Source organism: Sphaerodactylus townsendi, linkage group LG05, assembly GCF_021028975.2.
Source record: "Sphaerodactylus townsendi isolate TG3544 linkage group LG05, MPM_Stown_v2.3, whole genome shotgun sequence".
In the NCBI taxonomy this organism is placed as follows: Eukaryota; Metazoa; Chordata; class Lepidosauria; order Squamata; family Sphaerodactylidae; genus Sphaerodactylus; species Sphaerodactylus townsendi.
In genome coordinates, this window is record NC_059429.1 from 123,354,703 (window position 1) to 123,426,791 (window position 72,089).

A 72,089-nucleotide genomic window follows, 5' to 3' on the forward strand; every position below is an offset into this window, starting at 1 on the left:
ATCAACAACAGAACTTTCACAGTCTAAATTACAATGCTTCTCAGTCAAGTCATTTCACACACTTCACTGACAATCATCAAAATCCCTGCTATACCAAGTACAAACATTAAATACATCCAATGGTATAATAGCAACCAATATATGTGATGCTTGCAGTGTTACCAAAGCAGAGCTATGCCCTCCTAAGTTCATTGAAAGTAATGGGTTTAGAAGGGCACAAACTCTGGGGGCGTTAATTATAGCTATTATTTTTATTGTTCAATACTTCTTACCTTACCTTTCTGCCCTCACAAGGGCCACCAAGGCAGCTAACAAATTAAACATATGTGACAAAGTCATATTACAAAACCATTAAAACCAACCCACCAACACCCTCCAACACATCACTAAAACAATTAAAACCAGAGCTAAAACATACAAAAACATAAAACAAATAATGAAAACATTGGGCAGGAAGGAGAAATCGCTGAGGAAATGCAAAACAAAACAAAATCAGGTGTTGAACAATGCACTTTCCCATTTCGTAAAAAATTATCGTACTGTACAAAAGAACTGAGATAAAGAACTACTTCTCCCTACTTGCAACTCCAATAGTTTTGTTGAAGGGCCAAGCTAGATGTGAAAGCTTTCCTGGGTTCAACATACGGTAACATCCATTTTAAAGTTGATGATTTTTTAAAGTTGTAAGGACCTGATTCTGATCAGATCTGCAGCAAGGTGCTCTTGTCCCCTGCACCCCCACCATGTCTTTTTAAGGGCTAGCAGCTGAAAGGAAGAGCTATTCTGGCACATGAAAAGTTTGGGGGGGGGGGGAGGGACGCAAGTGTACCTTGTCCTGCTCCACTGCAGGACCAATCACTGCAGGACTAGGCCCGTGTGGCATTTTTAAATCAAAAATCCAAAATGGCAGCAGCATCTCCATGGAAGACTCATGGACACTGTCATGTCTAGTTAGGACCCTAGCTAACACCCTTCAGGGTAAACTCAAGAGTTTAGAGATGTGCAATTTTGTCACTTTTTAATCTTAGCCCAGTTTACCATTATTGGATCTGTGCTTTCATTTAGTTTATTTTGAACGCTTTAATTTGAATTCTGAGACCCATCATTTTCCCCAATTGATCACATTTACTAGACAGAGAACCAAAAGGGGGCAAACAGTTAAACCTTTCAGCCCTCTAGTATGCAAGATGCCAGCCCCTACCCTGGGATTATCAAAGTGAGAGAATGGGGAAGTGCCCAAGCAGAGATCCGGTCAGTTTGAGCTGCTCTCCTTTCCAGGGGAACAGGTTGTTTTAAGGGCCAATTCTTCACAGAGGTGAAGCAGAGTATAAACCACGTTGCGCTAACGGCTGCTCCTCAAGGGGTCTTCTGTGCAGGCACATATTGGGACTGCACAGAAGGACACGAAGTGGTACACTTGGAAATTGTTACAGCTAAGTTGAAAAGCTTTTTCTAGCATACAAGTTGCTTTGAGCTTCGAATGCAAAAACCCAAGTCTCAGAAATCCTATGTGCAGAATTCTTTGGACCATGTGCCTTCCACTCCTGCCGCAGGTACTCCTCTGTATTACTGCCTCTTGCTGGATCAGGCCAAATGTGTTTGGAGACTGATAAATTTTAAACTTCACTTAAGCAAGACATAGATGTTTAATCACGTGTGCGCTATTACACGTAAGGATCTTTGTACACCAGCTGGGCAAATAAAGGACTGACCACTTTCTACTCTGACCAGGTCAAGCAAATTTGGATGGTGGGAATGGGTCTAGTTTCCCTGCCCTCTCTGACACTAACTGTATGCCATAAGGACCACAAAGGCCCAGATGCTTGACACACTGCACCTTTGGACATTCAAGCCTATCTCCATGTGTCAGAAGAAGGAAATGTGTATATGCGTTAACTTATATTATCATTCAAACTGTGTCCCATGTTTCCAGCCCTTTAGAAGCTTGCTTCGAAATCTCATCAGTTTCCAGTGTTCCTAAATTATTCCGTTGTGTTACTACGACTTGAACTTTAATTCACCTCATGACAGCCACCTAGTGGGGATGGAAAGTAATTGCAATGAAAGGAGAGTATTTTCCAGTGGTGATTGCTTCTAGCTGAAATGGACATCATCACATAAAGTCTGTCTCACAAGTTTAGATACTATGGCTGCTTACTGAGTAAAGGGTTCTTAGTTACTTTCTTTTGCAAGATCAACCAATAGTTCTAACAGCATATTGTCAAACTTAATATACAGGGCTTTTAGAGTTATGGAGGGATGTGTAAGAAAATTACAATTTAATAAGTAAAAGCTACCACTCACTGTTTGCAGGAAGGGCCATCTTTAATATGCTCATTTCAAATCTCCTATTATGGCGATACATCAGAACCCAAGTCCTTCAAAAATGTGCCAGTGTGCCCTTAGCATTGCCAGTTTTAATATACTAATTTAAACTGGGCATGCCTGATTAGTACTAGAGCTGTGGCTAATTAAACTACTGCTTAAAGCTTTCAGCCCTATTAGACACTAATTCTATTTGTGAACTTTAGATCAAGTCCATGAATTTAGGAAAAGTGATGTCAGGTGATATACAAAATGTATGGGAAATTCCTAACTTCCTCAAATTACAAGGATAAAGAAGTTGTCCAGTGGTGGCTTACCATGCTACCTTCAAAGGGGCCATGGAGGAGGGCCAATGGGCAGAGCTCCCAACATCTCTCCCAGAATTCTTTGGAAGGAGCCTGGAGAAATGAGGAGGAAAGTGAAGAGGAACTCCTGTCCTCTCTTGTGGGATCCTGTGAGGACTCCTTCTCTGCCGGGCCAATGAAGGAAGCTTAACCCATCCCAGGTATCCTTCTTGGATCCTGCTTCTTACTAAGTAATTCCTTTGCATTAACATATCTGAAAGTACTTCCTTTTTTTGGTTAGACCACAGATATCAGAACAGCCATGTGATAACAGGTATCAAAAAGAATCCAAGGAATTTTCAACTATTCCCATGTTCGGCAGGATATTTAAAAATTGCACTAAGTTCCTGCCAGAAAAATACAACATTCAGTGTCAGAATATGGTCACAGAATAAATGAAACACATGCTAAAATATGTAATTCCTTTCTTCTGACTAATAAACAGCAATCCAGACAACTGTAAAATTGTACAATAATTTTGTAACAGAGCACTGAGAAAACCTATTCCTAATTCAGTTAGTTCAGATATACTACCTGCATGTAGAAAATTGGTTTACCAGAAACATTATTTCAATACTGTGCTGACCTCACTGGAAAGTTTCTGAAATAGAATCCCACCCTTAAAAGGATTTGAGGGTCAATCCGGTGTTCACATTTCAAACAGGGAATCATGTCAAAAACATATTCATCAACTTTCATTGCTTATCTCAAAGCTTATAGAAGGTATCACATTATAGTATGCATCTTTCCTGACCCATCTGAAATGACTTCAAGTGTTGACTGCTTGGAATTTTGTCCATATGCATCAATTTTCATTCTGAAATCTCAGTTTTTAAAGCAGATACATTGATGGTGTATGTTGTATGGATGCTTCTGTAACCTAGGATTGTTTTACTCTATGTCAGTAGCAATACAAATGCTGACAGAGACTTCAGGTACTGGAGGACAACATAGAGGAATGCACAATTAGAATCCATGAAATGGTAAAACTTTCACATACTATCAAGATTTAATATAGAGGGATTATTTGTCATCATATAATTACACTCACTGAAAAGTTTACCTCGACATAGTTCCCCTTTGATTGTGAACTCAGAATGGCGGTGAAAAAACAACACCTTGGCCTGTGCTACTCTTCTTTACATATATTTGAATTGTTTCAAACATACTTTTTAATAGACATTTCAAATAGAGTCAAAACAACATGCTCACAGTGCAATCCCAAGGACAGCTGCTCCACTCTAAGCCCATTAATTTCAATAGGTTCAGACTGCTATAATCCTGCATAGGGTGGAACTGATAGAAATGTTTTGGGCTATAAGAAATTTCAACTTGAAAGATAAGAAGACAGCTATTTGTACAAATGCCATTTTTGTGCTCTTAATACTGCTCTTAATACTGAACACATTTTTAGGCTGTAAACTGCATCAAAATGGCTCTTGTGTGGCTCTTGTAATTTTCAATGGCATGACTATGCACATATCCAAAGAATTAAAACAGCTAGCGCCTCTCATTTCACCAGCAAGCGTTTTTATTTTAATAAGCACCTTCGGTTCATGTACTTAGAAGAATTAGTCCGAAGTCAACTAAAGTTAGTCAGGGCAAAGTCCTATTGAAATCAACTGATCAAGTTAGTTCACAATTAATAATCATATTCTAGAAACAGCTCTCATTTACTCTCTGTTAAAAGTGAAACATTCACATATTACATCCTAGCAAAATGAAAATGCCTTCTAACCTAAAAGTTATTTTATCTACATAAATTATATTTGTAATGAAGACAATTTTCATGAAGATTCCTGCTGTCTATTAAAAATCAGTGAAGATACGTCGCATTACAGAAATTAAGGGTCACTCATTTCAGAAATGCAGTGTAAACATCTACATTCTCTTCTTTTCTGTCTTGGTACGTGTAAATTTAATTGTGTTAGAACTTCCTTTCTTCCAACATAAAAAGTGACTGCAGCCCTTTGTGAATGTTAAGCAATTCCTCTTCTTGCTGTGATAAAAAGCAATTATTTAAGTTCTATTTTAAACAAACTTAAGAACACAAACAATATGTTAACATCAGAAAGCTGAGTCCAACAACTGCATTCTCCTCATCTGAAAATACCGAATATATAACTTTGGACCCCCTGAACCAAAATTTACCAAACTTGGCTGGTATCATCAGGGGTGTTACCTAATGATACCCTGAAATTTTGGTGCCGCTAGCCTAAAATCTGCGCCTCCTGGAGGCCAACAAAGTAAAAACCCTAAAATATTTTTTACAAAACACCTGACTCGTGTATAAGTCAAGGGGGGCTTTTTCAGCACAATAAATGTACATGAGTATATATGGTATGTTCATTCTTGACAAGTGATTCAAATCACCAGCACAACATTGGGGGCACTTTTACGTGGATTGTTTGACCCAGCATGGATACTACTACAGAGTGGGATTTTCCCTATTTCTCAACAGCACTGTGGCTCTTTTGCACATCTTCTGGGTTGGCCCTGTCTTTTCCCCTGATCTTTCCAATATCAGCTTTGCTGCAGTGTTTTGGGAAAGCCAGTAGCAAAGCTAGGGTGGCTGTCATGCGAGCAGGAAAGTTCATAATTTCCTGGAATCACCCTTATTGGTGGTGCAATTTTCCATTCCCCGGTCCCCATGGCAGAAACCCTCCACCCTGCACCATCGGGGGATTTTTGGAGGGCTTTTTAAAAGAAAAAAAATGACATCTTAATTTTATGGTACGTCAGTATATTAGTTACTAAATTCTGAAGATGACCTGATGGTGTACGGGGAAATAAGTGCTTCAGATACTTTTTTTTTTTGGTGTCAAGTCACAACTGATTTATGGCGACTTTGTTCAGAGGAGGTTTGCCATTGCCTGCCTCAGCATCAGATGGAGGTCTCCCATCCAAAAACCAGTCAGGGATGACCCTGTCTATCTTCTGAGACCTGATGAAATCAGGCAGGTCTAGGGCTATCCAGCTGAGGGTGCTTGAGCTGAGGAAACAAACCAAGCAGAAGTCGCATTGCCTTTGTGCTGCATCGACAACTGCAGTGATAATGGGGAAACCACAGGGAAGTACTGTTATCTGGAACAAACTTGCAAGAGGGAATAGGTTTCCACATACCAACTGCCCTTCCTCCGGTGGCATATGGGGTCCAAATGGTGCCCGGAGACAAAATACCCTCCGGGCGCCCGCCCCCCTTGCAAGTAAGTGCCGCAGCGCTTACTCGCACAGCACCTCGTCCCCCTCACTCACTCATTCTTTCCTTTCCCAGCAGGCTCTGAGGCTCGGTTTCAGGGAAGCTGCCACTCAGGCAGCCTGTCTCTATGACTTTCTTAAAAGGGCACTGCTCCAAAGATTGCTTAAGCAGTGCACCCACCCGGTGCAGCAGCGGCGGGTGGGGAGATGGGCAGGAACCTGCTGGGCACCCCCACAGGCATGTGCCCGGTGTCATGGGTGGCCCCATGTCTTCATAGGCAGTACGCCACTGCCTTCCTCCCTTGCAAAAACTTATGGCAAGGGAGTGGCACAGTCCCCATGTCCTGCACAGTGTATGTGGAGGTGGGGGAGGCAAAACCCAATGCAGTGGCACTAGCAGTGCATTTCTGAATGAATTATTTAGGTGGATTCTACGTGGAATCTGCCTAAGTGCTGCCTGAGCTCAAAGCTGATGAGAAAGTGGAGGACAAGAGGGGTATTGCCTTCACCTTCTACCTGAATGTATGTGAATAGGTTATGCCCCAGCACAGTGCTAGACATGTATCCTGCTTTGCTTGAACATCTCAGAAAGTCTTCCATATTATAATCTACTACGATTTGAAGTCCCAATAATGCAAATTTTACTTCAGATAGCCCAAATATGTTTTTACTGACAAACTACAAACAAGTAAAATGACAAGACAATCTTATTTACCATTTCTTTAAGAAGCTTTTCTTGGAGCGCCTTCATGTCGTCCTTCAGTTGGTGCATCTACAACATGACCAAAATCCTAGTTTACTCTCATGAGCTCAATCTTAACCCAGTCAGTAATGCCTGGCCCTGTACATTTCTGAAAGGTGCTCAGCTTGTTCCAACTGGAGGGCTACAAACCTGCAGCTCTGGGACTGATTTGTTCTCTTGGCTGTCTTTTTACATGTCTGATAAAGAGGCTCTACACCACAAAAGAGTCTTTTGCTAGAATAAAAATGTGGAAGTCAAAGTGCCTACTTGTTTCTGCCACAACACACTAAAAAGCTGCCCTCTGGAATTTCCATGACCATTTAAACCAGGTATCCATTTTTTTTTAAATACTTAACTTCCAAGACTAAATTCACAGTCACATGAAAATGATTATTTTAAGTACACAAGATTTACAACACTACCAGTGCAATCCAGAGGAAGTGGTGAAGGCAGAGCCATGGTACCTCCAAAAGGGGCTTCGGGTGGTGCAGAAGGGAGGGAATCTATCAGGGACAAGAACGGTCACACCCGCTATCTAAAACTTGTAATGGGCACCATGTTGGGGATCCTAGCCGGCCGGGTTCTACATAGCTCCTATGTAATCTACTTTGGCAATTATTATTGTCTTCTGAAACTGGCTCAAAGGGAACCACTTTCTGAAAACATAATGTTGACTGAAGAGATTATTATTGTAAGGAGAATATGTCTTGCCCACTGTGCATATCCTTCTTTCCTGCCAAACAAGGGGAAATTGTTCTGTAAAGAAATCAAAATTCACTTCAAGAAAGCAGACAAGAGAAGGAGAAAAAAAAATACCTCAGAACTAAAAATATTTTCTTCACCGTCAGCAACATGGCAAACATTCTTTTCAAAAGAAGTTTTCAGCGCATTAAGTCTAAAAGAGAACAGATCAAAACATTATTATAAATATCATTACTATGACATAGGAAAAAACCCCAAGAGTTAGGGAAGCAACATAATGGATTTTTACATGCCAGATATTTAAAAACACTAAGTATAGTACGTGACTAGTTTACATTTGGCTTTATTTACTCAACACTGCAGTCAACCTAACCTTTTCATATAACTGTTTAATTTCAATTTGAAACTACTTGATCCAAAAATGTACAGATTAAGTAAAGAAAGAACAACACATGTAATCCCTCTATTGCATGTTGGAAATAAGAAAACATACTAACCTATGTTGCTCATTTTTGTTGTAAGTGCTAAAAGTTTGGGAATGCTTCTTGAAAAAACTCTGTAAAAGAGAAACACAAACATGAAATTCTTGCTACCATGTATAATATTAGTTTTGATTTCTGATTCCACTACTAAAATCAGCTGCTTTATTGTACTGTGTATTAGTTTGCTAATTACTAATGGGTTATACCCTATGGTACCATTCCAATAATGTCACCCGGAACCATGCTGGACAAAGGCTTTGCTATTGACAAACAAAGCCAACCTTATAAATATAAGAGAGCTGATTCTATTGTTTTTTCTCACAGCTATTCATCATGAACTTAAACATGAATACTCAATGTTTAAACTCTAAAAGGAATTCAAGCAATTCAATGTCTACATAATTACGAATACCGAAAATTCTTTTTCCACATTTTTCAAAGAGTGTGCATCTTTTTCAAAGCTTCCAAGCTCATCAATGAGGTGGGAATGAAATTGTTCCAGCTGCTTAGTCCTGCAAAAACAAAAATAAAAAAATCCCAAGAACTCCAGAAATACATAATACTTAAGATAATCACATTATTTGTTGAACTATCTTGTACAAACCTGTGTTGGTGTAATTCACTATTCATTGTACTCAAGTGTTGATGAGCTGATTGTAACGACTGCTTTGTAAAATTGTCCATTCTCTTTGAACGACTCTAGAAAGACATTTAACAAGATTACTTTTTCTTAACGTTAGAATAAAGTGAATTTGTATTTCACGTAATAATTTATTGCTTTTGGCCATGGGCCATAACAATATATGATATATAGGGATACAAATACAAGTTTTTAAATAAACGATCCAATAAAAACTTACGGAATTACAAAATCACAGTAAAATAAACAATCAAAAGCAGAAGAAATATTACACTGTTTAGTCACAAATCTGGCCTATACTGTATCTTTTTAGCTGCCAAACACCACTATGGGTAATATAAAAACCAGTAACTGATAACTGATTAAAAAAAAACCCAGCTTCTCTAAATCTATAAGAAGTGGATTTTTATTGAGACTTTTAAAAAGTATACCTATGAAATTGTGCCATCCTATGTAAAGAGAAATGTGTTTTTCTTTTTAAATGCCCTGTGTAACAAAGTCCTCATATTCCGGGCTAGGGAGAGATTTTATCCCACCGCTAGCCACCAAATGTAACGGGAATTATGGCCTACAATCAAGGTTTCCACTTAACTGACCAGTGGGGTTTCCTTTGCCACCCAAAATATCCCAAATTAGTGTTCAGGGATCTTCTTTTTACTCTGCTGCCTCCATTAAAGAGAAGGAACTAGGAATCCCAAAACTACTGCTGACTGCAACTAAGGCCTTTTCATTAGGCCTTTCACACACATCAGTCCTTCAGTGTGGGCGCATCCGTTACACCCTTTGTCCTCACAATTTGAGGCAGCTTCCAATCCATTTAAACAGCACTATAGAAGTAAACCAGAGAAATATCATGAACCTTAAAGGATATTAATTATAGCTGAGCATAGCACTATCATGCCAATTGTATGCCAAAGCACTCCAGAATGAGTTGGGGACAAGCATTTTGCCCCTGCTTTTGAAACCCATTCTACACAATGGGAGCTGCCAAGAACATTCGTTATCCTCACTGAAGTCTAGCGGGGGATGGTGCAACTAATGAGGCCTGCTAGATGGATCTTTTGGTTAATGGGTGCATAGGGGGAGAAAAAGTCCTTCTATATGGGTCCCCGGTCACGCAGGGTTAAAGATAAGAATGAGCACCTTGAACTGAACTGAGAAGCAAACTGGCAACCAGACTGAGGGACAGGCTGTATGTCTGCATGCCTCTTTTGTTGTCTTTTTTGCTGTCAAGGCAGGGCCTCCAAAGCAAGGGTCTCCAAAGCAAGAGACATTCAGAGGTGGTACCAATACACCCCTTGGAGGACTCCCATCCAAATACTTGTCAGGGTCAAGGCTGAGTGCGACTGGGCCAAGGTTACCCAGAAAGCTTCCATCGTACCAGTGGGAATTTGAACCTGGGTTTCCCAGGCCCTATTCCGACCTTGACCACTACTCCACCCCCTGATGCTAGGCAAAAGGCAGGTGGCTGCATACTGCACCAAATGAAGTTGGAGGTCTCTTCAAGGGCAGCTTCATAAGGAGCACACTAATCTAGCCCAACCTGGATGTTACAGAAGCAAGGCTCAGTCAGACCCAGGTCCGCTCACTAGAAGGAATGGCAATTAATGAAGAATTTGTAAGTAATGCCAATCTGCTGGGTCACCCTGAAAGCCTGCTACTGCAACACATTCTGTAATGGGAGCTGTCTTCATGCCAACCTAGTCATGACCTGGAACAACTGTGATTAAGAGCCTCTATAATTTTTGAACAGGCAGATAAAGAATAAGGCGAGGCAATTCAAATGGGATTTGCTATAGCGTGTGTATGTGTGTGTCGGGAATGTTGGCTTAGCTCTCTTCCCAGGCTGTGTTGCCAATGCAAATGCCACCCTCCAAGCAACAACTGTCGTGAGATGGGAAATGTGTCTGGTACCACGTGGAATGGCCTGTATATTATTACCCCATAGAGAAATCAGACGTTCCCAGAGCTCGGGAAAACAGCACAAGAGGGTTATGTGCTCCCAGCAGCATCCAGGTAGTCTCAGGAGTCCAGCTTTTGAGACCTAGCTATAATTAACATGAAAAAAATGCTGACACATGAAAACAAAGCAAGTCATCCAAACAAAGAGCGAGACAAAACTGGAATATTTTTTATTAAGAAATGTTTTCCTGCAAACGCACTAACGATTTTAAAACAATGTTGCTTTCGTGCAGTGACACAGGCAGGGTTGCCAGATTTAGGTTGGGAAACTCCTGAAGATTTGGGGACAGAGCCTGGAGAGAAAAGAGACCTCAGTGGGGGACAATGTCATAGAATTCACCCTGCAAAGCATTCATTTTATCCAGGGAAACTGATCTCTGTAGTCTGAAGGTGAGCTGTAATTCTTGGATCAGGAAGTTCAGGTAGCTGGTCAACCTGCACAAGCTGCGAATCATGGTGGAGAAACACCTCCTCCTACTGCAACAACCCACTCAAATGCTGTACACCAAGCACAGAAGCATCTCCTCATTCATTGAAACTCTCTCTGCCTATTAGCTTGATACTGCTGGCAAAGGGGAGGGAAGAATTAGAATGAGAAGGCAGCTGATCCAGAAAAAGAAAGGGACTCTTGCTGAGCTAACTGTTCTGAGGCCTATCCGAGAACTTTTCAAAACAGATTACAGGTAGGACCTGTTTCTTAGTCAACTTAGCTCCAGTTGAGAATAGCTCCAAACAGCACCACAGTTACTATCAGCGAGGCCAGGCGAAGGATCGAAACAGGCAGACCCCCTTCCATCATGCATGTGTGTTGAGTGTGAAATACTGTCAAGCTGCCTTCAACTTATGGCCAACCTATGAATTAATGTACTCCAAAATGTCCTGCTGTTAGCAGTTTTGGTCAGGTCTTGAAAACTAGGGGCTGTGGATTCCTCAACTAAGGCTCATTCCACACATGCAGAATAATGCACTTTCAAACTGCTTTCAGTGCTCTTTGAAGCTGTGCGGAATGGCAAAATCCACTTGCAAACAGTTGTGAAAGTGGTTTGAAAACGAATTATTTTACGCGTGTGGAAGGGGCCTGAGTCATGACTGGGGCCAGCTCAAAGCCCTCTTCTCTCAGTTACCTTCTGCCAGCACCAATACTAGAATGCAGACACACACTATCATTAAACCAGGATCCACAGCACACCGGGAGCACCTTCTTAGAGCATCTTTGTTCTATTTTATTCTATTGGCTAAGCTGTTTATTTTATTAGCTAAGCTACTATGATCAGTTTGGATGCCACTTTTGACTGACATATGGGGGTAAAATACAATAAATAATATTCTCTGGCACTGCCCAGGAATTGTAAAACACGATGAATCAAGCATTATAAGAACTTCTTTCATGTATGGGACCGTAATTTTTTCCAAAAGTCCCATCTTTACACAAAAACAATACTATAAGTGAATGACAGCGTTTCACATAACTAAAAGACTTGCCTGAATTTTCCTGGTGAATTCCTTATGAAACTTCTGACAAATCAGCCCCGTGCTCGAACTGTCAGCATCCCACCCTTCTCCTTCTAAAACACTTGTGTCATTAATGGATACGGTAGATATGCTTTCAGAAACTACAAAGTTAAAATATTGGATGTTATCGTGACTCTGAAACCAACTTTTCACTGACATATATTTATTTATTAGGTTGCACTCTTCATTAAAATGTGAGCAGCAACTTACAAAGACAAGCCCCACCCTCAGAAAAAATATACAACTCAAATATCATTAATAAAGGAATCTGAAAACACTAACTATTAGTCTCTTATTGAGCAATAAGATTCAGGCACGCAAGAGCTCGAACTGGGAGATTTCCCCAGAGTTCACCTTCCTGCAACTGCTTCCTGTTTGCCCTGAAAAGCCTCTCTTGAGGTCATGGATTCTGCTTGAACAAAACATACCATATGAGAAAGGGAAAATTATGCAAAATCTGCTGTTTCATTGCTCTTGTGGATTGCACAAAACTAGCCTTTCCTCCAAAGCTGCCCAAGTTCACAAGAAGCAGATTGAAGAAGTTAATGCATTCTTGGGATTGTGCAGTAGGGAGAAATGTCTTTATGACACACTAAGCAACAGAATTAACTAATGGAATAAAGGGCAATTTAGACAAAAGTAGGGGAACTTCAGGTTTCTAAGGTGCATTAGGAGTTGTAGTTGCTGAAGGAAAAATATCAGGAAACTGAAGAAACGTGCCACGGGACGTGTGTCAGAGTGAGTTAGTGGACCAAGTACAGCATCCTAAGACCCTTCAAGCCACATCTAATTACCTGCATAACAATTCCACTGAATTCAACAGAAGGGATAAACAAATTCATCCCACCTGCTTTCTGCTACACCTGTGCAGCTGAAGCACAACTCTGGATGCAGCACATGCAGCCAGTCACAGGGAAGAGGCATTCTCTCTTTCATGAATGAAGAATGCCTTTTCTCAAATGGCAACTGGGACCCAGAAATTATGTTTATATTAAAAACAACATTTTTTAAAATGTTGCCTCATTGGGAACATTTTTTTAAACGGACTATTTTGGTTGTTTAGTCAACTGAATGTTGCAGCCCGAGAGAACATAAATCAAGCATGCAAATAATAAGAACACAGAAGTCGGAGCAACAAACGTTGCAAATATAGCATTAAAAACTTATGCTACTCCACTCATTCAGCAAATGAAGAGGCCGTTTACACATCATTAACTTATTATCTCCTGTTCTTACTAGCCTTAATGACGTACATGGGAAATCATATGCTACCATTCTGACATTTATGCTCAACCACTTTATTACTTAAACATCTTTAGTAATGTAGAGAAAAATAATTGGGCAAAGAGATAAATTAAAAGGAGGGGTGTCTCATGCCATTTCCCATGTTTACTACTTTAGCATTTTTGTGAGCAACTTTAGCTGCAGCTGACCTTTGCAAGTGCTATCATCTGCTTTAAACAGCTTTCTAGGGAGCAACTTGGTTTTCCTTTCTTCTTTCTTCCTGATTTCTGCTTCATCAGAATCACTTTCGGTATCATCCTGGTACGATCGCTTGAAATTAGGACATATCGTAGGTCCTTTAATACAAACATTTCAATGTATTGTCAAAGATTTCCGTGGCTGGAAGCAACTGGTTGTTGTGGGTTTTCTGGGCTGTGTGGTCGTGGGCTGGTAGTTTTTGCTCCTAATGTTTCACCTGCATCAAAGCCTGCCATCTTTAGAGGTATGTCCTGGCAAGACTGTGCCACCTCGTTGTGACATACCTCTGGAGATACCCACCATAGATGAGGGCAAAATGTTAGGAGCAAACACTACCAGACAAACAGTCACACAGCCTAGAAAACCCACAACAGTCATTATTTCAATGATTCATTACCAACAGAATATGACCTTATGTAGTTAGGTACATACATATTCCTGAAAGACATCATAACTAACTATGTGTGCAAATGGTAGCCACAGAAGTGGCATGTAATTTATGCGGCTAGCAACTATTTGTAATTTCTACTGACAAATGCATTGATATGCCTATAGGATTTTCTTTGTGCAGCAAGAAGACAAGGACACTGAAAGAAAAACAGAGGGATTATTTGACAAGAAAAGAAAACCTGTCAGTGAAAGGCACAGAAACTCATTTTCTCAGGCCATGTAAGGAGAACAGAGGAGATCCTTCATCGTCTAGCAGGGGAATCCTGCAGCTTCCTGAGAGGAAGCTCTACTGAGCAGATATAAACAGTATTCACAGAAACATAGAGCTGGAAGGGACCTCCAGGATCATCTACTCTAACCCCTAAATAATGCAGGTAATTCAAAGCTACCTTCCCTCACGCACCCACCCCCACACACATACCCAGTGACTCCTGCTATAAGCCCCAAGGAAGGCAAAACAAAAAACAAAAACCCTCCAGGATCCCTAACCAACCTGGACTGGAGGAAATTCCTTCCTGACCTCAAAATGGTTATCGGCGTCCTGCAGGCATGTGAGAAAGAGCTCCAAGAGCCAAGCACTGACTCGTCCCTTTCTGCCCTTCCTCTCATGATCTGCCTAAGTTCACAGTATTGCTGTCTGGTGGCCATCTAGCCTCTGCTTAAAAACCTCTAAAGGAGAGCCTACCACCTTCCAAGTAACCCTTTTCCACAGAGGAACCGCTCTTATCATTAGGAGGTACTTCCTAATATTTAGCCGAAAACTCTTTTGATTTGATTTCCACCCAATGGTTGAAGATGGCCATCATATCACCTCTGAGTTGTCACCTCTTCAGGCTAAACATGCTGAGTTCCTTCAACCTTTCCTCATAGGACCTGGTCTCCAGACCCCCCATTATCTCTGCTGCCTTCTTCTGGACATGTTCCAGCTAGTCAACATCCTTCTTAAAACTGTGGTGCCCAAAATTGACTGCAGTACTCCAAGTGAGGTTTAACTACAGCAGAGTAAAGGGATAACATCTGGGCACTGTACTTCTACAGGTGCAGTCCACAACTGCATTTGCCTTTGTAGCTAACCACAAATAAAATTAATGTTCAGTGAATGGTTTACTAAGACTACTGCCAAGACATGTCTCCCCCACCCTGTAATTATGCATTTGATTTTTCCTACCTAAATGCAGAAAAACACTGCAGTTACCTGAAACTGTTGTTCAACAGTGGTCTGTGCATGCACACATGCTGTTGGTACAGGCAACCATGGAGATGAATTCCAGGTTTTACAGGCTTCTGCTCTTTAGAGTGTTCCTTCTCCTCCCAACCAAAAAGGCAGGAATCCTATTGGTCATGTGAGGAGGAGGAGGAGGAGGAGAGATAGAGCACATCCCTCAGTCCTTCTGAAGAGTCCTTCACTCCCACAGTTAAGTCACTGCATCACACTTAAATAGTAACCCACATCAGGGAAGGAGGGAGGAATGCGTGTACGCACTGAAGACCTCTTGATGAACAAGTTCCAGGTAAGTGCAACATTGTTTTTCATCTTTGTGGTCTCTCTGTGCATCCCCACATGGTGATCGTCTGAATAGTGGTAAGGGTAATCTCTTCAAGAATTCTTCCTTCAAGAATTCTGATTGGCGAACGGCAGGTTCTAGTCAGTTAAAAAGAATGATGTGCATCCGAAAACTATGTGATCTTGATGTTGAGGGCCTCGGATCTGAGGCAGTTGGTTCTGGTGATCATCTACCAGCCTTAGTGGGGCTCAATGAGGGTTCCCTTGTTGTATGAGAACCCCTTATTGGACTCCATAGTTGAGCCAGAGGGATAGACAGCACACAGAAAAATAAGCAGAGGGGCTCAACTCAGAACATCTTTCTTCCATGGCAGTGGAAAAAAAATTAGCTTCTCCCCCCTCCCCCCCGTATCCTCCTCATATAACCATCTGGGTGGGAAGATTTCTGCCTTTCCAGTTGGGAGTGGGAAGAGCCCTTTAGAGAGCAGAAGCTTTTAAAGCTTGGAATTCATCTCCGGGGCCTGCGCCAAGTGCAGTCCCAATGTGGGTTTGCACGGAGACACCACAAAGAGGAACTTTACATTTATCTCTGTTGAAATTCATTTTGTTAGTTTTAGCCTGGTTTTCCAGGCTGTCGAGACCATCCTGAATCTTGATTGTCTTCTACTGAATTTGCTGCCCCTCAGGATGGCACAATAAATTAACTACACATTTACTGGTTATTACTAATTTTGCAGGAGATGGTTTACATACCAGATTCATGTAAGTCAGCACAGGGTTCCTTGTGCCACAATTTTTCGCTGCCACTTCTAGGTGTGAATAACTGAGATGGAGATATACAGCTCTAAAGATAATCACAGAATATTAAACAAACTAACATTAAACCAATTTATAGGCCTTTCCTATGTTATTCTAACAAGTACTTATTTATTTAGTATTCTTTGTGCGAAGTGCTCCCCTAATACCTACCGTATATACTCGCGTATAAGCCAAGTTTTTCAGCCCTGTTTTAAGGCTGAAAAATGCCCCCTCGGCTTATACACAAGTCACTGCTTACCAGCCAGCTCTTCAGGCCTCTGCCGAGGCTGGGGGCGTGGTCTGGGACGACCTCCCTGCGGCTGCACAAGCCGCTTGTTGCTGACCACCTTGGAGGGTGAAGTGGGAACCCTGAGGCACCCCGGCTGGCTGGGCTTCCACAAACCCAGCCAGGAGGCAGAGGGAGCTCCTTATTTGGGCAGTGACATCAGGAGCTCCCTCTGCTTTCCGGCTTCCCACCCTCGGCTTATACACAAGTCAATAAGTTTTCCCAGGTTTTGGTAGTAAAATTAGGTGCCTCAGCTTATGCACGGGTATATACGGTACTTCAATCTCAAAGCACCTCTTCACAATGACATGATCTACTATATCAAAAGCTGCAGATAACTCCAGTACAAGCAACTTAAAATGTGTCCTTTGTCTAGATCAGGGGTAGGGAACCTGCGGCTCTCCAGATGTTCAGGAACTACAATTCCCATCAGCCCCTACCAGCATGGCCAATTGGCCATGTTGACAGAGGCTGATGGGAATTGTAGTTCCTGAACATCTGGAGAGCCGCAGGTTCCCTACCCCTGGTCTAGATTTAGAGTGCAGTGCCCCAGGGAGTGGGGGCTAAGATCGGTCTGGAGGCAGCGTCACCTACAATGTTAGCAAAACTGCCCCTTACACTGGCACAAGGGTTGCAAACTTTAGTGCCAAGGCTGATGCAAGAGTGAGGCGTGGCAGCAGAGGTGGGATCCAGCAGGTTCTCACCAGTTCCCGAGAGTGGGTTACTAATTATTTGTGTGTGCCCAGAGGGGGTTACTAATTGGGTCCGCTTTTCCACCTCCACGCCCTCGCCTTCCGAAGAGGCATACTGCCTTTGAACGTGAAGGTTCCATATAGCAACTGGAACTAACAATGTCACTCCCTGAACTGGGTTAATCCCTTCCAGGTACTGCAATTCATTGATTCTCAGCCTTTCGTACCTTTTATCTCACCAGTCTCTATCAAAGAACCTGTGTGTTTCACCATTGCTGTGTTCAGATTTGTGAGTCGGGGCATTTTCTATAATGTGATGATGATTTAGAAATGACTTGGTGCAAAAATTTTTGGGGGGGTCATGGTGGGGTGGCTGCCCATGGGGGGGGGCATCCAACTCAGGTTTTGCCCAGGGCTCAGGTTTTCCCAGGTACGCCTCTGCCCCCTTTGCTGAGGGGGGGGGGCTGGCGAGGGAACCTGTTACTAAAATTTTTGGATTCCACCACTGCATGGCAGCGCCCAGGCACACCAGTGCACCTCCACACAGGGGGCCACGCTGGAGTCAAAGGGAGCATGGCCAGGACAAGGCTGGCATTGGTTGCCTCCCTGAGCCCTTTTGACACATTTGCCAGTGTATTGTTATGTCAGCAAAAATGTGGGTGCAGAATGGTGTTCCTGGTCTATGGGTTGGAGGTGGTGAATGTCTCTATCCCAGTGCTGGTTGTAGTGAGCAAGCTGCTCAGGAGGCACCTCAGCTGCACTGTTGATGTGCAGACCTTGGATGCCAGAGCCCCACCCCCCACCCCAGACAGAGGTCACCAACTAAAGCTATCAGAGCCATCTCTGCCCTTAGCCTGGCCTTAAGGCAGATTAAAAAGGTCCAGAGCAGATGAGTTATCCTACTGCTTGCTCAATCACATTGCCCAAAAAGGGCAGATTAGATACTGGGCTTTTTGTTTTGGAACATTTGTTTCATATATAAGTCAGCTGTTTTTCACATTAAAAATCAAGTTTGCATACAAGAAACTATACGAAACAACTTTTTAAAACATTTCCATAGCCTACCAACTCCAAATCAATTCAGAGTTACTTATTCCAAGAGGCTATATTGCACCTTTCTTCTATTGTTGGTGATGCTTTCAGAAAAGTCTTTCAATTCTGTATTGGATGATCTATCTGATGAGTCATTTTTAATACTTATTTCTTCATCAGCACTAGACATTTTATCTTCAGATTCAACAGCCTCTGCATCTTGGCCACTGGTGAATTCTTTGCTTGCAATTAAAGGAGTAAATTTTGGCTATAAAATATCAAGGAATAAATCCTTATTAATAACTACTGTAAAGTAAACATTGCTAATTTCCCCAATTTAACCAACAATACAGGTCTGCATGTAACTACAACTAAATTAACCATATAAAAATGAGAAAACAGACAAGTCATAAGCATCCTAAAGACTGTGAACTGAACAGGAACAAGCATTATGAGTAGTTTTTCTACATTACATTTTAAAAACATCTAATCTGTAATTGTTACATCAGTTAAATAATACTGCAATGTACATTTCCATGGGAGCTAGGCTTTCTGAAATAAACTGAAACTTCTTCCAGGCATCATATGAAGCTTGGGAAGAAGCATTTTGTTTGTGAAGAAACATTTGAAGAAAGTATTTGAAACATAACTTGAGAATGCGATGTTATTGTGCAGATTTATGGAGGGAACTCATAATTCCAGCTGTCCGGGCCCTGCGGGACCTTGGCGAGTTTAGTCACAGTTTTACAGAGAACATAGGTACTTTTGGTTTGAAGCGTCCTTGCAAATAAATATTTTATGTAGAGGATTCTAATTAAGGCTTCAGTATTTACTTCCAGGGGACTTTACTGACAACCTGGTAAGGCCTTGGGGCCGTTACAGAGCTCTATTTTTAAAGAAGAATTAACTGAATTCCACTTAAGGTAATGTTTGGGGCAATTATTCTTTTAAATCGTGTATTTGTATTTACCAAAGAAAGGGGGCTTAAAATGGGTGACAGGTTTTCATTTTCAAACACTGATTTTTTGCCATTTTCAAGGGCTTGATCTAACTTTGCACTCTCTTCACTTGTGTTAAGCAGAGCGGTGATTTTTTTAACACTGCAGAAAGTTTCTTCCTTTTCAGGTGTGAGCTCTTGAAGGAAGGATGAGGAAGACAATCTTCTCACTGAAACATGTTCTTGAGCAAATTCTTCCTCTGCAGTTTTCTCATAACCTAATGGAATACAAAGAGATCAGACAACATATATTTGAGACACAAGTTATCTCCAACAATTGTCCAACTGGTAGTAAAGCTGGAGGGAAGGTTTGTCATTTGAGGAATGGTATACAACCCGTGCGTTTTAAATTTCATTTCCATAGGAGATTAAAACTTTGTCCTGTCAATATGTACCTAAAAAGACAGGATCAATGAACTCAAGAAGTTGTCCCACACTGGACCACAGCTGTATTTCACAGTATTATCTGTTCTGTTGGGCAGAGAAATACCTCAGGCCCAGCTATGCAACCCTTGAACTGGAGGCACCCAAACTCAAAGCACTGACTTTGCCAATGAGCTGTGTCTCTTCTGCCGCAAGAATTTTTATTTTGTGGTATATTATTTTCTTTTTCCTCCCACTAATTTTGTTCTGTTTACCATTATATTTTTGATAACCACAATAAAATTAGTAATTTTGTTAAGGGCGAACTCCAGATTTCCAAGGAGTTTCAATTTCTGTGCACGGCTAACTGTGACAAATAAGGTAACTAACAGAAAAGGCTAATGTTGAGTGCAAAATGCCATAAAAACAAAGAACTTCCTCAGATTCTTCCAAAAGGAAAAAAGACTGAAATGTTTGCCCGGGTTTTTATTGATCAATGCCTACCATTTCTGTAGTTCATCAAGTGGTCTTCTGTGCAGGAGGGGTGCTACTCCCTCAGTTCTTTCCATGCTGCCACTAGAGACCCCAAGAAACTAAGGCTCCAGAGAGTCAACAGTGGGGCAGGAGGGAGGGATGTTAATTAATGAGGAAATAGGTAACTTCCCTTCAGAGGAGACAGGAAATATATTGGGTCCAAGCCCACAAAGTGGCATAGGTGTACAAAGAACTGTAGGAAACCTGTGCATGGTGGACAATATAGCAGCCACAGAATTTTTACTGTCTCTTCTAGTACACACCATCATAGAGGGGAAAAAATGATAGGTTCACACATCCCTAAGATATAGTCCTATCTATATATAATTTAAATAACTACTTGTTTCACTCAGCATGAAAATCAGAGCTATTAAATGCATGACTGAAAATCTGAAATACTTGCATCTCAGCATCTCTACAGAACTTGGGCTGTCAGATGAGGGCACTGGTGGAAATTCTGCTTCATTTTGGGGTGAATTGTCTTTTGATTTAATTGGTTTTTTCCCCGGCTGCTTAACAGATTGTCCTTTGGTTGCCTCACTGAAAACAACACCTTGTTTTACCTTCTGCTGATTCACATCTTTGCTGTTTATACTTCTGTCTTTTGGCTAGAGGTAGAAAAATGTATTAGACATATTTTACTTGATTAGGAAGGACAACCAATGACAATTAGATTATTATACTCATTTGGTATTGGTATATTCTGTAAGATTGTATAAGATTTCTGGAAAGAAAGTTCAAAGTACACAAAACGCCCAAATTTACAGGCCAGCTTTTAAAAAGCAAAGCTGAATAAAATATTTTTTTTTAATCAAACTATTTTAAAGGAAAATGCTTACACGTCCTACAATCAAGTCTTTTTTAATTAAGTGCGTTGAAGATTCTTCTTCATCCTCCATTTCTGAATCTGAGAGTTCTTTATAACATTTTTGGGCTTTCGCTGCTCTTCTAGGTTGTCGCAATCTAGTTGGCGGCAGATTTCTTGCAAAATCATTTTCTCTCTGATGTTTTGAAACAGGTACCTTTAAAAAGTGTTATCTTGAATACAGAATTGAATATTTATTACACTACACCAGCGTTCTCAATTTCAGAGTGAATATATGACTACAAAGAATTAATTCTGAAGACTCTGGATCTCCCTCTCCTCCTGGTCTGGGGTGGCTGTCCCTCCTTCCTCTTCCCAGGTGGTCTCTGGCTCGTCCTCGCTCTCATTGGCAGGGGAGCAAGTGGCTAGTTGATGTGAATCTCAGTTGTGATTATATCACACTTCTTATGAATGCAGAGTTTGCGCAATAAAGAGGCAGAGGCAGTTACTTACTGAAAATAAAGTTTACTAACTATAAAAACAGGGACGGGTAAACTTGGATACAAAACAAGAACATATCTTTCTGACTAGCTCCATTAGTTCGCTTCTGCTTGGCTATCACATGTCTAATAAGCTACTAGAGAGAGCATGTGCAGAGGGTGAACAAAGGATATAAATCTATTGTCTATGTGAAGAACTGCATGTATCTCATGCCAGGTCTGCTTGACCAATAGGCGTCAATTACCTGGTCATTGATTTCTGACCTCACTAACTAATTAGCATGCACAACATTAACTCCTTCGTTACTGGATTGTGTGACTGGCACTTGCCAAATACCAATACTACAGGCTGCACCCTGCAGCCTGGCCAGTCACGTTGGCCTTGGATGGGCGGCTGGCCTGTCTATCTTAAGCCTACCAGAGCCAGAGCTCGTTGGTTCCAGCAACCAGCTTTTTCCCACTTGCCCTCTCCTTCCTCCCTCTCCTACTCTCTCCATTGCTCTTGGTCTTTCTCTGTTCATCTCTCTCTGTCTCTCCTCTGCTACTACCACTACCACTACTACTGCCCCCATCTGTTTCCCTCCTGCCTTTTATCTTCTCCCTCCTCCCAGGGGCGGCCTCTTAACTCCTCCCCCCCCCCCCCACTAACCCCAAGCCATCTGTCTGATTCTGCTGAGGTCTGGATTGACTGGCCCACCCCCGGTTCTTCCTCCCCTCCTGAATGCAGTTTGGACGCAGTCTAACAAGTATCGGAGACCCTGGCTGCCGTCCAGTGGTGGGATCCAAAAATTTTAGTAACGGGTTCCGATGGTGGTGGGATTCAAACTGTGGCGTAGCACCAATGGGGCTGGGCCGGGCCCGACGGGGGCGTGGCCGGGCATTCTGGGGGCAGGGCATTTCTGGGCAGGGCTGTGGCAAGGATGTAGCCGCTGTGCCGGTCCTTGGGCGGGAAACGAATGCACGCAGGCGCAGGCTGCCACGCACGCCGGTGCACCTCCTGCTAGACTGCTTCAAGTTCTGCGCGCTACTGCTGAGAGGAGGGGCGTAACTAAGGCAAAAATCACGTGGCAAAATCACCAATTAGTAACCCCCTCTCGGCACACACAAATAATTAATAACCTACTCTAGGGAACCTGTGAGAACAGGCTCCCCCACCTTGTTTGAGTGTTTGTGGTAGTTGAGCTGGCCACGATGGCATTTCTTTGCCCAGCACCTTCAGCCAGAGCAGCCTTAACACCCACAGTAAGTGAGGAGGGGTTGGTGGCATGTTTGGCCACCTGGCTCCAGTCTTGGTGGTGAGGCTGCTGGCAGGGCAGTGGGATACCAGGAAGCTGCTGGTGGGGTGCAGGGAAGTCTGGGTTTGTGGCAGCCACTGTTTCTAGACACATGTAGAAAAATACTGTTTGCTTTTGAACTGCCTTGGTACACTGGAATCTCATCATTCACCACACACTTGGAACATTTAATTGAAAGTAACCCCAGCAAGCCACAAAGGGAGATTGTCAGTGGATGGCTGGAACTATAATGGCCCTAGCACACTTAGGCACTTGATGCATCATAGTACAGGTGCACCTTAAAAAGCAGGAAACAATAATTAAAAGTATGGTCACCAAACTTATGTATATCCCGAAGGAGATGTGTGTTTCTAAAATAGCAGCCTCCCCCTGAGCTGGCACAAAGCAAATTAATTTGGGAACTGAACACAGCTTCAACAATAATTGATTGCAAACCTTCATAAGATTTGGAATGCATCATTTTGTATGGAAACACAGTTGTACATTTCCTTACCCTTGCAGAAATATTACTTAAGAAATCAGATTATTAAAGGTGATTAACATTGCCAATTAAATGTTTATTTGGACCGATTCAGTCTCGTTTTTTATAAAAAGAAAATACTTGAAAATTTGCCGTACCTTATTACTTTTACTTTCCTTTTGTGGAGACACCCTTTTAATCTTTGATGAGACAGGAGATTTTTCTTTAAAAAATAAAAGTCACTATTTGTAGATAGATTTGTTAAGATAAAAAAATAACATGAATAAATAGTTTTTATATATTGTGAAAGGAATTCAAGTATAGATAACTTTGTGTGGTGCCTAAAGTTAGAAAATAATTAATTACCCAAGAATATGGCCTTTATCAAGTGAAACAGCTAGCTCACAGGTGTCAAACTTGTGGCCCTCCAGATGTTCATGAACTACAATTCCCATCAGCCCTTGCCAGTATAGCCAATGCTCATGTTGGGAGGGACTGATGGGAATTGTAGTTCATGAACATATGGAGGGCAGCGAGTTTGTCACCCCTGGAGCTACTTTAGAAGCTGATTTAAAAAACCTATACTATGTGAAACTGAACTGATTCTTCTCAGAAGGGGCTCCTTGCTTGTGACCCACTTATAGTCAGGTAAGATATTTTTATGGACTCACATCATTGCTTTCCTTTATCTACATAGCAGTAATGGATGGCAAAATTTTCTGTTGTATTTGTGAGTGTTAAAAATGCAAAATAATCATGCTGTCAATAAAAGCAAACTGGAAGCAGAAATTGCACAAAAGTATCAGTTGTGTACTAGACTCACAAGAGACTTAAGACTGCTGAATTTCTCTCCTGCCAGGAATCAAATGATCAGATACAGAAAAGCTAACTAAATGCCTAGGGCTTCTCAAATGCACACCTATATGTGAATGACTCTTGATTCCAGTCATCCAGGACATTTTCCCCCTCAAACTGTTTGTTTTCCCCTGGGAACCCCCCCCCCCCCCTCGCCATCATGGCTTCAAAATTTCTACAAATTTTACATCTCAACTTCTTCATAAATTTGAGTTCCCATTTGACATGAATAGATACCACATAAAGATATAAAATTATTTTCCTAGCACTTTTATTGCATGGCATGGTTATTTCTCCTAGTTAGGTCTGAGAGAGAAACTATCACACAAAACTCTGAAAAGCCATCACGAGACATGTTAAGCATATCTATTTGAAAATCAATAATTTTTAACATACTGTAGCAAGATATATTTAACATCATAAGCCATGCAGTTTTCTTTTTATGTGCTATACAAATTATTATAATGTAGATTATATACATACATTTCATACATTTTTTCATTTTCATTTTTTCATATCTTACTTGTTTTCAGACTTTTAGATTTCTTCTGGTTTTTGGTTCTGCTATAATCTATCAATTGAGGCTTGGATTTTTTAATGGATTCGTGAAGCCAGCTAATATCTGTTTTAGAGTCATCACCTCTGTATTCGGTGTCTGTATCACTGAAAAGATGTTTCCTGTTTTTATTTGTTCCATTCTACAAAACAAGACCATTTAATTGCTATTATAGGATGCCATCCAGCAAAGATAGACTCACTAGAGCGGACTTAAAACCTTGAAACATTAGTCACAATTACCAAGTCTCACTGTTGGTGACGGGATTTATAATACACACCCATGCATGTTTATTCAAAACTTTATTCACATAAGTGTATATAAGATTTCAGTGTTTGTCATAATTAACTGCCACTGGACTAGGACCACAGTTTCCTTTTAAATGAATATACCGGTAATATTTTAAAGAGAGAAATAACAGCTAATTGAACTCATCTTCTTTGGAAAAGCAATAGTAGATTCCAATTAAATAACTGGAATTTCAAGGTAATATCAAACTAATGCCAGCCAGCAGTTTTTTTCCTATGGGTCAAAAACTGAGGCAGTGTTGGATGAGGATTTAAATACTGAAAACACAGGCTCCAATAAGCAAATGTCATACTAACAAGTGTGGCATCCATTTTTCTGGACTACATCTTACTATAGCTCTCAGATGTATGAAATAACATGTTTCCCCAAAAATAAGCCCTATCATGATTTTGTTAGCACTGAAAGTGTAATCACATTTAATCACATTTAGTCATATTTAGTGGCATTTATTACTCACTTATATTCAATAATTATGATATGCTTATTCCTATGTTATACTAGCTATTTTGAGTTGCTCATTGTGGGAAGGCCTTCAGCTCTCAACTTGAGCTGGATGGCGGAGAGCTAGACAACATGGATGTCTACACTTTCTGCTGATTCGGCAGACCCTGACGGCATAAGTAAAACATAGCCTAAAACAAGCCCCTAACACATAACAAAAGAAGGCCTTTAAGGGTACACCAGCCAAAGCTGAGAATTCACGGAACCTGTTACCCCGTCTTGTTACAATGGTATATCATCACAATGATATTCTAGCATTTTGTGCTGTTTGTGTATCTTTATACAAGTAATTTACAGTTTCTAAATGTGGGAAGTTAGCAGTCTTTTCTTAAAATACCTTTCTGTCTTGTTTCTTTTGAGTTCTAGCTTTCCTTTCATCTTCATGATTTCTGAAAGAAGAATTTACCCTAATAATTACGTTAGCAAAACTTCACTTGTATTAATTCACTTTGTCCTGTTTGTGTGACTAGAAAATAACTATAGTGTTCTGTTGTCAACGAGCCTATAGTTTGGCATATTTTTCCCCTTGGAACTAAGCACATGTGTTACAGATAGGCAAGGCAATTCCCTTTTAATCAATGCTATATTATTTTCTATAGTGCTCAGCTACTCAACCTAAGTAAGACAATCTAATATTTTCTATTATATATACACAAATACAATGCTAATCAAAATCCTACATCTGGACCTCTGTCCAATAAATCCAATAATCTATAGTCAATGTCTTTTGTTTGCTGTATGAGCTATTCCATGCAATGTCTCTTATGTGCTCAATAAAATATTCCTTGTAATGAAGTCCAATGAACCAGTTGAAATATGGATATGGCTATTCCATAATCCCCCAATACACATGACTGATATGGAGATCCAGATATATGATTCTGATTATCATTGTATTTGTGTATATGAACCAAACTTCACCAAACCTGGGTGGTATCATCAGAAGAGTCTCCTAAAGATACTTGGAAAGTTTGATGCTGCTATCTTAACAATTGCACCCCTGACAGCAGGCACACACACACAGCCCCCAAGGGGCAGGCTTAGACGTCTTCACTAGAAACATGCTGCAGTGAGGATGTTGGAACCTGGATGAAAAGATGCCGATTCTTTTGAAACTTGGTTGTATCTAGATAGCAGTAGCAGTTCATAGTGAGTGAACAAAAATCAGAAAACAAAAAAGGGTACAATGAAGTATCTAATAAAAAAAGAACAAAAATCAGAGTTTCCTTTTAAATAGGATAAATAGTTACATCAATAGTGTTACAACCAACAAATTATGTGATATCATATGTAATCACCTCAAACAGAGGTACAGCAGAAACTAGATTGCTTACATTTTTTGGGAAAGACTTGTGGTAGCTTTAAATTTAGTAACATGAAATTCTTGGATCTAAAATGTAAATACAAAAAAAGAAAAAAAATCAAAATTTACAATCTTTCTTGCATTTTTTTCATAAAGCTTCTTCCAGTCCCTGACATCTAAGTGGAAACTGCAGGATGCTAACTACAGACTTCTGGTGCTTAATTGTGGTTTTGAATAGTCTGTTTTAATACAATTATTTTATTTTACCTTATTTTAACTTTTTTAAAAAATAATCCATATTATTATTTTTAATGTTTTAAATATGAGACTCGCTAAGGGAGGTCTGATACATGAGATACAAATTTGTGTCAAAATGTATTAAGAGATATCTGTATATGTAAGCAACAGGGGCATGCCGCCTATGGCCGTGGTGGCGAACATTTGGCACTCCAGATGTTATGGACTACAATTCCCATCAGCCCCTGCCAACTGGCCATGCTGGCAGGGGCTGATGGGAATTGTAGTCCATAAGATATGGAGTGCCAAAGGTTCGCCACCACTGGCCTATGGGGACATGGGATAACCCATGTCCCCGGGCCCACATAGACCTGGCCACCGGCACCAGCTCCAGGTGGTAGATCTGGACGTTGCTGGCAGATCCAAGCAGTAGACCTGCATGCCGGCGCGAGCTCCAGGCAGTAGACCAGGGCTCTGGGTGGTAGACCTGGCCACCTATGGTGGGAAAATTCAGATTTTGTCTCTGGGCTCCATTTTTCCTAGAGTCGCCTCTGGTAAGTAATCTTTCCCTTATGTGAACAGTTTTCCATTGAATCTTATTAGCCCACAGGAGATATACATCTGCATTCACAGCAACATCCTTCTGAACTACCTGAAAGTAAATTTGATGCAACTGGAAATGTGCAACTGAGACCAGAGGTTATAATGAATGATTATTTTGTGACCACAACTGTGTCAGGGTCTTCTATCATTAATAGAATACATTCAAAATGCAAAACATGGGCCAGATGCAAAATGTTGTTTAATATTTTCATCAACAACAGTTTTTCCTCTAAGCTGGTCTCAATAACCATTTTCCCTTGGACATTACATGTAGATGCAGAAAGAGCAACCTTGTCAGACAGAATTCTGATCAGGACCAAAACATACTTGGGAGCCTGAGGCAGAAAATTAAAATCTCTCCTCCCTCTGGAAAAAATATAACGAACTCATAGTTTTCTGCTTTTGAAAGTACTCCAAAATCTGATGCATGAGCGGCACCCATCCCATTCTGTTGAACATTATGGTTGCCCATAAATGTGATCTTAAATCATGATCATCGCTTGACTGTTACATTATTTACTAAAATGGTAATCTTACTCCCAGCTTTATTGTAGGTTCATCAAATCCATTTAGGTTAAAATTGTAGACATCATCCCTAGAACAAGACAGAAAATTGCACTTAGGGGCCCAGTCAATGATTTTACACAGAAAGACGCTTATACTTGTATGAGGTTGTTCACTTACATCAGGTGTCCAGTAGTGATGTTTAGCAGAGTTTCGGATTTCAGATTTTTAGAACCTTTGTTCTGACTGTTTTTCTAGGTGTAAAACAACAGTTAGGAAAGGAAGGCTGCCACTCTCAATCTGCTTCACCCATTTAAGTCTCTTTTAGTTAAGCAGGACTTGCACCAGGAGATCAAACCAATTTTTATTTTAAACTCTTGCTTAGCATGATGATAAAAAAAGCACTATGGCAATTGGCTCTGATGCTTATTCCACAAACAATCCCACTTGGAAAATCCAAACAGAATGCTAATAGTCTTTTAGAAATAATGTGAAAGGGGTATTTTGCCCATTTATTCTTTTTTAACATTTGTGTCCCACTCTCCCCACTGGACAAGGTTCAGGGCAGTTACCAACAATCAGTACAATAAAACACCCCATCATAAATCCAGTCTGATGTATAAGTACCCACAGGGGAAAGAGGAAAAAAAGAAAAGGAAATAAGAATGCAAGGAAGGTCAGCAAAATTACTCAAACTGTATTAAGATAAACTAAAACCTCAACTAATTAATACACACAATACCAACTTGGACTCAATCACATATTCCAAAGACTCGTGGGCACAAGTTTACAGAAGAGGGAATGACAATTTCCACAGATTTATTGCTCTTACTTCATGCTCCATGTCATTTATCTATTCCTGAAACTCATAATCCACATTGGTAGGCTTTTGCACCTCTGCAGAGCCCCATTTAGAAACCTGAAGTTAGCTCTCGTTCAGACCCAGGTCAGGGCCTCCCACAGATAGCGTTACAATCCATGGATGTGCTACTATTTAATGGAAAATGTAATGCATCGTTTCAGTGAGAGAAAGACCTCATATTGGCAGGGAAACTGACTTGCTACCAGGGAGACAGAAAGTCCTCCTCAAGTCTGCTGAAGATAGTGTAATGGTTGGGGCAAAGCTGTGTGCTGACAAACCAATGATTGCAGCATGCTTCAGAGGCAGCTACTTCTTCTGGCTGAATAAAGTACATATAATTTATATTATCATCTGACTTGCTCTCTTTCCTCCCCTCTCACTGCTGCCTCCCATGACTGTGAAAAGCAGACAGGACAGATGCAATGGCTACTGCCAAAGATTATCAATTCATGCTACTGCTAAAAATAGCATGCAGAATATTAAAAAATGGATTCACTTCAGATTTTCCTAGTTAACTTACATGTGCACATTCCTAATCTACTTTTATGCATGCATGCATGCATGCATACATACATACATACCTACAGAGAGGGGGGGAGGGATTGTTTTCTATATTTGTAAATATAGGAAAAGATCAGCATACCTTATTAAAACTGAAAGCAGATTTACTTAAAGATGCTCTGCAAGAAAAGTGGACCATATATAATAATAAAGATAAATACATTTAATACTAAATACATGTACTTGCAAAGAAATATTGCACTGTGTAACCAAACTACGATTCAAAACATTATCCTTGCACAGTAAATCTTACTGTGTTCTATGAAACAAACTTACAAGTAAATGTTGCTGCCACAACACTTTGAATATGTAAGTGCATCAGCTACTTCTATACTACTAACAACACTACAGCAACTTAGCGCATTGCATCCAGAGGCAATCATTGCATTAATTGTTTTATCAATAGGATTGCTACTAAATGCTAGGTGATGCTGTGATGAGGGAGTTATATTTGGAAATTACCAGTATTTCTGGTATTGTATCAGAGTGACTATGCCCCATTTTGCAAATCCACCCACTTCTCCCCACCACACACACACACATACACGCCCACACCAATGATTCCAGTTCCAATATTTCTATTCCCAATTATAACAGAATCAGGACTGTGTCAGGAAGGAATCACGAACTGCCTCTGGGAGAGAAGAAACTTCAAAGATTATTTTTAATTCCTTCAGAAAGGGCACGGCTACAGCGTTCACTAAATTGGGAGAATTTTTGAAGAGTTATTAAAATAGAAATTTCCCCCAAAGTGACTTTATTGAACGATAGTAATACCCCAATATTTAATTAAAATAATAAAATCACTCATCCTGACGTTCCAATATGGAATAAAATGATAACTTTTGAATTGTTCATCCCTAGCTGTGATCACTCCCTCCCTCCCTCCCTTCCCCCGGGGCCAACTTTGATCTTTTCTGAAACAGCACCTCGTGTGCCACTGACACACAACTGGAAAGCGCCAGAGTGATGGGTTCATGTTACATTCTTTCTTTTACATTTTTTTTCATTTTCTCAAAAGATAATTTTTCAGTACTAAGAAAAAAAGTCAATTAATGATGTATTCTGAGTGCGATGTTCAGATGCCTTGCACTGCCTAAGTGAATGACACACGGGTAGAAGACTGGATGATTCCTTGGGGCATTGAATATTTATTTCATATCTGCACTTCCTATTGCGCGCTATTTCCTCTGCATGCTAAAAGGAGTCATTTCGCATGGGAACCAACTCAAATCACTGTAAAAAGAAAATAAGCATGCAATACCTGCTGTTGGAAAATGACTGGTACAATTTTCGGGTACTTTTTGCACATTCACTTCGTTGGTACCTGTCACTGAGTTTATGTATTAACATGTCTGTTGTTTCAACCACTGCTTTTGATTTTGCTCTCTGTATAGAACAAGAAATGCCAGATGTTCAAGCTGGATTCAGAAAAGGAAGAGGTCATATTGCAAATTTACAATGATTACTGCAGCACGTGAGAGAATTTCAGAAGAAAATCAGCTTATTTTTCATAGATCATAAGCACAGTTTTTGACGTGTGGATCATAAAAAACTATAGCTGGTTTTAGAAGAAATGGGTTTGCCATAGCATCTGACTGTCTTGATGCGCAACCTACACTTTGGACATGAGGCTACAGTTAAGATAGAGCGTGGAGAAACAGAATGGTTTCCAATAGGCAAAAGTGTCAGACAAGGATGCATTTTATATTCCCATCTCTTCAATCTCTATGTAGAACATAACACATGGAAAGCTGGGTGAGATTTAGATGAAGGAGGATTGAAAGTTGGTGGAAGGAACACCCTCGGGGATAGGGCGGTATAAAAATCTAATAAATAAATAAATAAATACGTAAGTAAGTAAGGCCGTTTCCGCACGGGCGGAAAATGACGGCCTGGAGACGGTAAAAATGGCGTCTCCAGGCTGCCATTTGCTCGGGCGGCGCAGCTGCAGCGCAGCCGCGCCGCCCCCGCGCCGCCCGGCTGGCCCGCAGCCGGCGTATTCCGAGAACGCTAAGAAGCGTTCTTTTTGGAATACGCCGTCGTGAAGCCGCTGCCGAGCGAATGGCAGCGGCTTCACGGCGCCTCCCGATTCGGCACTCACCTTGTCCCTTGGTTTCCAGCGCGTCGCTGAGGCCTGGGGACACGCCCCCTGCCCTGCGCCGCTCGAGCAGGCGCGCAGGGCCAGGGGGGCGTGTCCCCAGGCCTCGGCGACACGCCGGAGGCCCAGGGACAAGCCGGGTCGTGCGGGCGCCGGAGCTCCGCGGAGCCGGCTGCCCGCCTCTTCCCGGGACCGTCCGTGCGGACGGTCCCAGCGTCTTCAGGTCAGCGCGAGAAGCGCCGACCCAGCCGTTTCCGCCACCGTGCGGAAACGGCCTATGTAAGTAAGTAAGTAAGTAAATAAATAAATATGAAGATGACACCATGTAAATGGCAGAAAACAGTGAAGTTTTGAACAGTGTGATGGTATGCAGTCTGTTCAGATCTAAGCCCACTGAAATCAGTCATTCCAGTGGGCTTAAGACTGTCCATGGGATTACACTGTAAACCATTTAATGAGGAAGTACTGTAGATATGAAAGCAAGTGGGAGATATAATTGAATATTCTAATAATAGTTGCTGCTTTAATTTTCAACAGACAAAAATAACTTTTAGGCTGCTTTGCCATTTTACCTGTTCAGCTTTCTTATTGGCAACATCCTTCCGTAAGGGACAAGCATCAAAGTCAACTTCACCATTAGCTTCAATGCTTAACGCTGAAGGTACCACAGAACTTTTGGTCTTCCTGGAGGCATTAAGCAATGTTTGAGGTTTGCTGGGAACAATCTTTGAGCTGCTATTTTTTGATATTCCATCTTCCAAATGCTTAAAATCATTCCATGACTCTGGGCTGTTGGTCTTGCCATTTTTCCCTGGTAGCTTATCGGTTTCGTTTTGCTTCTGCTCCACAATTTCTCCATTGTAACCCTGTTTATGTCTTAACTTGGGAGAAGTAATTTTGAATATTGAAGAAAAAGCTCTTTGTTTGGCAGCTCTGTCACTTAGATTTGAAGCTAATGCAAGATAAAAAAAATTAAGTTAAAATGGGATAAAAAAATTTATCAGTGTTTAAAAAGGTTACTATAAAGAGGGTAATCTTGATGAAGCTTACTTTCTGCTGCACTCATATTTTGATTGTTACAGTGTGATATTATCTTCTCAGGTACCCAACACATTTGCTTTTTCCGGGATTTATTTTCTGCAGTAGAATTTTCCAAACCAGGTAATCTACAAAAAAAAAAAAAAAAAAAGCAATCCCATTTAATTACTTCCTACTTACACACCGTTTTTTTTCCTGATACATTTATTACCAAACATATATTTGTTTGTAACAGTTGTACTATACCTTTTAACAAACAGTGACCAAGGCAGCTTACAAAGAGTTTAAAAAGTAATTAACATAAAACAATTTAAAATGAAAAAAAAAAACACATTATGGAATGCATGCCATATTTCAGACACTATTACCTTGTTTGGCATAACCATTCTCATTGTTTCCACTATTGTGGGCATGTAGTGCAGGACCACAGAAAATGTAACATGAAAGTTAAATAAGTTTGAGTAGAGGTGGAACATCAGATACTTTCATACTCCTAGAATATTCACGGCTTTAAAGATTATCATTAACACTTTGAATTGTGCCCAATAACAAACCAGCAGCCAATTAAACTGATCCACTAAGGTCTTCGCTGGAATTCTCATTACTGCATGTTGAAACAATTATAATTTCTGGACACTCTTTGGAGGCAGACCACGTTATAACAGACCAGTAGAACATGTTATAGCAGGCCAGCCTGAATGTTATTAAGACCTCTTCAACTATACCTAGACATCAATAGTCATGATACTAATCTGCTTCTCCACAGCCAGAATCAGATTCACAACTGCTTCCAAGAATTACTCCCACTTCAGTGTTAAGGGGTTTGTTGCCCTATTAAAAACAGGTTGGGTACCTACTCCCTATCAATACGAACATAAGAACATAAGAACATAAGAACAAGCCAGCTGGATCAGACCAAAGTCCATCTAGTCCAGCTCTCTGCTACTCGCAGTAGCCCACCAGGTGCCTTTGGGAGCTCACATCAATGACCAAAGTTGCAATTTGTTTGCCCCTAAGAAAAATCCTTGCTAACTCCAGATACCATTGTCAGGATTTTATAGGCTTGCTTGGAATCTGGAAGAAAGACAAAGCCCTATTAGCATACTGATTTTACCACTGGATGTATAGTTACATTTATAATGTAATCTAGCAAAAAAAGAGGAAGACCCAACATGAGATGGATTGACTCTACAAAGGAAGCCACCATCCCAGAGGCGTAGCTGGGCCAGGGTGTGCCCGGTGCGCACTCTGGCTTTTTTGCCCACCCCCCCTGGCTGCACCCCCCCACACTTACATTACAAACTGAGCAGGCTGGAGAACAGGCTTCAAAGGCCCTGGTGGGCACTACATTTCCCAGGGTCTCCTGCCTGTTCTCCAGCCTGCTCGGTTTCTAAAGTAAGTATGGGGCTCGCGGGTCCTTGAGGGGGCGTCGCGGGGGAAGGGGTCTGGGGGAATTTTGCGCCCCCACGTGACCCAAAATCGTGCGCCCGGTGCACAGCGCACCCGCCTCACCCCCTGGTGGCTTCGCCACTGCACCATCCTCATTTTGCGAGATATGACATTTTGGAGGACATTGATTCATAGGGCTGCTATGAGTTGGAAGAAACAGATGGCACTTCTCTCTCTCTCTCTCTCATTCTCTCTCTCTCTCTCACACACACACACACACACACACACGCACGCACACACACACACACACACACCCCTACCTAAAACTGGTCTGTGATTCTGGGAGCAAGATATGATTTAAGTAGTGATATTTATTTACTTATTTTAAGTTATTGATAGCCTGCCTTTCTCCCTTGGAGTCAAGGTGGATTATACGGAGTAAGTCAATACAACTGACAAGATGGGACATTCAGTAAACAATAAAATAGGATTAGGATTGAAGAATGAACCTAAATGTAAAAACAGAACTGAAACAAAGCATAATATTAAAATGACACATTAAATGATGCAAAAATTATACAGTAGGATCCTAGGTTCTGCAAGATATAGACATTAGTATAGACTGCAGTTCAAAATGTACATACGGAAAATGGGTCCTGTTAAAAAATACTTAGTGGTTTATACCAGCTTATTGTTTTTAAAAACAGTTATTTATATTGATTTAAAATTTATTTTCAGTACTTACAAAGGTTTGTCAATTCTGTTCATGGGCTGAGAATCAGGAACAATATCATTTAATTCATCTAAATAAATCACAGGCAGACATCAGGTGAGACATTACATGTTAATAAACATTGTATACATGCATGCAAACAGAATTATAAACATAGATTATGAATGCATCAAGCTACTTGCCTAATTTTTGTTTTTCACAGGTGTCTAAATCTTCCTCTTTGTGAAACGCCTTTATCCCTTTCTTGACTGGAATATGCTACATATGAATATAACAGGAAATTGTGGATGTGATTAGCAGGCATTTTTTTAAATCTACAACCTCTTTCTCTGAATTTTGCACAAAAAAACTGCCCAGAATCAAAATATAAAAAAATATTTTAAAATTTCAAAGTTTCAAAATTAATGTCTCATATCACAATATAAAACCTTTAAATATTATACTTTGTTTAAATCCTCCGTAGTAATAAAAGGATGTGTTGTATGACATAATACAGATACCATTCCCCAAAGCTCCTGCTGAGTAATCTTGAAAGATGTGCTAACTTGTGTGTTGATATTGAAGACCTGTTTTTGGTACTGAACCCTCAGAAAAAGAAGGTGTGCTGGAATCCAAGACTGGGGTGTGTGGGAACAACACCAAAACCAGCACAAAGCTAAAATGTCCAAAATGTTGGGTGTTTTTTTAAAAAGATTACTTTCCTTAGAAAACACTGCTATCTGGCTAACTAATTGCTATTTGACTAGCAAATTTCTAGTCATGTGGGGGAGAAAAAGCTAACATTCATCAAACAAATCCAAAATTGACTTTCCCCTGATAGCCATGGCATTTTCTGGACAAGACCTCGAGTGAGCCAGAAAAACCCAGTCAGAGAAAAATTAAGACTCCCTCTGCACTACCTAGGACTGGAAGAAAAATGGAAACGTTTTCTAATAGGAAAAGTGATGGAATGTTTAATGTGAAGAGGGAGGGAGGGAGAATTGGGCGACATCACTCCCTCTTCGCTCTTGTGCCATGAAAAGCTTGATATGCTGCCCTTACATCACCAGTGGAGGGAAGTTGGGGCCATAGCCGTCCTCATGGTACTGGCTCTTTCCGTTTCCTCCTTTTTTATCACCAGCGTTCTGCAGCACCCAAAAAGGCCTTACCAGAAGCTGTGGGATCTCCACAGACATAAAGGCACAGAGAATGGGAGAACTGGGGGACATCATTCCCTCCTCACTCTTGTGCCGGCAGAGAGCTTGCTGTGCTGCCCTTACACCACATGTGGAGGGAGGTTGGGGCCATGGCCGCCTCTGACAGCATAAATCTGTTCCTTGTCTGCACTTGTGACAATGGACATCTGTTTACTGGTTTCATTCAGGACTATACGTTTCGATGTTGCTCTCACTTGTCTAAATCTGCCCTAAGTACTACTATCACACAACAGTTACCTTTTCTGTAGCAACATTATTATTTTGAAGAGACTTTGTTACAGAAGATACTGATACACGATCTTCTAAAACACTAGAATTCATGGCTCTTCTGTCAGGAACTGAAGAAGCATCAGTTTGATCCACAGAGTTCATCATGTCAAGAGGCATTTTGATCCGGCTTTTATGAGGAGTTGCTGGAAAAGAACAGAAAATAGTTTATTTAATTTTTTTTAATTTGTAGAACATTTTGTTGCTTTCACCTAATTAAATAAAAATATTTCTTGTGACTTCTTGTTTTTGAAAAATAATTTCCAACTTTCAGTTAGGTATGTGCACTAGGATATATTCAGTCCAACCGTTTATCTGAAAAAAACCTTATTGGTATATTCAGATATCCAGAGAAGTATTTGGAAGTCTTGAGAATACTGGTATGCAGGTCCACTAGCTGATCATACCAACAGAAATCTCATTCAGTTTTTTCAAGCAAATATCAAAGACATATAAAACCCCACAACTGTTTGTTTATTATGTATTGTATCATGTCAAGCTTACAGGTATTAACCAAATGAAATGGACTTTGCCCTGGTAATCTGATAGTGCACGGTACAGTCATTGATGCCTCAGACACTTTCCTTTTACCAGGAGTGATCTTGAAAAGAAAAAAAAGGCAAAAAGAATAGTTTAAGATTACATTAATTTATACATGTTTTGGAGATTATGCCTTTGTTCTTATGTTTCCATTCACATAAACAAGCTTACTTTGGACTGAACAGCTTGGAACTCCACATTAGCTTCTTCATTCAGATTTTGGTGGATATGATGTTTTACAGGATAACTACATTTTCCTTTCGCTGCCATAGAAGATTTTTCTTTTAAAGGTGATAACTGACTTTCTGGTACGAGAACCTGTTCAGATTTGGGGGGTGGGGAGAGAGCAATAACACTCAAGTCAACATTTAAAGTACATATTAGAAGAATTTCAAATAAAGCCCAAGGTTCTATCCAATACATCTCTGTACAACACTGTGAAATCCTTATCAAACTTTAGGAAGCACGAACAGTAGCTTAAAACGTAGTATGGTGCTGCTATCCAGTTTTTTTAAAATGTTGCATCTGTCTGGATCAGAGTTCAAGTAGTGTTTACTGTTATTAATTACTGTGTGTAACCCTTTGATTTTGAAAAAAAGAACTAGCACTTTGTAATCCATAACGATATTGCTGGGAATTGCACTATAGAATTAGATGAGTAAAGGTGAAAGACTGCATGGAGAGATTCAAAAACTGCTAGGTTTGATATAAAACCCACAGTTCCTGGAGGCTTGGTGAAGGATGGACAGTGGCTTGATTCAGATGCAAAACAACCATGATCTCTCACTACAATATAAATGCAGGAGCTTTGGGCTTGTTAATTTAATTCTTCCTCTTCTGCACGCACGCACGCACGCGCACACACACGAACTAATTATTTCATTTCTGGTGTTCAGCAAACCAGTTTGCCAATACACTTTAAGGCAAGCTGCGGTTGGTGCTTATCCTGCCAACGAGGAACAAACCAGTTTGCTAGTTCAGATATAATGGCAAACTACAGTTTAATGAAAGCCTCAAATTAGCTAATTAGTTGTGGTGTATGAAGGCAGAAGGGTGAGATTGAACCTCCATCCAGGCTTGTTCTTGTAGCACTAAACCATGATTGTTATGTCTGAACAAAGCCAATATCACTGCCTTAAAAATCCCCCCATCAACCAAATGTGTGAGGTTTCAGCCTAGTAATAATATCTCAGGCTGCTTCTTTGCTTTTATTGAAGGCTAGTAAGAATCATGTAGAATCAAGAGTTGCACTGTGTCTACCAGCAGAGAGAGAAGGTGGATAAATCCCAGCTCTACTTTCTGCATCCTCTGTTTCAAGGAAGGAGATTTCCTACACGTTAACTAACCTCTCTTGCCCAGAGGGTGTACAGTAGGTATACTGAACAGATTCTCTGGTTGACAGCAATTGCATACATTTAGATATACAACGTTTGTGGGCCTGGACATCCACTCCATGTGATAAAGGACTTTCCAAAATGGGGACTTCTGTGTATACCTGTCTGACAAGCCCTTATATAGTACAGCCACTAGACTGGGCCATGTAAGTGTAGACTATGAATGAAACAGTAGTCTTAGAACAGAGATACATATTTAACTGATTTTGCTTGTGAAAAGGTGATAGATTGCAGTTTGTGAACACTTTTTTAAAGCTACCATGCTTTATTACATTTTTTAAACAGTGATTTGCTTCTGCATAGAGAAAATATTAATATCTGACATGTCTGAAATATCTGACATGTCTGAAACATATACCTGTGATCCACTCTCATCAAAAATCACATGTACTGTTGTTCTGGCAACTGACATAGTATTCTTCCTAGTAAATCCCTAAAAATATAAGTAATAAACAGAACATAATACAGAATTTGAAAAAGAGAAAACATTTTTCACTTCTGTTTACAGCAAAGAGAGTATATATAGTATTAGTGAAGTTTCTTAGACTCTTTACTGGCATTCTATATATCTTCTGAAGATGAATGAACTGAAACAACACTTTCTCACCTTCGTTGCATCTGCATAATGAAGCCCAGAAGAGCTGATCCTGATGATCAGAGGCCTTTTGGGATCTGACCTGCAAGAGGAGGTGGACTGCTTGGTGGCCCATGGTGACCATATGGCTCAACACTGTGCAGGTAAAGTCTCTTGCATCCATTCTGACTTGGACACTACAACAGCAGTGATGGGGTTGGATGGTACCAGAGTGTCAACTAATCCCATTGTGTGGAATACTTTTCAGTTTATTTGGTATGAGGATATGGACAGGAACCTTGCCCCTCCTGGTAACTTAAATCTTCTAGGGGAGCGGCTGGCTGACTAGGTTCAAAAAGTAGTTAATGCTTCCTTAAGAGAGGGGGTGATTGTTTCAGCCTTGAAAGAGGCTCTGATGCATCCACTTCTAAAGAAGCCTACACTCAACCCAGGAGTTCTCAGTAATAATCAACCAGTCTCACATGTTCCATTCTTGAACAAGGTGATTGAACGGGTAGAGGCTGGGCATGATTAATCTCTTTAAAGAATACAAAGGCTGTAACTGAGAGGAGAGCACGAAGCTGTTCCTGTTGGCAACAGAGGATAGGTTTTGCAACAATGGGTTTGAATTAAGGGAGGAAAGGTACTGGCTAGATATTGGGGGAAAAATGTTACACTGAGAGTAGTTCAGCACTGGCAACAGCTATCTATGGAGCTTGTGATCTCCTCCATTCTGGCAGTCTCCAAAAAGCAGATGGCCAAACACATGTCAGGGATGCTCTAGGCCAGGGGTAGGGAACCTGCGGCTCTCCAGATGTTCAGGAACTACAATTCCCATCAGCCTCTGATGATAGGGGCTGATGGGAATTGTAGTTCCTGAACATCTGGAGAGCCGCAGGTTCCCTACCCCTGTTCTAGGCAGATCCTGCATTGATTAGGAGGGACTAGATCCGTGGTGGCGAACCTTTGGCACTCCAGATGTTATGGACTACAATTCCCATCAGCCCCTTCCAGCAATGCCAATTGACCATGCTGGCAGGGGCTGATGGGAATTGTAGCCCATAACATCTGGAGTGCCAAAGGTTCGCCACCACTGGACTAGATTGTTTTACACGGCCCCTTACAACGCTGACTCAAAGATTCATTGTTTACTTTGTAAAATTCATAACACGGTTGAGGAACAGGGATTAAACTTGCTAAAGATATTTAAACCTTTACTACTGTTGCTGCTAAAAGTGCCTCCCAACTAAAAACAAACAATGCATACTTATAGCTGAAAAAGAACACATGCATTGGTAAGATTTTCTGTATTATTATTTCACTTCCTAGTCCAGATCCAGTATTACTCTTTACTTTGTAAAATTCTATACTCTTTTACTCTGAAATATTAAAATGTGGTCAGTTGTGGTGTGGCAGAAGAGGAAATAGTATGCTTCTGCATTAGAAAATAGTCCTGAATGAATATGAGAATTATCATTCATTTTTAAGCACTGATTTTTGTTAAAACCATTCTTCTGTGCAAATGTAAACATGGCTAAGTGGGCAGGGGGAGCAAGAACCTGCTAAGGTGAGGAATTTGCAGGTCCCCTTGCGACAATGCAGGAGGCGGCGGTGGCAGCAAGGCTCAGCAGGTGGAGGAGCAGGAATCCACTTAGGGGCAGAATCTTCAGGCTGCCTTGCTGATGAGGCAGCAGTGGCAGTGAGGCTTGGCTGGCAGGGCGAGAAGGACAATGGGAGGGGGTGCTGATGGCTAAATTCGCCCACCCCCAGCCCCATACCGTGGAAGAGTCAAGCAACATCCCATGCCTAGCCTCTTAAAGGGGAAGGAAGGACGGCAAAAGACGAACTGGGGAGGGGGGAGGGAAGGCAGCAACACCAGGTAAGCACTAGGACCCAAGTGGAGCATTCTATGACAAAGAAAGTCCAGCATGCGGAGTATGAATATAGAACTGTACTTTAGTCTTTCAGTAGAAATGAATATCGATACTGTGCACCAATCCAGGCTATTGGCACTCCTTTTGCAATCTTTGAATTTGCTTAACTGCACAACAGATAGTAAAATGAGCTGTTGTTTCTCCCTGTTCCCCTTTTCTGGTAGGTGGGGGTAGAACACTAATAATAATAAAAAGAACTGTTCAGAATCCTCTTGCTTTATTTGAGATAATTGCAATTACTCATACGTATCTTTTTCTTTTTGAATAATTGGTGCTACAGAAAGAATGCTAGTATAATCTATAAAAGCTTCTATAAAAAACAAAAAGTGGATAGTCATCATCATTTCAGTTGGATACAAAGAAAAATAAATAAGGGAAAAATCTCGTCTCCTACCTGACATTTATTTGCTCCATATACTTTTCTTACAGCATCCAAAATTTCCAATGCAGAATCAAAATGTAATATTATTTTCTCTCCTTCTTCATCACCCACACATACTGGATTTTTCATATTTACTGTTAATGTCTTTTTGTCTTTCTCTTCTATACAAAGACGAAATGTATTGATTAGTATCAAGTAGCCATTCTGCTAGATCCCAAGAACTACAAGAAAAATGATCTAAGATCTTTCCATGCTAGTCTCCCCTGGGAGTCTCAGCTGAACCCAGGAAAAATTACTCTGAGGTCACAGATCTACGTGTTGAGAGGAGGGCACCACTGAGGAAAGGTACAAGCCCCCCTTCTCACTCTTATGCAAGCACGCTGCACTAACAGGAAGGGACCCCTTGGCTCACTGAAGCCTCTGCAACCACACAGCCTCTGCAACTACATGGGACACAAGACCCTGGGAAAGTTGATTCTCAGGGTCATGTGACCTGTGTGGGATAGCAGATGTATGGTTGCTGGATTCACAATGTGTTAAATCTAGTGATCTGCCAACAGAAGGTCAAGGATTTTACATAAGAACATAAGAACAAGCCAGCTGGATCAGACCAAAGTCCATCTAGTCCAGCTCTCTGCTACTCGCAGTGGCCCACCAGGTGCCTTTGGGAGCTCACATGTAGGATGTGAACGCAATGGCCTTCTGCGGCTGTTGCTCCCGATCACCTGGTCTGTTAAGGCATTTGCAATCTCAGATCAAAGAGGATCAAGATTGGTAGCCATAAATCGACTTCTCCTCCATAAATCTGTCCAAGCCCCCTTTAAAGCTATAAAGGTTTGTGGCCATCACCACCTCCTGTGGCAGCATATTCCAAACACCAATCACACGTTGTGTGAAGAAGTGTTTCCTTTTATTAGTCCTAATTCTTCCCCCCAGCATTTTCAATGAATGTCCCCTGGTTCTAGTATTGTGAGAAAGAGAGAAAAATGTCTCTCTGTCAACATTTTCTACCCCATGCATAATTTTGTAGACTTCAATCATATCCCCCCTCAGCCGCCTCCTCTCCAAACTAAAGAGTCCCAAATGCTGCAGCCTCTCCTCATAGGGAAGGTGCTCCAGTCCCTCAATCATCCTAATTGCCCTTCTCTGCACTTTTTTCTATCTCCTCAATATCCTTTTGAGATGCGGCGACCAGAACTGGACACAGTACTCCAAGTGCGGTCGCACCACTGCTTTATATAAGGGCATGACAATCTTTGCAGTTTTATTATCAATTCCTTTTCTAATGATCCCCAGCATAGAGTTTGCCTTTTTCACAGCTGCCATGCATTGAGTTGACATTCCCATGGAACTATCAACTAAGACGCCTAAATCCCTTTCCTGGTCTGTGACTGATAGCACTGACCCCTGTAGCGTGTATGTGAAGTTTGGATTTTTTGCCCCTGTGTGCATCACTTTACATTTTGCTACATTGAACTGCATTTGCCATTTCTGAGCGCACTCATCTAATTTATCAAGGTCCGCTTGGAGCTCTTTGCAATCCTTTGTGGTTCTCACCACCCTACATAATTTGGTATCATCTGCAAACTTGGCCACCACGCTACCCACCCCTACTTCCAGGTCATTTATGAATAGGTTAAAGAGCACTGGTCCCAAAACGGATCCGTGAGGGACACCACTCCCGACATCTCTCCATTGTGAGAACTTCCCATTTACACCCACTCTTTGTTTCCTGTTTCTCAACCAGTTTTAATCCATAGGAGGACTTCCCCTCTTATTCCTTCATTGCTGAGTTTTCTCAACAGTCTCTGGTGAGGAACTTTGTCAAAAGCCTTTTGGAAATCCAAGTAGACAATGTCCACCGGTTCACCCCTGTCCACATGCCTGTTTACACCCTCAAAGAACTCCTAGTAAGTTTGTAAGACAGGATTTTGCTCTCTGCAAAAGCCATGCTGACTCTTTCTCAGCAGGTCTTGCTTTTCTACATGTTTTATAATTTTATCTTTAATGATAGATTCTACTAATTTACCAGGAACAGATGTCAAACTGACTGGCCTGTAATTTCGGGTCCCCTAGATCCTTTCTTAAAGATTGGTGTGACATTGGCCATCTTCCAGTCTTCAGGGATGGAGCCTGATTTCAGGGATAAGTTGCATATTAAAGTGAGAAGATCAGCAATTTCATGCTTGAGCTCTTTAAGAACTCTTGGGTGAATGCAATCTGGGCCAGGGGATTTGGTAACATTTAGTTTATCAATGGCTGCCAGAACTTCTTCCTTGTCTACCACTATCTTCGCTAGTTCCTCGGATTCGCCTCCTAAGAAGCTTGGTTCAGGTGCAGGAATGTTCCTCACCTCCTCTTGGGTGAAGACAGATGCAAAGAATTCATTCAGCTTCTCTGCAATCTCCCTGCCATCTTTTAGCACACCCTTTGTTCCTTTGTCATCTAACGGGCCTACCGCTTCCCTTGCTGGCTCCCTGCTTTTGATGTACTTGAAGAACTGTTTGTTGCTGGTCTTGATGTTCATAGCCATGCGTTCCTCATAATCCTTTTTTGCCTCCCTTACAGCTAACTTGCTTCTCTTTTGCCACCATTTGTGTTCCCTCTCATATTCTTCATCAGCCAAACTGGACTTCCATTTTCTAAAAGACATTTTCTTTTTTCTGATAATTTCCTCAACCTCTCTTGTTAACCATGGTGGCTTTCTTTTGGACTGGGTGCTGCCTTTTCTAACCTGTGGAACACATTCCATCTTTCCTAGGTTCTCTTCAATTCGGCAATCCTACCAAACCCTGGGAAAGTAGACTACCAGGGTCTGACAGGACTGCTGGGTGGAAGAGAACCTAGGCTTGGGCGACTGCTACCTAGAGATAGGAGGACGGGACAAGATGAGCACCCCCCTCCCTGTTTGCGCCCCCCTTGATTCTGGCTGGGGGTTTCACATTGAGGCTGCTGAGGCTGGAGTAGTCTCCTCCTCCCCTTCCCCCCACCTTTAGCTGCTGCCTCTCCATGACATCATAGAAGGAGCAGCAGGACAAGAAGGAGTGGGAAGGCCCAGATGTGGGCCCTCCACCAACACAGACCTGCCCCCAAGTCAACACCTTTTTGTCAGGCATGCTGGAGGGAGGGCAGTCATGACACACGTGTGCCGCCACTACTGCTTTTGCAAAAGCTGCCTGCCAATCTTCGCTGGCTCAGCTTTCAAGCAGTCTTCTAAAACCCTTCTGCACACATGCAAACATGGAGATACTCAGAGGAGCGAAGAGCCTGCATGGCTGAAGAAGAGGCAGAAACAGCATGCACCCCAGACAGCTCCCATGTGCATAGTTGTGGCTATGCAATGCATGCCCTGTCCTTTTGCTCAATAACCTAAAGAACCACTATAGATAGGATCCTCACAACTGAGATATTCGCGTAGGAATATCTGGAACATCGTTTTCTAGCCCATGCAACACAAAGCAGGCTTGGGAGGGCTGGTGCCAGGCACAAGGACCGAAGTGGAGCATTCTGTAGAACAGGGGTAGGGAACCTGCGGCTCTCCAGATGTTCAGGAACTACAATTCCCATCAGCCCCTACCAGCATGGCCAATTGGCCATGCTGACAGAGGCTGATGGGAATTGTAGTTCCTGAACATCTGGAGAGCCGCAGGTTCCCTACCCCTGCTGTAGAACAAAGAAGGTCCAGGAAGTGGTGGCAAATTGATTTACAATTGAGTTTCTGTGAGACAACGTATAACATATGTCACTACCTTTTACAATGTATGTTTCAACTTCTTCTTCAGGTATGCTTACAGTTTCCCACTGATGAGCCTAAAAACAACAATTTTGGAAAAGGGGATGAAACATCTTGTTGAATTTTAAACTTAAATGCATACATTTCTGATCAGCATTTAGTTACCCTGGAATGCTGTTTTCAGCAAAGTAATACAGATCTTCAAGCACATACCCCTGGACTGATTTGCTTGCAAGTCCTCTCCCTACAGCTTTTCCACTGGGGAATTAACTGACACCTCCCAAAGGGCTACAAAGTAAAGGCACATTTTTGTATCTTAAATCCCAATCCAGATTGTGGAGGTGGCTGGGGACAGTGCTGCTGATGCACCATATCCAGAGGGCTCTCCAGAGGCGGGGGGAGGTAAAAAACAGCAAACCCCTCCCCTTCTCCAGAAATTGGAGCCAATGGGCTTATGCCACCCAAAGAGCTGGGACTTCTGACTTTTGTGGCAGCAGGGCTGAGAGGCATCTATCCACCTGCAAATTGGGCCATCTGTCTGTGTATCTGCCCCTTGTACCAATGGGGTGGGCACCTGCGCTGGCACAAGGCTATGCAGGCTTCACACACAGGTGTCCCCCCCCCCCCCCCCCGCGGATTGGGCTGCCGCTGTTCAGCAGATACCATTTTACACTTTTCTTGTTTTCATACTATTTTGCCTGCATACATTATAAGCTGCTATGAAGTCTCCTGGTCAACAAAGGTCTTCAGTTGTGAATTCTAGCATATACCATACAACTCTAAAATATTTTAAGGTGCAGCCTTGAGCTACTAAGCAGGGAAAGTAATAAAGCAAAGGAGGGATCATCCCTAGATCTCTTTTCTCTAAAACTCTGTTTTAGAATTTTTTTTAAAATTAATTTTTGTAACAGCCTTTGGCCTTATGCAATTAAACTGAATTTGAACTATTAAAGCAGACATCTCTAATAGTATTTTTTTTTGGCGGGGGGGGAGGGGTCTGCTGTCATAGTTATTGCTAATAAATGTTCACTGATTTTTCACTGATTTGATTGCTGCCTGAATGCTTAACTGGAATATGCAGGCTACCTTAAATTGATCAGAAGACAGCATACAAAACATTTAATTAATAAACAGATAAGTGGGGCAGAGGATTGCTTGGTACCATGGCCTTGTACAGAATGCTGACGTGGTGAGTTAAGGAATTGCTGATGCTACTGCAGTTGAAATAGGTTCTAGCCGTAAAACAAATAATTTTCAACTCCAGTTGCATAAAGTGATAGACACAAATACACATCTTGGAAAAAATACACATGAACAGACAGCAGGGAACTGGTTGGAGTTCCCTACCACTGTACACATCTGTAAAAGTACTAACTAATCTCTGTAAAGCAAAAGGCAGCCCTAAGACTCCCACAATGAACTACTGTCAAATACACGGTTGCCATTACCCCAAACATTTTGATACAACAAGATTATCTTAACATACTTCATCATCTGCAGCAACATAGAAGGATATACTTCTGCTACCAGTATTAAAATCAATCCAGAATTCTTCAAGATTGTCGTCTTCTGGTATCTGCAGCTAAAAACAATCAAGACAAAAAAACCCCAGAATCTATCAAGTTGCATATGAACTAATATGCTTTGAATCTAACATCAACACTCTACACACATTTGAAAAAAAAATATTTGGGCTCCACTTCCAAACTAAATAGTTTTTAATCTGTTGCTTTTCATTCATTTAAACCATTTTTATCTTCTTATCATCTCGGACTCAAGGCAGCTAACAGTGCAACCATCAGGCTGAGAGGATACAAGACCAATCCAAGCTTGAAAAAGAGATTAAAATGTAAAGCTGGGAATCACCAGCATATTGGTAACAACCCACTTCAACGTGCCTGGTGATCTTGACCAGTGGCCTAACACAGAAGTTAAAGATTCCTATGACACCCCACAAATTACATCCCAATTAGCCATCTCTGCTTCTGCTATGGCAAAGTTTCCTGCCAACAGGAAAATAACAAGGCTTTTTATCCCAAAATTTGGTATCACACACATATTCCTTTTTAATTAACATAAAACACCACATTAGTTTCAACACAAAAAAATACTTACCTCATATTCCCCCAGGAAGGCTGATAAACAAGGATAGGTAAATACCCTGTAAAAAAGTATCATCATCATCATCATCAACATTTGTCAGATTCAAAAGGCAGCCCTGCTGGGATCCGCACAAATACTTCGTTGATACAGTACAATGTCCTAGGCTTTTGGGTGCAGTTCAAATTGTAATGAAAGACCAACAACCAGCTAAAGAACTGGCAGCTGTGGTATCAAATGAAATTAAATAACAACATTATCAATATTAATTTCCCCTTATCTTAACTGTACTTACAGAAGATGATGATCCAATTAATTAGTTTGTCACCATTCTGTTGTTTTATGATTGATTACTATGTTTTATGATTGATTACTATGTTTTATGATTGATTACTGATGTTTTATGTTGTTTTTATGCTACTGTTGTTCGCCGTCCCAAGCCCCGCGGGGGAGGGCGGGATACAAATAAAAAAATAAAATAAAATTAAAATAAATAAATAAATAAATAAATAAATAAATAAATGGACTGTATCCTCCCAGTCCTCCCAGCTAAGTACAAAGTATGTCTAATCAGCAGAAAAACCTCTTGAACCAACAGAATGCTCCTTGAACAAATGAGACACATGTTGCATCAACAGAACAAACTGCTCAACAGTTTACCGCATCAGAGTCCCAGATACACAGTCATCCAATCAGCATCTAGCTTACAGTTCACCAATCATAGCCGGACTTCAAAGGTCTAATACCCATTTTCCCCACTGGCAGCAATGAAAACTCAGGTGCAGCAGAGGGGCTGCACAAGTCCCTCGTCTTTGTCGGTGGCACTCCATATACTTTCCCCATCTACATGATGCACTACAATCCCCATTTTCGGTACAAATAAATTATTATTATTCCTCTCCCTACAACAGGAGCTTTCATCTCCACCTTTTAGCTTTTCTCTCCTGTTTGTGGCTCTGCCTTCCCCTCTTGTTGACAGCTGGTTTCCATTCTTCCTGTTAATGCGCTCAGCCCCCACCCCTCCCAGAACTGGTTTTGCCTCTGGGAGAGACAATTTAATTGCAATTAGCTATTTAATTTTAAATTGCTACTACTTCAGTACAAGGCTTGTACAAAGTGACAGAGTTTTTGACCTCCTGATATATTAGTTGAGTTAATACATTGGTAAAATTGTGTATCTATTAATTATCTGTTTCTTCTCCACTCCCTTTTCTAAGATTTATTGTAACAAGACCGGAAGCTAAAACATTCAGTGGAGCGAACATGGCATGGTATAGCGTGACCCTGTCACATTTTGGAAGCTAAGCAGGGGAAGGCAACGGCAAACCACCTCTGCTTCTCACTTGCCTTGACAGCCCCGTGTTGGGGTTGCCATGGGTCAGTTATGACTGGACATCACATAAATATGTATTGATTCAATCATTTACTCCCAGTGACTCTGTTGCAAGACTCTTCATGTGTAAAAGGAGGCAACTTGCTGTGGCAGACTTAACAGAGGGACTGATTTGATTTCTGGTTTGCTTTAGCGTTCACCACATAACTTAATTTCCCCCCGAAATGCTTACAGTACCCTGGGCCAGCCTTCTTTTTCTGATACTTCTTTGTGAGTAAGGATAAAAATCCCTGTTTTATTAATTCTAATTTTCATTATATTGGGAGCAGTGTCTGGGCTGCACTACTGCCAGGGCAGATACCTCAGGCCACTATGGAGGCAGACAGCCCAGCTCTTGGCAGTGGCAGCTGTCCCCGCTGCAGAGAGCTCGACCTAGCTGGGGAATTTCTCTCAGCATGAGCGGGAGATGGGATTCCTCCCCCCCCCGCCCCTCCCCAAGCAGGGAGAGATGGCATTTCCTCCTGCGAAATTTGTTGGCCCCCACTTGTTTACTATATATTTGTTTTTAGTATGCTGGCTTTTACTATATATTTGTTTTTCAGTGTATTTACTTTTTGTCTTGCCATATCCTCAAGGAAATTCATAAAATAAAATGTAACCATATGCTCCAGGACCAGGGGCAGTCATATTACTGTAATTTGAATGTTCACACCAGCAACAACGTAAAAGGACCGTAATGTTTTCACCATCATCTATCTCATCTCATAAGCAGTCCAACTATATCATATGAAATGTTTAGCCTAATGTGGTGGCTTGGATCCAGTAGCATTTAAGTAGAAACATAAATGAACTTAGCATAGTTCCAATTACGCAAGATCATGTACAATATGGAACACTTTCCTTCCTTTGCATTGCAGTGCCCAGAAAGTAGTTGCACAGGATCCGGAGAAAGTGGAAATAAATGTCAGAATGCAATACATTTGACCTAGCACAAACCCTTTCCCCACATTTCTGCTCGCACAACAGCTCCAGTGCAAACAGCAAAACTGCACTGGCTCTAACCCCTTGTTCTCATCCAACATGAAAACAGAATTTATTTTTATTTATTTATTTATTTTATTAAACTTATAGGCCGCCTATCGAGAATCAAAGGCCGGCTTTATTCGAAAATATAGCTGTTACATCAACAGTATGAGATCCAACTTAGCATAAAATACTAAAATCCATTAAAACCTAAAGAACTAGCTTGGCAACGTTTAGCAACAAAACTATAGGTTAAACAACCCAATTCATAAATTATTTAAGACAGGCGCCCCGCCAAAGGCCAATGAAGAAAGGAAAAAGGGGAGGAAGTGGGCGGGGACTCGCGATGGAATTTGTAAAGTTAAAGGCAGAGCTTGGCTTTAATCAAAGATGGAAAGAGCAGTCTCGAAGTTTAGATTTCGAATTTTCCAGTTGTCGGTAGGGGGCGAGTAAGATCCTGACGGCCCGGCCTCCCCAAAAGCCCGGTTGGGAAAAGCTCCGTACTTGCAGGCCCTCACGGAGACTTCGTTCAAGGTCCCGCATTGTTCCAGAACAGCCGGAGTAATGAGCATTCCACCAGGCGAGGGGGGCCAGGGCTTGGTAAATAAAGGAGGCTCTGGCCGGGTTGAGGAGCCAGCCGTATCATCGTGCAGGACCAGGGGTCACCAGTGCCAAGATCTGCCTACGTTGCGCGGCTATGGCGAACCTGCATAATGGGACATGAAGGGGTGATGCGGTTCACCGCCCAGAGTATGTGCTCCTTAAAGGGCCCCATGCCGCGTAAGGCCTTAAAGGTTAATACCAACACCTTGAAAACGATCCGGAACTCCACCGGAAGCCAGTGCAGACGGCACAGCATAGGGGTGATATGATCTGTCTAGTATATGATTTGTCTAGTATAACTAATTGTATACCTTCTTTTGTCTCCAAGCATGGCATTCACCTGATTAAGGAACTTTCTACAATCCTATCAAGAAGAAATGAAATGTAAGTATTATAATTATTTTCCATTATGGAACATTTTCCATTTTTTCATTCTTTTCCATTATGGAACAAACACTGCTTACTGTTTCAAACTCAGAGTCCTTAATGCCTTTGAATGCATTAGTAACAAACTCCATAGAAAACCACTGGCTTGCTAGCTCTCCTCTTTGTTTTTCTGATGTCATTCTGCATAAAGCTTCAGTAATGGCAACTTGGAGATCATAGTCTGCAATGCGGGTGACAGGAACAGTTTAAAGAAATACTACAAAAGACTTAGAAAGAAACACTACAAAGGACTTCTTATGGAATGGAAGCCAAACTTGCCTTCTACAGTTTTTTTAAATTTTAGGAATTGACTATAATGTATTGAATTATAGATCAGAAAACAGGGGCAATGTTACCTGATAAACCAGGCCACATCAACTAGAGACAGTCACCAGTAAACAATGGATCAACTCACAAAGAACAACCAGTTTCACAGAATAACCATCTAATTTAATTAGTTTACTTGTCTGGATTTCTAGCATGTTCTATCCGTACAAAAAATGCCACAGAATTAGAGTGAGGCTGCTTTGCCTTACTCGTGTTCCTTAGATTCACCTCTACCAAATCAGCTTTCGTGTTCAGATGTTATTCATTTAACTTATCAAAATTAACAAGGGGCATTACCAAAATTAATACACTTATTAGACATATCCTTTATGCTTACCGCCAGCATCCAAAACTCTCTTTCCCATCTCATTCCTGTGAAACATTGTAACAGAAAAATATTAAAAACATTTTTATATTTTGTACATAACCTCCCTCAGTAACGACCTCCAGAGACACTTGACCCTTGCCATTTGCTGTTTCATGAATCACAGTTTCACTGTATTTGCAGTTCATAACTTGATCAAGTGAGACACTCTCTGGCCTGATTCTACCCTCACTGCACCATAATAGCATCATTACATTACTAATTTTTGTGAGATATTTGGTTGCTTTGCTACTGGAAGGCAGCCAAGCTATGTCTCCCAGTATTCATGAATATGGATATTCACAGTGATCACAGGAAGAGACCCCCTGTGAATGCAAAGGTCTATTGTACTAAAGTTCAGGAAAAAGTTAAGACTTTTTTCTTTAGCTACACTTTTTGCAGGAGAGAATGGAAAAGAAAGAAATTGCAGACAGCTGTTAAGGAGAGACAACCAAAAAAGGGTATACAACTTGATGTGAAGCAAACAGGATGGAAACATGGATACTGCTCTTCCACAGGTGTACACAATTCTGCTTATGGAGAAAATGGGAGGAATAACCCACCCTAGATTCTTTCCTCCACTCTAAATATCTCCACCCAAATATCTCCAGATTTACATGCTTCCTCCCCATATCACTTGGCTAAAAAATGAAATGACTCCTTGGCAAACCACTGTTTTCTTTGAATCAAACTATGACTTATTCACTGCCCTCCAAACAGAATTCCAATGGGATGAATCTAGCAGAGGATTTTCTGCTAATGTGTGTTTGGGCACGTGCACATGTGCTGTCTAGTCACAACTAGCTTACCCCGCAGAATGTAAGGGAAGCAATTTTCACCTATTCCCTCTCTTGCTACTGACCTCCAACTCCCCAGTAATGCTGTTCTGTGTGGGGAATCCCCCATCCTCTTGAAGAAGCATTTGGGGGGATTGGAGCTGCAGCAAAATAGGGGAGGCAGGGGAAGTTGAGCCCAGCTGATAGAAATCTTTTTGCCAGCAAAAACATTTGGTAGAATCCAAGTCCATGGTTTACAACAGATAACTGTTCTCAAACAGAGACTATCTGAGAGTTGTACTTGTCTACTGCGTACGCCAATACTCTATTTTTAAACCAAAGAAATATAATTTAATTTGAATTATATCAAGGAATGTTCTTAAACCAATTTAAATGACAAAATGCTAAAGTTCAACTGCTACTGTGAAATGATTAAAATTAAAATCGTACAAGTTACTTTCTTCATTAACACAATTTTCAGATAGTGAATTTCTAGAAGTGCTTTACATTGCTTAGATAACTAACAACATCAGAATAGAAAAACTTGAACTATATATTCTTTCAAGGTTCTAGAGTTCTAAAAACGGGCAGTTTGGGTTAGATAACTGATACCGCTACATCAAAAATTACATTAAAGATTAAATAATTACATCACATGTAACATTTCCTTTGTGGGAATAATTTTCTTTCTGGCATCTCGAGGCATGGCATCAAGCATTGAGTTCAATTTCCTTACTGCCTAAGGATAAGAACAACTAATTGAATACCGGGCACATTAAAGGCAGAAACAGTAGCAATAGGTTAGGTGAAAAAGTGCCTTTGATTATCCATGCAAGCAATGCAATTACATAATTTTTATCTTCTCAGAGGTTAATTGAGCAATAAATGCAATTGACTGGCACATCACAGATTATCAGTTCTCACAGATTCCCAACCAGGGTTCCATGGTACCCTGGGGTGCCGTGAGCATGTCCCAGGGGTACTGCGGCAACACTATTACCCCCCTCACTTTTGTGGTGTCTGCTGCCGGTGCCAGCAAGGACATGGAGCTGGTCCAGGAGGCAGGGCCTGCTGCAAGGTCAGCAGCCAATTGCCGCACCCCTCCCCCCTCGCAGTGCTTCCCTTTACCCTGGGAGGGGAAGGTGGGGGGGTGGCAAGCAGGGGCACTGGGAGGGGAAGGTGGGAGGATGGCAGGGGTACTGTGAGATATGAAGAGTGAGGTCAAGGGTACCGTGATGTCGAAAAGGTTGGGAAACATTGACCTAATCACATACATGCACATTCATGAAATCAGGCCTTTGTTGGGACTGACTATATGCAGTGTGATGATACCTAAAATACACTACAAAAAGGAAGCTAAGTAGCCAGTAGAAAATAGTAAAGCTAGAAACAAAACTGAATTCTTAGACTCCACGATTGCAAGAATGCAAAAGAGACAATGAACAAAAGATAATGTTACTGAATAAATGGAAGAGTTGATTCTATCTTTTAGTGCTGGGCTTATGGTAAAATGACCCCACAAGCATTTTGTTTTTACCACGAGGATGAGGGATTGACTCAACCAAACTAGGTGTGAAGTTGTTAATTCACTTCACTAAATTTTTCTTGTGAGTTCTTTCACAAAGAGATGTGCTCTGAGCTGCCCCCAAGAGGTCATTAGAAATATTGCAGCCTGAAAGCCTAGTATAATGAGATCCTTTGCATTTTGGAAATTAGGAGGAATGGGGGGTGGGGGAGTTTTTCTTTCAATCAAACTGCCCACGAGAGCACCACAAACCAACCCTTAAGCTTCCCTAAAGTGAAAGCACATTTATCAAGCATACAAGAATAACTTTATAAAAAAATCTGGGGTGTGGTGCTATTTTACCAGGGAGACACTGATGCATAGACTTTTCTGCACTTTTTTTAACTTGTGAAAGGATCTTATAGTAAGAACAACCTTGCACTTATGTGTAACTGTTATTCATAGAGTGGTCTTTGGTGCAAGTACACATAGGTAGGGATCATGTGCAGGGCCAGCCACAGTAGATTTGTCAGCTTCATAAATATGCACAAATCATTATACATGTTAAAACCTTTAGAAACCAACATGGCAACCACTCGGTCAAGCCTCGGGCACCTAACCAAGCACATGGGGGTGGGGGGTGGGGGGAGAAGCTGTGAGTTTTGAAACTGACAAATGCAGCCACAAGCCCCTGCGGAAGCATAGGTTGCCACAGACCACTGAGGAACACTGGGGATGGCCATTCGGAAGTAGGCAATCCTGACAGCCCAGGAGGCGGAGCAAGGGGAAACTGTGTCTGGGGCGCGCATGCGCCCCGCGCCCCTTCCGCAGCACCGCTCGTCCCTGCCCCAGGGCGCACCCAGGGCGTCACATTCCCCCTGCCTTGTGGGCGCTATGCCACTGGGGCAGCCCCAAAGTGGAACCTCCCAAAGCTGCCTCGGGACTCCCGATTTTTCAGGCTTTCTCCAGGGAATACATCAACATCACAGTGGTGCCAGGAATAATTGGGTGACTTTAAAATAGTGGATACCATCTCCATGTTGCTTCTCTGAGACAACACTGATGGGGTTTTCAATACCATGAGGAGGCAAAAAACAAAACAAGCCTCCCCGCTGCTGTAAAATCCTCGATTGGGCTTTATGGGCTCACATCACCCAAAAGGGTGGCGTAAGCCCAAACACCCAATGTCAGCATTCTGGCGGGCAAAGTCTTTTTGCATCAGCAGGTCTAGAAGAGGGCAACGTGGAGCTGCATGTAGCCTGCCGCCAGGGTAAGTAACACCCCCCTCTGGCACGTTTACCCCTTGTGTCAGCGGGATGGGCACCCACACTAGTGCAGGACTTTGCCAGCTCCAGAGTGCAGGCCTTTGTCATTCTATCCCCCCACCCCCTGCCACAGATTGGACTTCCTGCTAGAGATGCATTTCTTACCTCTTGCCGAACGCAAATGTGTATTCTGTCATCAGCAGCAAGAGCGCATATTCGTAAAATAAAGTTTTCTAGTATAAGCATTTTACCTAAATAAAAATGATCAAAATACAATTTGTATGTTTTGCCAAGTCAGGGTACACCTTCAAAGAAATTCACACAACAGATACATATTATCTTAATTATTCTCTCAACTGACTGTTTTTAATTGCAATGAATTCATAATTATTGGTATAAATAAATGATCAACAGAAAGACACAGCAAAAGGGAAAAGCAATATGTAACTAAAATTATAGCAAAATATATATTTTAAACCTACCTTCGCTATTGGTGTCATGCACTACCTGCAATAAGGAATTTCCATTAAAATCAGGTTGCATTAAGAGGTCAACAAATGTATTTGTGAGTATGTATACAATGTCACTATAGCAGCTTTACTCTTAATCAAAAATGCTTATAATTAAGTTTATTTGGGCAGATCCCACAAACATATATATAGTTCATTACACAAACAGTTCCACCATGTGAATTATTCCTTCCACAAAGTTTTTAACTAACAATCAGGGGCAAGGAAGAAGACCATAGTCTTCTAATAGAACATAAGAACATAAGAACAAGCCAGCTGGATCAGACCAGAGTCCATCTAGTCCAGCTCTCTGCTACTCGCAGTGGCCCACCAGGTGCCTTTGGGAGTTCACATGTAGGATGTGCAAGCAATGGCCTTCTGCGGCTGTTGCTCCCGAGCACCTGGACTGTTAAGGCATTTGCAATCTCAGATCAAGGAGGATCAAGATTGGTAGCCATAAATTGACTTCTCCTCCATAAATCTGTCCAAGCCCCTTTTAAAGCTATCCAGGTTGGTAGCCCATCACCACCTCCACCTGTGGCAGCATCTAGCTTCCAAACACCAACTACTACACGTTGCGCATTGAAAGAAGTGTTTCCTTTTATTAGTTCTAATTCTTCCCCCCAGCATTTTCAATGAATGCCCCCTGGTTCTAGTATTGTGAGAAAGAGAGAAAAATTTCTCTCTGTCAACATTTTCTACCCCATGTGCATAATTTTATAGACTTCAATCATATCCCCTCCAGGCGTCTCCTCTCCTCAAAACTAAAGAGTTCCCCAAAGCATGCAGCCTTTTCCATCATAAGGGAAGGAGTGCTCCAGTCCCTCAATCATCCTCGGTTGCCCTTCTCTGCACTTTTTCTATCTCTTCAATATCCTTTTTTTGAGATGTGGTTGACCAAGAACTGAACACAGTTACTCCAAGATGTGGTAGCACCACGTGTGCTTTTATACCTAAGGAGCATGACAATCTTTGCAGTTTTATTATCAATTCCACTTTTCCTGATCGTTATCCCCAGCATAGAGTTTGCCTTTTTTCACCTTGCGTGCCACTTAGCATTGAGTTGAGCATTCCCATGGAACTATCAATTAAGGCAGCCCAAATCCAACTTTCCTGGTCTGTGACTGATAAAAGCACTGACCCCTGTAAGCGATGTATGTGAAGTTTTGGATTTTTTTGCCCCTATGTGCATCACTTTTGCATTTTTGCTACATTGAACTGCATTTGCCATTTCTTAGCCAGCACTCACCCTGAATTTATCAAAGGTCCGGCTTGGGGCTCCCTCGCAAGTAACCTTTGTGGTTCTCACCACCCTACATAATTTGGTATCATCTGCAAACTTGGCCACCACGCTACCCACCCCTACTTCCAGGTCATTTATGAATAGGTTAAAGAGCACTGGTCCCAATACGGATCCTTGGGGGACACCACTCCCCACATCTCTCCATTGTGAGAATTTCCCATTTACACCCACTCTTTGCTTCCTGTTTCTCAACCAGTTTTTAATCCATAGGAGGACTTCCCCTCTTATTCCTTCATTGCTGAGTTTTCTCAATAGTCTCTGGTGAGGAACTTTGTTAAAAAGTTCAGAGTTACTGAATATAAATAGCATGAGGACAAATCTGTAGTGTGGTTTAGTGTGGTAGAAGTATCAGTAAACCCTTTTTTGGAACCACGTGAATGGGCCCCTGTCCTCATAGGTTCTTCTGCCTTCCCACACTTGCAGTCAATTAGTGACATCCAGATGAATGCAATCAATACCATTGCATTTTGTTTCAACCATTAAGCCATGTTGCAAAATTGCAAAGGAGGGCCAAACTACAGCATGAAATCCTGATCTGAAGGAAAACTACAAACGACTGTTTTCCATTTCAACTGTGAGCCACGACAGCATAAGGGCTGTCAAGCTTTGAAGAAAGTTGGTTCTGGCTCAGGGGAAAAAAGTCCTGAGCTGCTCCACTACCCAACGGTTTCGTCTCTCCTAAACTACTGACTACAAAGAGTACCAAAAAATGAAGCTGCCAGCTAAGCAGAACATAGAAAAATTATGAAATAAAAGCACTGAAAGAGCTAGAGAAGATCTTTCGGCAGATTTTTGCTAGGTCTTGCAGGAGATGTGCAAGCCACTTTGCAGCAGTTTGCAAGGTATCAGTAGCTCATGAGGTATATGCTGGAAACCCCTGGGTTAGAGAGGTCACTTGAAGTGCCATCTTAAGCAGAGTTACATCCTTCTAAGATCACTGGGTTGTCACCTTGGAACAGTCACTTTCTCAGAACATCCTGGGTTGTTTGTAGGACAAAATCGAGAAGAATACTATTGTGTGTGCCATGCTTAGCTCCTTGGAAGAAAACAATAAAACTTTAGATATAGGCAGAAGTGATTCTGATCTTTCAAAGGAATGAAGGACCACATAGGGCTGGTTCACACAGTTCTAAACCATGACTTGACAGTAAGTCTGGACCATTCAGTTGTATACAGTATTATTACATCTGGGAATATCATATACTAACATTTTGTAAATTATGATGTTATATTACTCATCTGCATTGGGAATGAAGAAGTGAAAATATAGAACAATATCTAGTTCTTTTTCACTAAATAAATGCTAATGATCATTTTTAATTTTCTCAACTTTAACTCATGCTATTATATGTAAAATATCCAAAAAATACAGAGCTACTAAATAAGTACATTTTATCTCACCTATAAAACAATTCATGAACGTTATATTTACCATAAGGACATCAAAGAAGTCTTCTATAAGAGTAATAATGTTGTCATTTTTTTCATTTAGTCTAGTTTCAACAATTTCCTTGACCTTTCCAAACCAAGTAACCATGTAAAGAAAAAATAACACATTTACAAATTACTTTTCCAATAACAGACAGCTCCAGCCCCTTCACACAGAGGCTTGATCTCAGCTTCCCAACTGGTTTTGTTTTTCATTTTTTGAGCTGCTACATAGTATTACGTAATACCCATCGTATTTCAATGAGTCCCCTATCATTAACAGTCTTGGGCCCAAGACTGCTTTACTTTGATTTGGAGGCCGGGGGGTGGGGGTGGGTGGGTGGGTGTTCAATCCAAGAGCATTACTACACCAGTAGAAAGGAATGGTGAACATTTTCCTGCCCTACAAAGATCCTGACCATTTTTCCACTATCAGCCTCTTCTAGGAACCATTTTCCACTAATTTTTTCTGCCATTCCATCTGTCGGCTTAAAAAAAATAACCACTACTGTATTATAACAATCTATTGCCACTTATCTCTTTCAGATGTTAACTGAGAAGGGTTTCCCAAAGTGATGCCCATTGGCACCATGATGCTTGCCAGTACTTCCCGTATTGCCCAGCAAGACTTTCAGAAAGTGTGTAGAGCCATTGAAAAGCAAAATTAGTTACTGCCTTCCCCATTCAACTATAGGATCCCAAAGACTGGTAAGCAACTGAGCTTTCCTTACTCAGTGTATGATTCCACTTCTCCTTCAGGGTTTTCTCATTTCCAAGAGGTGTAAAGAGAGGTATGACATGTAGCTCTCCCTCTGGAGGCAGCCATTTTGGATTTAGCTCAACATCCTGTGGAAGCCATTTTGAGGTGGTACTCAACCACGCCCTCTCAAAATCCCAAAGGTGCTCACAGCCAAGGAGGTGGAGGTGGGTGCGTGTGTGTGTGCCTGAGAGCCATTATAGTGCTATAGGGTTAAGTGTGGAGAACAAAAAGGAAGGTGATTCGCCACAGCAGCCACAGAACACACCCCAGACAGCCAATGCAGGATCTCTACCGAGCAAGTGTAGAAAGTAAAAATAAAAACCAAAAGAAAGTACACAGTAAGCTGCCATGTGTGAAAGCTCAATCATCATTACTCATGCTACTGTATTTGCAATGGTAATGAAAGTAACAAGCAGCACGATGCAAATCTGAAAAAGGTGATACCTACTAACATCAAACTAATCCACAATTCTGCATTATCAAACCAAATGCTGACCTAGACACTGTGGAAGAATTTTCACAAAGGAAAATTCCACATCCAGTAAAGCTTGAGTGAGAGAAAATGATGCTCCTGTTCCACAAAGATACTGCTGAAGAGACAGACATAACTCCAGGACAGATATGCAGCCTCCCAGCCAACAAAGGAAACAGCATTGTCACAACAACGAACATACACTTTAAGATGTATGAACAGAATCCTGTATTCTGGATCTCCAGACTGGGTTCCTAACTTAAGCAACCAGCATGCCAAATATTTGTAACAAGTTATCTGTTTGCAACTCCAGGATAATATCACACGCTATAGGGTGAACAAATAGTTGCTCCCTTCATTCCTCAGCAAATATAAGATTTCAAGGAATCAATTAAAATGGGAGAAACACCTTGTGCTGTGGCTGCTGCTAAGCCTTTCAAAAATATGATCACATCTCTTCTATAATATGTAGGTGAACTTCAGCCTTTGTGTAGGGTCTGAACAAAAGAAACCCTTTTGCACAAAGGCTGCAGTAACCAATGGAGCATGCCTTGTTTTGTTCAGGAATACCACAGAAAGGCATGGGAAATATGTATTACATTCTAAGTTGTGTCCTAGGTAGATCTTGAGATTTCACACTGGCAATGGTTACGGAACTACATGGGTTTATGGATTTTTCTCTTTGTGACTGAGCATAGAACTTTATGCAGCAACTACTAAAGTTCAAGGAACCATGAAGCAGAAGGGGAGCCTATAAATGAAATGAAATTACATGAACGAGTGGGATATAAATCTTAAAAAATAAATAGCAATGTGTTTGAATATAAATTAATTGTAGTAAAATATTCATTTTGCCCTGATCATTCTGCAGATGTATCTTCCCATGTCATACTTATCTTTTGGATAAGATCATATTTTATCATGGCTGGAAATCCACCTTCACCTAATATATTGATATTTTTACCATGTTTATGAAGAATATTCAACAAAATTGAAACTTTCTTGACTTCTTCCTTTTCAAGTCCCTGAAATTGAAAAGCAAAGATATGCCTGAGAATATATACAAAAATATGAACCCAATGAGATAAGAACAAATTGTGTTCCGAATGCGCATGGATAGAGTATCTATTTTGCAGCAGACAAAAAACAGTTTTAGGTGTTTTAGGTCTACTCTGAACAGGTCATAAAGACCGGTGTGCTGCCAGTAAAAACGCCATTGTGGGGGAGGAGTTCACACTGCTGCCGCTGCTGGAGCACAGCTGCAACGGCATATTCCCCCCACAATGCCGTTTTTCCAACTTGCTACTTGAGTGAGTCTTTTGAAAAGCGGCAATATGCAGCTGGTGCCTAGCGAACGGCACCAGGTGCACACCACCACCTTTCAGCGAACCACTTAAAAAAAAAACACCTTACCCCTCTTCCCTGCGTAGCTCTGTTGGACTGAGGGGACATACCTCCTGCCCTCGAACCCCTGTAGTGTTGACAGGGCCATGGGGGCATGTCCCCTCGGCCCAACGGAACTACACAGGGAAGAGAGGTGAGTTTTTTTAAAGTAGTGCTCCATGCAGAGGTGTGGGCTGCGGCAGCTCCCAGGCCACTTGCACACAAGTGTGCGAAAGGCCCAAGAGCTACACCGGTGTCATATACACCGGTGCCACACCACTCCCCAGGCCCGTGAGAGTAGGCCTTAGTTTAAGAAAAGTGTTAGTTAATTAACAGGCACTTAAATATGTCCCCCTAGTTTTATATATACATTCATTTTTCCACATACTAAAGTCATCAGTAAACGTTATTTTTAGCATTGGTGTCAAACTATAAATACATAGATCAGAAGAAAATTCAGACTATCAAACCATATAAAACAAATTTCTACAGCAAACTAGTGTAAACACAGAAAACCACCAATTTTTGTGATTCCATCCAAAAAAGACAGGTAGCAAAAAAATGTTTATCAAATCTTTGGTAGTATCCAGCCAGTTTTTCAGGTAATAAATTGTACAGGTTTGCCCTGCTGTTTGCAGAATAAACTGTGCACTCTCAGTCTTTGTGAAGGATTGTTTATTTCTTCAACTGGAATAAGAGACAGCAAGAAATAGCTTTTAAAAAAGTGAACTATACTGATATATATCCAAAAAGCATTTGTGCTTAGGTGAATGGAAAGGTGAAAACTATAAAAAACATAAGAGACTCTTTTTAACTTTAGGACTCACTGCTTCCAAACTCCACCAACCCCATACATTACTATTTATACAGTTTAAACTATACTGGAAACATTTGATTTAACATTATACAACCAATGATGACAAAACATGAAATACATCACCAGGCATATAAGTCGGTCTAATTTGTTGAGAAACTGTTTGCTGCATTTATGTGAAATAGCATCAAATGTACTGGTCTCCAAAAACTGCTCCAATGAGTGAATGTCATTCTTTTTTGTGGCATCATCTATGCATTTTTCCAACTGCCAGAAGAAGAAAAAAATAACATTGCTACTATTTCATATTTCTCTTTCACTGTGGGTGGGGAAAATGACAGCTCTACATTAGATTTACCATTGAATTCTGTTCAGCTTTTAAATGGAAGAGTATGGCAGAAAGATCCAAACTGAGGTGACTAAGATTATATGCAATCTCAACAGAGGATAGAACAATGATCAGCTCTACTTACTAAAAAGTTGAAATAATGATAAAAGTTAATATGTGTGAAATATATAATATATAACAATTATTTTCAAATATACAGTTCAGAACTCCTGCTCCCCGAATACTCAATATTTTTCCTTTCGTATAATCAATTTCATTCCTTCAAGCCTGATTAAAAACTGCTATTTGTCAGTTACAGTTACAGTTCAATCGTAAACAATGTTACACCTTTTTATGCCCAATGACTTCAACTGATTTAGAAGGGTAAATTCTATTTAGCACTGCATTCCAATTTTCCAATATTTTAAAAACTACACAGTATTAGAATTTTGTGATTAATATCATATAATTCAGCTGTAGCATGCTAAGAGCCTCAACCAAAGTGGGGAGGGCGCGAAGAGAGCGGCACGGAGCCGCACCAGATGAGCCCTCCCCAGGGCCCTTGCCCTAGTGGAGGGATGATTGCAGCAGCGTGTAGAAGTCACAGCGCTTCCCTGTGCAGCACCAGCATCCCAGAACTCCTGCTGCCACTGCTGGCATAACAGGGGCAGACTAAGGGAGCAGCCAATGTTAGTTGGCTTCCTCCAAGCCATTAGCTTATGCCGGCGGACGGGAATTCACACTTATGGCACCTAAACAGGTGGCATAAGTCTATGAAGCCCAATGGCGGCTTCTTGATGCCAGGGATGCTTTTTCATTTTTCAAGCCTCCCCACGCTGCCAGGAAGCCTCTATGAGAGCAGAGCGGCCACATGGCCTCTTGGATGGGGCTAAATAACTAAAAATTATGCACAAAGATTTGCCAGTCTCCAGGTGGGACCCAAAGATCTCCCAGAATTATATCTGAACTCCAGATGTCAGACTCTGTCCTCAGTTTCTACCACAAATTATCAAAAAATTCCCAACTTGGAGCTGGTACCCTAGATGCATAAACAAAACTGTATTTTCTTTGAAAAATTCAAATTACACTAGCTTTAACCAAGCAGACTGTATTGCAGGACCATGACAGCCCACTGCACACCCAAGAAGTGCTGTCCCTATTTCCAGCCTTTCCTAACATTCATATATTAAATTTTTCACTTGTGTACCAGAAAACTGAGGTGCGCAGTTGCATTATTTGGACATATATCTGATTGGCAAGCATGAAATCCTACAATGAGTGAGCCTGAGATGCATTAGCACAATCCTCTCTACACACATATTTCCTGGATTTCGCCACAAGGCAGATACCAATATAAAGGGGATTGAGATTAGAATAGCTAAACACTGAGGATTTCAGTCTAACATTCACTGACAGAAATCTCTAGCTTGAATGATCTATCCAATGCTGATCAAAATAATGAATCCTAACTACAGTACCATCAGCACACCATAAATAACACTGTAGCAGATGTAGGGAAGAAGACTGACTTGAAGGTAAAGCAATGCATTCAATCAGAGATTGTTCATAAACAAGTGTGCACTTTTGTGTCTCCTTCCACTTGAATCCTTCAGTGCTTTTGAATGTCACATTTCTCACAGTTCTCAAAAAGATGGGAACTGTGTGTAAAATCTGATTCCTGTCTCCTGTGAAGTATCATGGCCTTGATAGCCATGATAATATATCCATTGGTTTCCCTGGACTCCAATAACATGGGATTCAATATCATTATCATTGTGGGAACATCTGCTGAAGGCTGCTCAGTGGGGCTAACTTGTCCACCAAAGAATAACTATCAAAGGACATTTTCACATGAAACCAAATTATATCCAGAGGAAATGGTTCACCAACTAATATAGATCCATGCTCATATAGTTCTGTATCAAAGCAAACATGTTTTCAGGTTCACATATCAATAGCTTATTTAACAAAAGATCATTGAGAGGAAATGCAATTGTTTGGATATCAGATGCTTATTCAATTTCACTGCAATCTTTTCTCTAAGTCTTAAATAGTTTGAAAACTTTCTAAAAATGAAAAGGTGGAATATAATTCCCTTAAGTAACCATAAATTTGACTTCTATTCTTGTAGTTAGGATGTACTGGGGAAAACAGTGTGGGCTAGATATCAAGTTTTCCCCATCATTTCAGGAATGGTGTGTCATTTAAATATTCAATCTAAGGTGCCAAAACATCTAAGGCCTGTCTTAGATGGACAGACTAATTAATGATGTGGGAAGAGATATTAAGCTCAGAACTACAGACAGTAATCAGGCACTAGAAAAGCTTTTCAATCAAACCATTACATAATTGCTAAGGTGCATAGAATACCTGTCCTTCATGCCTAACTGGCATTTTGGTAGTTTCACGTATTTAAACTGCAAGAGAAGCAAAAAAAATGATATTTTAATTAGTATAAAATATAATACAGTTTACCATTTTATATACATGCATGTTCATATACACAAACACACAATTTTAAGTAATTAAAAACACAACAGAAACGTATAAGAAAAACAGATTTTTAAATTACTAGTTTTAAAAAATGATCTATTGTAACAAAACCACACCTGCACCGAAATCGACATTTGCATCAAAACTACATCACTATTCAATACATACAGGAACTTTCTATGTATTAGCCTGTAAACTGCTTGTGTCCTTGAAAATAGTTTGAGAAACTACAACAGATGCAGAGTCCACAGCAAGCCACAAGATGGCAACAGTCAGAATGAAACATGCACATGAAACTACATTTCCAACTTATTGTCAAAGGCTTTCATGGCCGGACCCAACTGGCTGTTGTGGGCTTTCCGGGCTGTGTGGTTGTGGTCTGGTAGATCTTGTTCCTAACATTTCGCCTGCATCTGTGGCTGGCATCCTCTGAGGTATATCACAGAGAGAAGTGTATTATACACCTCTAAAGATGCCAGCCACAGATGCAGGCAAAACTTGAGGAACAAGATCCACCAGACCTCGGCCACACAGCCTGGAAAACCCACAACCAGTGGAGTCCAGCCATGAAAGCCTTCGACAATACATTGAACACCTTTACAGGGAGGAAATGTTCCAACAGACCCAGAAAATGGAGATGCTCCAGATCAAAAAAGCACTGGACACAGTGTGTAACACATTATCTCTGTGATACACCTCTGAAGACGCCAGCCACAGATGCAGGCGAAACATTAGGAACAAGATGGCCACACAGCCCAGAAAGCCCACATTTAGAAACGGAGTAAGGCAGATAAAATTCATAAATTTGAACGTAGGGGTCTCAGAAGGGGCAATGTAAGGAAGTTCCAAATAAAGAATTAAGAGTGGGAGGTGTAATGGAGGGGGGTGTTCATGTGATGTGTTTAGATGGCAGATAGGCTATAACCCTCTTACTAGCCAGCCAATGGAGAAAGGAGAGGGAATGAGTGTCATGGAAAGGGATATATGCTGAAAGGGCTGAACAATGCTTGGGTATGCCTACTTGATAGGACACCCTCTTGCAAGAGTTTATGTTAATAACGTTTGGCTGCTTCACCAACTTTGTCCAGGTGCGTCTTTGGGTTCCTGGACCCCGTTTCTAACACCGCTGTCGTAACATTTAGGTTTTAATATTTTAAAATGTATTTATATCATTTAGAAATGTTTATACTGATTATGTTTGAAAGGGTTTTATCATATTTTATAGAAATGTTGAAAGCCTCTCTGAGCGGAGAAGAGCAGCATACAAAACCATTTTTTTTAAAATGTGAGCCAGTTTTCCTTTCCTTTACACAAATCAAGATTTTTGTAAATTGCCTTGGGAATCTGTTGCCCAGTGTGCTTAGGATGCACATGTGCCAACCTACAAGTCACCACTCTCCAGCAAACTTCAAAGGACAACGGTGCTTAAAGGAACTTATACTCTGAGTGTAAATTACAATATGGTTTTATTGTAATTGTAAGTTACCCTGACAGCACATGGGGAAAGGTGGCCTACAAGCCTAATAAAATAAATAAAATGTGGTGTCCTTTGTAAAGGGATTAGCAGCTATGCCAGGTGAATAATTCTTTTTAAAATAATTTTTATTGATTTTCACAATATATTTAACAGAATAGAAATAGGAAAGCCACTATAAAATAGGTAAGAACTGAACAGAGAAGACATTTACCCAAAATTGTACTAATTAAACATTACATAACGGATCCCAATAGGGGTGAGGAATTCTTGTCAATCAGCTTGGCAAAACTAAGCTTAATTCAGCCTCCCCAGTTACTGCTAACTGTGAATGGTCTCTATTCCCTTGGATCTGACCTGCTTACATTTTATTTTACTCATCCACCCCCCCCCCCTTAAGTTCCAAAGGTTTATGCTAAGCTAAGATTCCCGTTCATTTTTTGTCGCCTGAAATCTAATCTTTCTCCGCGGCCCTGTTACTGCGGAGGAGCCAGACTTGGTTACCTGAAGAGACCCCCACCCCAAAGGCGGCTGAGTCTAAACCGACGGTTTTTAAAAAGGCGGGAGAATCGCAACTCGAACACCTCGGACCTGCTTTCTCCTCACAAAACCACGCGGCCGTACTTTAGGCCTCCCCGTCAGCCAATCAGCACCGGCAAAAGGCTCTCTGGACCAATCGTTGGCTTCGGCCGCCTCGGTAGCCAATCACTGAATAGCAGAAAGGGACGCGCGGCAGAAGCGAAGGGATGGGGCAGTCCGGCGTTGGAGGCTTATGATGCCGCGCGGCGCCTCCTTTTAGCCAATCAGCGGTTGGATTGGGAGTAACGGTCGTTGTCAACCGCGGCTGTGATCCCAAGGGCCGTGCAGTCCCTTTTATCCCGACCCGTGTCTCCTGAGTTGCGCCTCTCCTCAAAGTCTCGCTCATTAAATACCTTTAAAAATTGCATTTCAGCAAAAAGCACAATCTTCCCTCTGACGTTTTCCTTCTTTCCCCCTCCCCACTGGCTTCTTGGTTCTTCTAGGCTGGCTCTTCCATGCCCTTTTTTTTCCTATATAGCGCATGCAGCAGTAATTTCCTCACAATGTTCCTTTACCTCATACCTTGAGCCTTTATTTTTTTTCCCTGTAGGGATTTAATAGTTCCTTGTCCTAACACAGAACTGTGTCTGAGTGATGTCAAAAAAAGGGACAAGTACACGCCAGTAATTCTGGGACTTTTAATGTGCAGGGAAGGGGACATCTGAATAACTCAGCATCCATTCAGTTCTCCACTTTCCACCCTATTCCAAACTTTCCTATTCCAAAAATACATCTAAATTAAGTTTTGAGGGCATGTTGTGGAGCATAACTGCTTCACCATATTGTTTGGGATGCAGAGACCCTAGTCATATAATCAGAAATCTTTGTGCATGGAACGTGCAATGGGAGAGGACACCACGTGGCGGCTTCCGCACATGAAGAATAATGCACATTCAATCCACTTTCATAATGGTTTGAAAGTGGATTTTGCTATTCCGAACAGTAAAATCCAGCTTCAAAGTGGATTGAAAGTGCATTGCTCTGCCTGTGCAGAAGGGGTCTGTGTGGAAATGTTTGCTTACATGTACACTGAGCACACAAAGAGAGGAGCACATGTTTGCTTACATGTACACTGAGCATACAAAGAGATTTGACCTTGGTCCAGACCTCTAAACAAAACCATAGGAAGCAGAGTGAATATGTCCAATCATAAATCCAATTTTGTGCAATGGGGACTTTTGATTTTGTTTGTCACCTTTTGCTTCTCATCTACGTTTAGCTCATCGTTGTAATAGTGGAAGATATTTCAAAGCACCACCAGGTGTCGCTATAACATAAAACATAAAGGCAATCTTTTCTATGTTGGTTTTGTTCTGTCCTCCTGAAGTTGTTTCCAGATTGCCCAATCCCAAAACACCATGAAAATGCATTCATTTATTCCTATGGGTTATTTGCATCCAGCATGATGCAGGGGTTACGGTATCAGATTAGCCGAGGATGCACCAGTGAGCAAAACACCACAGAACACTTTTGCCCTTTGCACCAGTTTCTTTGCCAGCATTATTTACAATTATATGCTCTTACCTTGTATGTTCACTCTGCATTTTTGTAATTGTATTAACATATTTATGTTCCACAGACACTTTTGTATGGTCTAAGATATGTTGTACCTGTGTATTTCACAGTGCATCTGTTTTATTTTCTGCAATCTCTATTACTCTTGTACTTTGTTTTGTTTGTCTGGATAGAGGTCTGTCTTCATCTGCTTACTTCCAAATTATTATTCCAAAGCTTATGCAGGCTCCTATTCATTTCAATGTAAATGGGACAGAAAGTTTGGAAGACTGAATTTCCAGACCTAGTATGTTTTGATTGTAGGACAGTAAGCCATGAAAAGAAATATGGGCTGGTATGATGACAACCATTCAAACCCCTCCACTCACTATCAGGTGTCATATCTGATTACAGGAACAGGAACAGTCAAGGGGCTGAGGTCATAAACATGAGTTCTAACATTAGAGACCTATATTGGCTGGACTTTTAGCCTTGCCCTTGGAGCTAGAAAGAGCAGGCGGTCTTCAGCACTGATTGCACATGTGAACTGTCGCATGTCCTTTCAGCATTTTTTAAAAACCAAAAACCATTGCAAAATTTCAGCTCATGATTTGATCACATAACGAGTATGAGATCTCTTCCATCTTGGATGGTTCCATATACAGCCTCTTCAGTGAAGATAAGTAAATTGGTTGTTCGTTGTAACTGAAGTAGCTAGTCAGAAGTAGAGATCCCCAGTAATGAGTAGTGGGAGTGTAACCCCCATGCTCAGAATGGGTTGACCCAGAAAGGGGTGGAGACTCAAAGCAGCAGAAGGCTGCAGAGCTCATGTAGTTTGGAGGAGACAAGGCTACCAGACTCGGACCTTGGTTTGTATAAGCCCTTAACACCTTGGTAAGGTAACTGCAATGTTGTTGGGAACTAATGGGAAGGTAGTTGTATATTTTTGCTATGTTGTAAATATTGGAGTTTATTGTTTCAGGGTTTTTATGTTTGGAAAGGGTGAGAGTTCTCCTGGAAACCTTCATCATGTTGAATCCTGTTCATCAAGCCCTTGGAGTCTTCAGGAGCCAACCCACTTGCAAAGAAGAATTGGACTTGGCAGTATCAGTAGACTGTAACTAGAAGGACTTGAAAATGCAACCTGAACAGGACCTTGAAGTGTGATGTTAAATGTTGATGCTATATGTTATATGTTAAGAAAGTAAACCATTTTGTTTTTAAAATTTGTTGCTGCAAACTCATTCCAAGTTCTGCCCCACAGAACCCACAGATAGAGGTTACAGGAGCAGCATTTCATTTGTTTGTTTGTTTACTGAACTTATATCATGCCATTTCTTGTCCGGAGGTAGATTCAGGGCAGCTTACCAATGCAAAAATTTCTCACAAAAATATGCATCTATATACCAATACAATCACTTCAATTTAAATACCCCTGGCACCTTGACAAGAGGGTTGCTGCTATGACAGAAGTTATAGAATAGGAACCACATCTCATTCTTTCCCCACCCATTTCTTCTGCACCTGCTCTTTTCTTCTATTCTTAGCGAGAGCTGTAAGGCCCAGGGCAGCATGAATGCTATTTGGAACAGGACCGAGAAAGCCCCGCCAAAACCAAGACAGCACTTGAATAGGTGACAAAGCAATAATGCAGATCACAACACTTTCCCTGGCTCTTCCTCCTGCCTGCCTCCCCTCCCCCAACATCTCCCTTCTTGTCTCAACCAGACAGAGAACTCAGGTTAGCCATGCCTGGTTGGTTGGGATAGTCCTGGAGATTTGGGGGTAGAACCTGGAAATAACTAAATTTGGAAAGAAGAAGAGACCTGGGGGGAGTCTACTGCCATGTATTCCATCCTCCAATGCAGTCATTTTCTCCAGGGGAATGAATCTCTGTAGCATGGAGTTCAGTTGGAATATCATAACATTCAGTTGGTGGCCTTACTGAGAATCAGTGGTGGGATCCAAAAATTTTAGTAACAGGTTCCCTCGCCAGCCTCCCCTCAGCAAAGGGAGCAGAGGCGTACCTAGGCAAACCTGAGCCCTGGGCAAAACCTGAGTTGGATGCCCCCCCATGGGCAGCCACCCCACCACAACCCCCCCCCCCAAAATTTTTGCACCAGGTCATTTCTAAATCATCATCACATAGAAAAGGCCCCAACTCACAAATCTGAACACAGCAATGGTGAAACACACAGGTTCCTTGATAGAGACTGGTGAGATAAAAGGTACGAAAGGCTGAGGATCAATGAATGGCAGTACCTGAAAGGGATTAACCCAGTTCAGGGAGTTACATTATTAGTCGCAATTGCTATATGGAACCTTCACATTCAAAGGCAGGATGCCTCTCGGGGAGGCGAGGGCGTGGAGGTGGAAAAGCGGACCCAATGAGTAGCCCCCTCTCGGCACACACAAATAATTAGTAACCCACTCTTGGGAACTGGTGAGAACCTGCTGGATCCCACCTCTGCTGAGAATGCACACAGGAACATGCTCCCGTGGCTGTATAATTCAAGGAAAAACTGACAAATGTAGATAAGCTAAAATGCCATTTTTTTTCTCCACTATTACTAGTTTTTGTATAGAGGAACCCCAGATCCCCACAGAAGACTGACTGAAAACCACCACCTAAATGTCTGTACATAAACAGGGCAGTTAAGGCTGGGTTGTCAGTTCTGGCTTGGGAAATACCTACAGCTTTTGGGGTTGGAGCTTGAGGAGGGGATGGACCTCAATGATGTATAATGCCATAGCGTCCACATTCCAAAGCAGCCATTTTCTCCAGGAGAACAGATCTCTGTCTCCGAGAGATCAGTTGTAATCCCATGAGACCTCTAGTCACCATTTGGAGGTTGACAACTATGTGTTAAAGTGGATTCATGACCACAGACCATTTTCTACAAGTCCTAAAACGTTCATCCAAGGGGGAGAATGCTGATTCTGATCTATTATTAACAGCATTTCGATAATGTTCAATATATTTAACACGGTATTAAGAAACACAAGGGGGGGAAACCGTGTAATGTCTAGATTAGAGTTTAGCACTAGGAGTTGGAAGACCTGGGGTCAAATGTGGTGACACAAAATGGAGAAGGGATTGCCATCTATTCTGCTCTGAGCTCCTTGGAGGAAGCACGGGATGTGCTAGCCAGATAAGAACATAAGAACAAGCCAGCTGGATCAGACCAGAGTCCATCTAGTCCAGCTCTTTGCTACTCACAGTGGCCCACCAGGTGCCTTTGGGAGCTCACATGCAGGAGGTGAAAGCAATGGCCTTCTGCGGCTGTTGCTCCCGATCACCTGGTCTGTTAAGGCATTTGCAATCTCAGATCAAAGAGGATCAAGATTGGTAGCCATAAATCGACTTCTCCTCCATAAATCTGCCCAAGCCCCTTTTCAAGCTATCCAGGTTAGTGGCCATCACCACCTCCTATGGCAGCATATTCCAAACACCAATCACACGTTGCGTGAAGAAGTGTTTCCTTCTATTAGTCCTAATTCTTCCCCCCAGCATTTTCAATGTATGCCCCCTGGTTCTAGTATTGTGAGAAAGAGAGAAAAATTTCTCTCTGTCAACATTTTCTTTCCCATGCATAATTTTATAGACTTCAATCATATCCCCCCTCAGACGTCTCCTCTCCAAACTAAAGAGTCCCATACTACAGAGATAAAAGTAATTGTGAGGCAAATATATGCACAGACAATTATATCAAATAGGGTACTGTTTCATTTGGCAGAAAGAATTCTGGAATTAAGTCAATTTTTTTGAAAGGTAGAGAGCTTTGAGGGCACTTTAAGGAACGGAGAGAGGTGGGATAGTAGTTAGGAAATAATCAAAGAATAGTTGTGAATGCATAAGCTGTATTTAGTTGCCTGACGGGTATGTATGGTGCCTTTATGCTTGACTATAGGCCTCTAAGGTAGCTGATAACCTTTAAAAAAATATACGATGCAATAAATAGAATAAAATGAGACTGCCACAAAAATACTGGCACTGGGAGCAGCAATAACAGTATGTCATCACCTCAGGTTTTCCCCTCCATATCTGCTCTTCAGTGTCTCAACTGGGGCCAGAAGATAGCGTTCTCTCTACATCTGACATCCACAGACCTATTCTGCAGTGTTAAGAGCAGCAGTGGCATAGGAGGTTAAGAGCTCGTGTATCTAATCTGGAGGAACCGGGTTTGATTCCCAGCTCTGCCGCCTGAGTTGTGGAGGCTTATCTGGGGAATTCAGATTAGCCTGTACACTCCCACACACGCCAGCTGGGTGACCTTGGGCTAGTCACAGCTTCTCGGAGCTCTCTCAGCCCCACCTACCTCACAGGGTGTTTGTGGTGAGGGGGGAAGGGCAAGGAGATTGTAAGCCCCTTTGAGTCTCCTGCAGGAGAGAAAGGGGAGATATAAATCCAAACTCCTCCTCCTCCTCCTCCTCCTCCTCCTCCTCTTCTTCTTCTTCTTCTTCTTCTTCTTCTTTCTTCTTCTTCTTCTTCTTCTTCTTAATTCTTGTAATGCAAAATGAACCAGGGAGTTCTGAACAGTGAAGAGTTAATATTGTTATTTGGCAAGTCTGCCTTTATAGGGATCGTCTTCGTTCCTGGTACAATAACGCAATGCTGGTTCTTATTTATCTTCACAATCAATTAGAGCCTGTG

The 72,089-nt window shown here is 41.4% G+C and overlaps 2 protein-coding genes across 2 annotated transcripts; both read right to left on the reverse strand.

Moving 5' to 3' along the window:
* Window positions 1-4,575: 4,575 nt before the first annotated feature.
* Window positions 4,576-8,487, reverse strand: LOC125433914 (synaptonemal complex protein 2-like). The gene is made up of 6 exons (XM_048498843.1): window positions 8,398-8,487; window positions 8,206-8,305; window positions 7,809-7,867; window positions 7,426-7,504; window positions 6,583-6,639; window positions 4,576-4,668 (listed from the first exon to the last, which is right to left on the reverse strand). Exons 1-6 carry the CDS (start codon window positions 8,475-8,477, stop codon window positions 4,597-4,599), a joined length of 447 nt encoding a protein of 148 aa, XP_048354800.1. The 5' UTR covers window positions 8,478-8,487; the 3' UTR covers window positions 4,576-4,596.
* Window positions 8,488-19,315: 10,828 nt separating this feature from the next.
* On the reverse strand, window positions 19,316-54,506 carry LOC125433404 (synaptonemal complex protein 2-like). The gene is made up of 20 exons (XM_048497907.1): window positions 54,434-54,506; window positions 51,716-51,790; window positions 50,201-50,343; window positions 50,048-50,100; window positions 46,793-46,838; window positions 46,164-46,259; window positions 44,694-44,754; window positions 40,957-41,105; window positions 35,704-35,781; window positions 34,840-34,915; window positions 34,670-34,727; window positions 32,548-32,663; window positions 32,070-32,449; window positions 30,661-30,785; window positions 29,479-29,515; window positions 28,154-28,227; window positions 28,007-28,064; window positions 26,661-26,716; window positions 25,664-25,715; window positions 19,316-19,366 (listed from the first exon to the last, which is right to left on the reverse strand). Exons 1-20 carry the CDS (start codon window positions 54,504-54,506, stop codon window positions 19,316-19,318), a joined length of 1,857 nt encoding a protein of 618 aa, XP_048353864.1.
* Window positions 54,507-72,089: the final 17,583 nt, after the last annotated feature.

Bases quoted from the DNA above. Each gene is read 5' to 3' on its own strand.
- LOC125433914 (XM_048498843.1), bottom strand. From the start codon at position 8,477: ATGGACAATTTTACAAAGCAGTCGTTACAATCAGCTCATCAACACTTG. The intron at 7,868-8,205 runs GTATTCGTAATT...TCTCTTTTACAG, and splicing joins ATGTGGAAAAAGAATTTTCG to AGTTTTTTCAAGAAGCATTC. The intron at 6,640-7,425 runs GTATTTTTTTTT...GTCATGTTGTAG, and splicing joins AAAATATTTTTAGTTCTGAG to ATGCACCAACTGAAGGACGA.
- LOC125433404 (XM_048497907.1), bottom strand. From the start codon at position 54,506: ATGACAAAGGCCTGCACTCTGGAGCTGGCAAAGTCCTGCACTAGTGTG. The intron at 32,450-32,547 runs GTAAGCTTCATC...ATCTTGCATTAG, and splicing joins AAATATGAGTGCAGCAGAAA to CTTCAAATCTAAGTGACAGA. The intron at 29,516-30,660 runs GTATTGCATGCT...CTTTTCTTGCAG, and splicing joins CAGTCATTTTCCAACAGCAG to AGCATCTTTAAGTAAATCTG.